Here is a 72,089-nt window from a genome sequence, read left to right on the forward strand (position 1 = left end):
GCCTTATTCATATTGAAAAGAGAAGTATCTTGTGTTTTGTGCTTACAAGTTAATGTCTTAAACTGCCGATCTTGTTACTGTGCTAATTGATAATGTTTTCACTATACTTTGGATATTAATATCCAGCGCATATTTGATGTTAAATGGCTTGTTCAGTGAATCGCAGGGCGTCTCCGTGATCAGCCGTGAAACAGTGATTCTGTTCAAATTCCCTTTAAAATCTTAAATTATTCCCTTTGAGCTAAATTGACCTGTTTCCCTTACAATTGTAAACTGATTACAGATTACCTGACAAAATTTGTAGTCAGTAACATAATCTCTTAGGCTACGTTCACACTGCAGGGCTTAATGCTCAATTCAGATTTTTTTTTAAAAATCAAAATTTTTTTTTGCAAGTCCGTTCACATTTCCAATTAAATGCGACCTTTTGTGATCTCCTGTGCGAATGTGAAATGACCCAGAAGTGACCCGCATGCGCAGAAGAGTAATCAACAGTGAACAACGTCACTCGTTGTTTGCGGAAGTAGCTAATGTTAAACATGGATGTCAACAACAGTGTAGTCAACAGCGGAGCTCTTTTTGCAATATTAAAGTTATTTTCCAAATGGAGCCAGCACAATTACAATCTTCTCGTTTTAAGAAGAAAATTAAAAAGAAGGAGGAGAGCAAGGTTTTTGGCCATGGTGTTTTGTGGAGCAGTGTTAGCAATGTCGGTACAGAGAAACGTGTGGGTGCAGAGACGCAGCCAGGAGTGGTGGGATACTGATGTGAGTGGCTCTTCTCGTTCCCGCCTACTTCAACGCAGAATTATGACATTTGTGACGTTGTGACAATTATGACGATTATGCTAGCACCATGCCATCAATAGAGGTATCCATGTCGGAGGAAAACTTTCCCCTGCTACCTGTGACTCCATGTGATTCCCCAGTGGCAAAAAAGGCTCTTTATAATGCAAAATTTCACTGTTCAAAATTTCATTTCTACTCTTTCCCAGCTTATTAAGGAGCAGGCTGACTCCATAAAAATTCTGGTGAGTGAAAACTCCAAGAAAATTTATGGAAACGCAATGAAAATTGAAGGTCTAAAGAAAATGGTGGACTTTGTATGTAGTGAAGTTAAAGAAGCATTGCAAAGAGTTAAGAATATTGATGGCTTCCTTAAAGAGTAAAAAAAAAGTGTGTGAACTGGAGACTTATTCAAGAAGGTGGAACTTGAAGGTCTATGGAGTGGCCGAAAATACTTCAGAAAATGTGAAGGAAAAGGTTACAGAGCTTTGCCGGAATATTCTGCCAGATGACAAATTGACGCCAGCGATCGACGTTGCCCATCGCATTGGGAAACTAACTCCAGCCAGCTCTCGGCCGAGAGAGATCATCTTCAGATTCTCCCAGAGATCCTACAGAGATGCTGTATGGAAAGCGGCAAAAAATCACCCTGTCATGCATGATAACAAACTCCGTTTTGTTGAAGATCTCCCGCAACCTGTCAAGAAAGCTAGGATGAAGTTGTGGCCTTTGGTGAATAAGGTGCGCAGTGAAGGTAAATCTGCCTACTTCGTTGGAGCACGGGCTTTTGTCAATGGGAAGGAAATCATTTGAAGATCTGAACTGACATTACCTGAAATCCCCGGAACAATGTAGGCTACATGAGATGATCTCTTAGATCCTCATTTTTTGGGGGTAAAATATTATATTTTTTGACACAATCCTAAGTGGGTTTCCAGGCTCTTGTTTTTTTTTTTTTTTTTCTGAAGCCTGATCCTTTTTAATTATTGAAGATCGTTTATGTGGGATGTAGCTTACTGACCAACAATTTAGAAGACTTATTTTTTTATATATATGGTCTCCTTTCTTTTTTCTGGGACGCAAAAAATATGGTCTTAAATTTCCACCATTTAATATATATTTTTTCATTTTAAAGTGCAATAGGGGCTCAGTATAACTTTGTTAATTGTTCCATTGTAATTAAGACATAGTAATATAAGCCTTTTATTTTCTTGAAAATTTTATTGTCTATTGTTTCTTTAAACGCCAGGGGGTTAAGAAATATAACTAAACGTAAAGCGTTATTTTTATTTGTTAAACAGCTGAACACAGATTTTTCGTTTTGTCAGGAATCTCACTCAAACTCTAATTTTTGGAGATCTCAGTGGGGGAACGAGTTATGGTTTTCTCACTTTTCAGAAAGATCAGCAGGAGTCTTAACATTGAGGCATAGATATAGTGGAGACATATTACACACAGATAGAGATACAAAAGGGCATTTTATCTGCCAAGTGGTTGATTATAACAAGATTGTCTTAATCATATTCAACATTTACGGGTACAATTCTAGTTTAGAAAACGTCCAGTTATTTGCTAATATAGAAAATAGACTCAAGTATTGGCTAAAGAAATTCCCAAACTCTCACATTTTACTTGAAGGAGACTTTAATGACAGATGGCCACCTACACATGAAAATAATAGAAATTAACATTTTAAGCTTTTTATGGACAGATATGATTTAAATGACATATGGAGAGTTAAATTACCAGATGAAGTTTTGTTCTTTTCTCATTTCGTTCTCGTTTCGTTCACACTTGCTAAAATTAGAAAATTGGAAGAACAGAGAGTTATCACAGGTATCTCTAATGTCTCAAATTTCACCAGACACCTTAACAGAGGAAGAAAAAATAGAAATGCTTAATTTACAAGAGAGCCTGGATAATCTATATAAAAAGAAGGCAGAAGGAGCTTTTATAAGGTCTTGGAACAGTGGTTAGAAGAAGGGGAACAAAATTGTTCCTCATTTTATAAAAAGCTATATACCTCAGAATATGTTGACTATAATTCTTCGATATTTCTTAACTCTCTACATAATACTCCTAAGCTGGACAACTCCGAAAGGGATTTTTGTGACCTTCCGTTATCCCTGGCAGAAGTCACAGTTTACTCCCTAAACCATGCAAAGATTTGCTTTATATTGATAATTGGCATCCAGTTAACCTATTAAACAATGTTTACAAAATTTTGGCCTTATTATTTGCTAGAAGAATTAAAGTATTAGATTCTATAATTGATGGAACGCAATCAGGTTTTATTTCTCCAACAATATAAGGTTAGTCTTAGATTTAATTGACTATTCATATTTAATTTCAGATGACAGCTTCCTATTTTTCTTAGACTTTTTTTAAAAGCTTTTGATACAGTTGAACATAATTTTCTTTATCTTCCACTTAAGAAGTTTGGCTTTGGGCATTTATTTTGTGATGCAATCCAAACTTTGTATAGCAATGCAAGTGGCTCAATTAAGCTTAAAAATGGGTCCTCACCCAGATTCGAAATCAGACGAGGAATTCGACAGGGATGCCCTATATCTTTTTTTACTTGAATCCCAATTTTTGTGTGAGCATATTAAAAATAGTAATTTGCAAGGCATTTCCATTGCTGGAAAAACAGTTATCATTAGTCAGCTGGCAGATGGTACAACTCTGTTTTTAAAAGACAGCTCCCAGGTTCCTCTTGCTATTGACATAATAGAAGCCTTCAGTAAAGCCTCTGGTCTCCGCTTAAACCTTAAAAAAATGTGAATTGCTGTCTCTTAAAGACTGTGATGTTGAATTAACTGCTAATATTCCTGTGAAAAGCTCTGTTAATTACTTGGGTATTGTGATTGATAAAAATGAACCCCAAAGAGGCAAGAATAACTTCACTAACATTGTTGAAAAAATGAACAAATTTAGCCTGTGGCTATTACGTGATTTATCTTTGAAAGGCAGGATTTTACTCTCAAAGGCAGAAGGGATATCAAAGGTAACATACGCTGCTCTGTCTTTATACATAGATCAACCCATGTGTAAAACCATAGATAAAATCCTTTATGATTTTGTATGGGAAAATTGTAATCATTATCTGAAAAAGTCTGTTTTAATGAATGAGTACAGTAAAGGTGGCCTTAGTTTTCTAGACTTTTCTACTTTAAATTACACTTTCAAGATTCATTGGATTAAGTGGTATTTAGAGTGCCCAACCAATCTGTGGAATTTAATGCTCATTATGTCTTTTCTTCAGTTAGCGGGCTCCAGTTCTTGTTGGTATGCACTTCCAATTCCTGTTAAACTTTCTTCGTTTATAAACAAATGCTACTGGCTTGGTCTCTAATTTACAAGTACAATTTCACTCCTCACAGATTTTATATTTGGAACAATGGATATATTTTGTACAAAAACAAAACCCTTTTCTTTCAAAAGTGGTATGACAATAATATTTTGCTTGTAAATCAATTATTCAATCAATGTGGCAACTTTATAACTACACTAAATTTATTTATCACTTTGGTATCCCTATTTCAACAAAGGACTTTTCTATCGTCTTCGATGCGATATCGACTTTCAGCTGTCTTCTCACTTTTTAAAGGTGTTAATGGACTTGTTGATTCCACTACACTGGTGGATGTGAAGGAAACAACTGTTGGGAATATCTGTTTTTCACTGCAACCTAAAAGCAAGAATAAACAATTCGTCAACTTTTTCAACAGGATATTAGGAATACACCCACTGCTGTATCTTATTGGTCCTCATTTGTTGGAGACATTTGTTGGGGAAAAGTTTGGCTTTTGCCGCACAAGTTTTTTTTAACCAACAAAGTCAAAGAGATCTCATTCAAAATGCTCCACAGGTTTTACCCCACTAACTATTACCTGAAAAAAATGAAAAAGACTTGGATATCAGCTGTACTTTCTGTGAAGAGCTAAACGAAACACTGGTGCATTTATTTTGGTCTTGCCCACATCCCAAAAATCTTTGGAGCAAAATGTCTCAATTTATTGTTCTCCATATTTACCCTCAATTTGCATTGCCATGGGAAAATGTTTTGTTTGGTTTTACTCGACATGACAAAAGTTTATGTTCAGAGTATTATGTGATAAATTTAACTTAATTATTTTAACCAAATTTTATTTGCACAAGTCAAAATTCTTAAAGAGAAATCAAGCTTTCTGGAACTTGTTGCTAATATTAAGCACTATGTTCTCTCAATATCTGAGTATACAAACAGAAAAGCTGTTAGATCATATGACCTCTGTAAGCTTTACAAGATATTTGTTTATTTATTTATTTTTTTCATTATACTTTGTTTTTGATAACCCCTTGACCTCCTTGGCTTATTTGTAATCTGTCCATAGACTTTATTGATGTACAGAAGATGATGTTTTCCTACTGTATGTCCTATTTTTGAATATAATAATAATAATAAAAAAAGAAATGGACACAGCGACCCTATTGGATTCAACGGAGACAAGTGAAGTCAATCAGAAGCACGCACTTCCTGGGGGTCGGGCATACTTCAAAGATTCAAACTGAGCTTGATGACATAGATGTCACGTGAGCAACCTGTAAGTCTTCTAAATCGCTGTGCCAAGAGAAATCTGAATCACTCACCGAATCTTCCAGAGAAGGCGAGCGTGAACAGGAGCAAATTTTATTAAGTATTCTGTATTTTTACAAATATTGGGTACAGAGACAAAATACTAATAAAAGAAGAAGAACAATCATGTTAGTTAGCCTCAGTTAGCAAACAGATATTTCCTTCAGTGAATTCCACACTTAATTAGTCAAGTCACCTTTATTTATATAGTGCTCTAAACAAAATATATTGCGTCAAATGTACTGAACAGCATTAATTAGGAAAATAGTGTGTCAATAATGCAAAATGATAGTTAAGGCAGTTCATCATTGAATTCAGTGATGTCATCTCTGTTCAGTTAAATAGTATCTGTGCAATAATTTGCAATCAAGTCAACGATATCGCTGTAGATGAAGTGACCCCAACTAAGCAAGCCAGAGGCGACAGCGGCAAGGAACCGAAACTCCATCGGTGACAGAATGGAGAAAAAAACCTTGGGAGAAACCAGGCTTAGTTGGGGGCCAGTTCTCCTCTGACCAGACGAAACCAGTAGTTCAATTCCAGGCTGCAGCAAAGTCAGATTTTGCAGAAGAATCATCTGTTTCCTGTGGTCTTGTCCTGGTGATCATCTGAGACAAGGTCTTTACAGGGGATCTGTATCTGGGGCTCTAGTTGTCCTGGTCTCCGCTGTCTTTCAGGGATGTAGAGGTCCTTTCTAGGTGCTGATCCATCATCTGATCTGGATACGTACTGGATCTGGTGGCTACGGTGACCCTCTGATCTGGATACATACTGGATCTGGTGGCTACGGCATTTTATACCTGTTAAAATGTATTGTTTAAGCTTTTGTTACTTTCACTGTTCATTTTAATGGCCCTTTCGAGATGACCCATTGCAGCAGCTCAATGCTGTAATGCAGGGAACCACTACTTATACAGTACATTATACGAGTACGCCATTTTGGTGATGTAATTTGCATCACGCGCACTGTACGCAGACACTCGCATATGAATAAAAACCATCATTTTAGAGCAAGCTAAACATGTGCAGCGCACACACGTTTGTACTGGTGCAGAAGACTCTTCTAGTCTAGAGTATTTCACACAGTCTGCTAGTCTCACTTTTGTTGTAATCGTGTATGCTTGTTGTTTCAAATAAATGTTGTTTATAGTGAATGCTATAGTGAATTATTGTTTGTTTTATATTCACACATTAGTTTTAATCCAAATGCATGCACTAATGGAGCAAACAGCAACCAAGATCATGCAACAGAAGTGCATGCTCTCTCTCTCTCTCTCTCTCTCTCTCTCTCTCTCTCTCTCCTCATCGTCAAATAACTTTAACCTGTACACTGTTTTGCTTGCTTTCTTTTGACATATCCGACCGAACTACAAACTTTCTAGTGATGTCCGTGTGAGATATTCACTCGACAAACTTGCACATCTGCACAGCTGAACGCTCAATCCACTCAGCATGCTCTGCTTATCATTTTATATTGAATGTTTAACATATTAATTACTTACTACATATATGTCATAGACACCCTTAATCTCTAATAACCTCATTCTACTCTCTGTTGTTTGTGTTTGTCAAATCTGTACCAGACCAAAGTAACCCATAAAGTAAATCATCCCTAAAAACATATGCATAAAAATAAATGCATAATATCAAACAAATAACTATAATTAATAAAAGTGAATAAAATATAAGTATGATCTTTTATTTTCAAGGACTAAAGAGAAATATGACTGAATCTTAATTAAAATTAATAAATTCTTATAATTTAGGCCTAGTCAGCTAAATATGTAAATTCTTTAAACAGACCAAACTTTGTTTAAGGTTCGTTTATTTTTTTAATGTCTTCCACAAACAATCAATGAGCCTGAACTAAATTATTGATCATTTGCATAAAATAATATGTAACACGATCCTACATGTGCTTATGTGTTGTTAACAAGTTCCTATGGCGACCGGTGGAAGTGCGAGTAATGATTGTGTTCATAACATAACGCGTTGTTTACGCGTGGAGACACGTTGTAACACATTTTTTTTTTACCTTAACGTAAAATTGCTTTTTTACTTCAGTTGTGTCCTCTAAAATAGAGGATTTTTTGCAATGGCTGATTTACAGTAGAAATTAATGCAGTGTATTATTCAAGTTAAAGCAGCAGAAGGTATCATTTACAAATATTTTACATGCTTTGATGGTTATTTATACAAAAGCATTCCATATATTTTTTCAGGATTCTTTAATGAATAGAAAGTTCAAAATAACAACATTATATTTGACATATGATTTCAAAATAACATTATATATATATATATATATATCACTTTTAATTGTAATATAGTTATGGTTTGCATTTAAAAAATGAAGCACAAGAAAAAAAGAATCAACTGGATAGTACAACATTAGTCCAAACCGAACTGGAACTATTGTATATGTCTTCACTTAAATTGTATAAACTATGCAAGTTTTTAAAGACATCTCATGTGGAAAAAACCTGATTATTCTGAGCAGTATAGCAATAGTTCAGGAGAAGCATAAGTTGTTGTCTACACTTTATGAAAGAAAACAAATTTTGCAGACTAAAACCGACAGGAGCAGGAATGAGATCCCTGACATTAGCTCTTCACATTAATTGAATGTGATTTATTAACACCTCTAAAATGAGCTAATGATTCCACCCGGATGCATATAATTAAGTGCATAAAACAGTGTATAAACAATTTCTTAAAAGAAAGCTTTAAGTAGTTGTACAGCTTAAAGTGTGAAGCTTGTTCTTGTACACAGTTGTGGCCTATTCATGGCAGTACAAATGTAATTCACACGTTTATTTGTAATTTAAACTGATGTAAACAGAGATAGAGGAGTCTAGACTAAAAACATTTCTTATTATATTTTCATGGAGTGAGAATCATGCCAAAACCTCACACACACACACACAACGTGTTTTACTCACACCCAACGATTCACAAACAAACTCAGTGTGGTTTGCAAATATAAAACATCACTCACAAACTAATGCATTTTGTTCTCCAAATAAAAAATGTAGCTATCAAACAAATACGTACTGTTTTACATATACAAAGAAACATATTTCTTCAATGACAAAAAATATCCTCCAAGTACAAGCTAAAATCTTTCAAGTACAAAAAAAAATCCTTCAATTTAAAAAAAATGCTTCAAGTAAAAAAACGAAATCCTTCAAGTACAAAACAAATTTCTACAAGTGCGAAAAACTGTCACGTGACTTTTGGCACTAATTTTTCGCCTTGCTGATCCACACGCAAATGCCTTCAGATCCACACACATGCTAGTAAACTGTCATGTAAATTTGCACTCCACAACAGTAGGTGGCGCTGTTAGCAACTTGCTTTGCGCCACCACCGACATGAAAACAGAAGAGAAGAAGAAAGAGGTGCTTCCAGAAGTCATAGGTCCTCTTCTGACTATTATTAATTCCTCATTGTCATTAGGATATGTCCCCAAAACCTTCAAACTGGCTGTTATTAAGCCTCTCATCAAAAAAACACAACTTGACCCCAGAGAACTTGTTAATTATAGACCAATCTCGAATCTCCCTTTTCTGTCCAAGATACTAGAAAAGGTGGTATCCTCACAATTATATTCCTTCTTAGAGAAAAATGGTATATGTGAGGATTTCCAGTCAGGATTTAGACCGTATCATAGTACTGAGACTGCTCTCTTTAGAGTTACAAATGATCTGCTCTTATCATCTGATCGTGGGTGTATCTCTCTATTAGTTTTATTGGATCTTAGTGCTGCGTTTGACACAATTGACCACAACATTCTATTGCATAGACTTGAACACTTTGTTGGCATCAGTGGAAGTGCATTAGCATGGTTTAAATCGTACTTATATGACCGCCATCAGTTCGTAGCAGTGAATGAAGATGTATCATATCGATCACAAGTGCAGTATGGAGTACCTCAAGGCTCAGTTCTAGGGCCGCTACTCTTCACGCTTTATATGTTACCCTTGGGAGATATCATCAGGAAACATGGTGTTAGCTTTCACTGTTATGCTGATGATACTCAGCTCTATATTTCCTCGCAGCCCGGTGAAACACACCAATTTGAAAAACTAATGGAATGCACCTAGAAAGGACCTCTACTGCCCTGAAAGACAGTGGAGACCAGGACAACTAGAGCCCCAGATACAGATCCCCTGTAAAGAATTTGTCTCAGAGGAGCACCAGGACAAGACCACAGGAAACAGATGATTCTTCTGCACAATCTGACTTTGCTGCAGCCTGGAATTGAACTACTGGTTTCGTCTGGTCAGAGGAGAACTGGCCCCCCAACTGAGCCTGGTTTCTCCCAAGGTTTTTTTCTCCATTCTGTCACCGATGGAGTTTCGGTTCCTTGCCGCTGTCGCCTCTGGCTTGCTTAGTTGGGGTCACTTCATCTACAGCGATATCATTGACTTGATTGCAAATAAATGCACAGACACTATTTAAACTGAACAGAGATGACATAACTGAATTCAATGATGAACTGCCTTTAACTATCATTTAAAAAAATTATTGAGACACTGTTTTCCAAATGAATGTTGTTCAGTGCTTTGACGCAATGTATTTTGTTTAAAGCACTATATAAATAAAGGTGATTGAAGAAACGTTTTGAACACGATGAGCGGCCAACAGGTGAGTTTGCAGTCATTGCTGGTGAAAAATCAGCCTGAAGGGGTTGTTATTCGCTATAACAACCGCCTCGCTATACATGATCCCACTTATTACATTGCACAAAAAATTTATTTAAAAAGGAGTTTATTGATTAGAAAAACGATTCTATTGCTTCCGCTAAAGAAAATAGTCTGTTCCGCGTCCATAGCAACGGTCTGTTTTTCATGACAAGGGTGTGTTTGGACCTCCAAATCAACCCTGGTCTTCTCCTGCTAGTGTCTAATAGAATATAGAGGCTTCATTCCATGTCAAATCAGTCAGAATCCAGGAAAGCGGTTGCAGCAACATCTCAGATGAAGAGTTTTTCTATATTATGTTTGGGTCCCAAAACTAAGGCCTGTAATAATATTCATATTTTTGTCAGTCCTTGAGATTGTCATTCTTATAGCATCAAAAACACTATCAGAGAACCATGTTTGGGCATTAATATCTTAAAGTGTTATTCATAGCTTCACCAAACTTTGCAGGATGGAAGACAAACATGTTCTTAGTATAACTGAACCAAAGTTTGTACTGCATGCCTATTGAGATTCTACAAGGCCCTAGATTTGGGTAAATGGCTAAACCCCTGATACTGAGGGTATTATAAACTCATTTTCTGCATCCATATCATACCAGCAGGCTGTCAGCATACATGGGTGCTGCATTTTTTTAAAGCTGAAAATTAGGGCATAACCTGCTTGTTTAACCCTTGCAAAAAAGAACTATACACATGAAGTATGTGCGAAGATTTTATTTGAATTGAAGTATATTCAATCAGTTTTAATACTAAACTTGGCAATGGGTTTGGCAGTGGTCCTTGAGGGAGGTTTAAAGGGGGGGGGGGGGGGTATAAATACACACAACTTTTTAATTCTGACTTTTTCTAGAAATATACTATTTTTCCACAAATATTTTTTTTAATTTCACAAAAAATGCCTGACATTATATTGACATTATAATTGACATAATAATTGACATTATTTTGAACATACATTGACAAAGAAAGTAATGTTATTCAGTCTCAGAATTAATATTGTGTATTTCTGGAGTCTGTTACAAAATGTTATCAAATGTGGTCTGGGTCCTTGATGTAAAAATTTTTGAGAACCACTGCCCTACATAAACACTTAACATGTCTTTTCAGGGATTGTACCTACCACATTTGGACTGGGAGGACAGTGGCCTGCCTGATGTGTCACTGTTCCTGAAATGGGCGATGTACTGAGTGATGAACAAATGAAAGCACTAAGAGCAGCACTAAGGGCAGCCATAAATCCCCTGGGACACTCCCAATCACATGGCTCAGACATCTACCTACTTACTGTGCAGTATGTCCATCACTTACTAGGCTTATAAAACATACTCAGCAAAGGACCTGATTCAATGCAATTGTAGCACAAATACAAAAAGCACTTATTTACAGAACAATACCCCTGCTAATAACTGGTTTGTAAGATGTTACAGTTACACAACTAAATATTTCTGAATCAGTGAGGTGGTCTAATGTTTGATTTTTCTCTGTTTAATAAAATCAGACCAGCGGACATACCCCCTGTTAGGACTGCCAGCGGCAGCAGGAAGAATAGCTTTCCTCAAGCAGTGCTAGCAGCGGACTTTAAGACTTTCAGCTCCCTTAATGTCGTAATGAATGTTCAAACCAAACACATGTACATTGTATTATTTTTTTATTGTAGTGTGAAATACAATCTTAAAACATCTGGGGGGTTGGAACAACCAAAAAAAAAAAAAATACAATATCTTTATCTTTTTTTTTTTTTACTATGGGGACCTGGTTGTCTCTTTCTTAACCAACTTGTGCAGCTCTGTGAGTGCATCTAAAATGCCTTTTGGGATGAGAACCTGGTTAGAGGCAGCACTAAAAAGAACAGCCTCCTGAAAACACAAATTCAAGGTAATCCAGGTCAAGGGTTGCTGACAGACAATATGCTGGAGCCGTGTGTGGATTCTCTCTAACATTGTTTGTGCAAGCAGTTCCTAGAGAGAGGGGAAAAGAGGAAAAATGTATGAGGTCAAAAATACTGGTGTAACTGAACATGAACAGTATAATGACTAAAAACTACACTTTGCTTTATTCTTAAAGGGGGGGGGGGGGGGGTGAAATGCTCGTTTTCACTCAATATCCTGTTAATCTTGAGTACCTATAGATTAGTACTGCATCCTTCATAACTCCAAAAAGTCTTTAGTTTTATTATATTCATAAGAGAAAGATAGTCTGTACCGATTTTTCCTGGAAAAACACGAGCGCCTGGAGGCGTGATGTGTGGGCGGAGTTAAAGAATCACGAGCGCGACTAGGCTTTTGCGTTGAGAGCGTCTGTGACATTACCGTGAGGAAAAAAACATCCAAAACAAACCATGGCTAACAGTCAGATTTATATTTACAGACAGCCGTATATTTATGATCCTGAATCAGATCCAGAGGCTGAAATTTAACAAGAGCAGCATCAGCAATGACGTCTCTATTTGGTATGTATTGAAACTGTATATATTTACTTAGCGGTTTTGGATAATGACTAAGTTCCACTTTATGTCGCCTTTTTTTTTTTTCTTCTTTTTTTTTTAAGCTGTAGATATGGAAAGTGCAGTTTGATAACAACATCGAATGTTGTTTACTTGATGTGCTTACGCGCCGATAGCTAAGTTAACAACACAGAGATATTTGAAGCAGTTTTACTCACCGCCTGCGGTTCCAACACACGATCGTGACCCTTTTTCGTTGGGACTGCATTACCCTTAAGAAATAAACGATGTGCAAATCCGGCGTCAAACTGGGCCTTGTTTGTAAAACAAGCATCTTCGAAATGCAGGGAACAAACACAAACACTTGCACAACTGTGCAGGGTTGTCTTGCCCTGGCAACCAAAAACACACTTCTTTTGTGACATTTAGGTCTCTCGCTCTGATCAGTGAATGTCTCGTCTCTGCTCGACGGGAGCGCGCACTCTTCCAGGAGAAGTGCCCTTAGCACCCATATAAGGAAATTCCGCTCCATCTAACGTCACACAGACCCATACTCGAAAAAAACTTTCAGAAACTTGTGACAAACCGGAAGAGGTATTTTTGGAACAAAAATACTCCTTCAAACGTACAACTTAATTTTGGAAACTTTGTCCATGTTTAGCATGGGAATCCAACTCTTTAACAGTGTAAAAAAACTCAGTATGCATGAAATAGCATTTCACCCCCCCTTTAATATCTTCATGACCATTAGTGATAAAGACCTCAAATATTGACACACGATTAATACAAGATTGCGCTTAAAGAAAATGTAATGATTGATATCATATGGATGCAGAAAATGAGTTTATAATACCCTCAGTATCAGGGGTTTAGCCATTTACCCAACTCTAGGGCCTTGTATAATATCAATAGGCATGCAGTACAAACTTTGGTTCAGTTATACTAAGAACATTTTTGTCTTCCATCCTGGAAAGTCTGGTGAGGCTATGAATAACACTTTAAGATATTAATGCCCAAACATGGTTCTCTGATAGTGTTTTTGATGCTATAAGAATGACAATCTCAAGGACTGACAAAAATATGAATATTATTACAGGCCTTAGTTTTGGGACCCAAACATAATATAGAAAAACTCTTCATCTGAGATGTTGCTGCAACCACTTACCTGTATCCTGACTGATTTGACATGGAATGAAGCCTCTATATTCTATTAGACACTAGCAGGAGAAGACCAGGGTTGATTTGGAGGTCCAAACACACCCTTGTCATGAAAAACAGACCGTTGCTATGGACGCGGAACAGACTATTTTCTTTAGCGGAAGCAATAGAATCGTTTTTAAAATCAATAAACTCATTTTTAAATCAATATTTTGTGTCAAATTATTTATTTATTTTGTAGGTAGCAATGTAATAAGTGGGATCATGTATAGCGAGGCGGTTGTTATAGCGAATAACAACCCCTTCAGGCTGATTTTTCACCAGCAATGACTGCAAACTCACCTGTTGCCCACTCATCGTGTTCAAATCGTCCCTCGCGCTAATGTTTCTTCTTGTCTTCTGTTTTCATGTCGGTGGAGGCGCCAAGCAAGTCGCTAATATGACAGTTACATGACAGTTTACTAGCATGTGTGTGGATCTGAAGGCATTTGCGTGTGGATCAGCAACGCGAAAAAAGTCACGTGACAGTTTTTCGTACTTGTAGAAATTTGTTTTGTACTTGAAGGATTTCGTTTTGTACTTGAAGCTTTTTTTTTTTTAATTGAAGGATTTTTTTTTGTACTTGAAGGATTTTGTTTTGTACTTAGAGGATATTTTTGTCATTGAAGAAATACATTTCTTTGTATATGTAAAGCATACTGTATTTGTTTGATAGCTACGTTTTTTATTTGCAGAACAAAATGCATTAGTTTGTGAGTGATGTTTTGTATTTGCAAACCACACTGATTTCGTTTGTGAATAGTTGGGTGTGAGTAAAACACGTTTTGTGTGTGTGTGAGGTTTTGGCATGATTCTCACTCTATATATTTTACCCTCTAGTAGACAAAATAAAGTATTACAGCCTACATTGCTCAGATAACGCAAGTCAATGAATTTTTATGGGAAAGAATAAGTTCGACCAATTAGAAAAGAAATAAGAAGAAAACCAACGTGAGTCAGATAAGTCTGAAGGTCTGTGCTGAGTTTGGTGAAGCTCTAGGTGGAATCAATTACTCTCATGATAAAATTATAATGTTTAAATATGGCTTTCTCAAGCTAACATAATAAAGAAGCCTCAGAGAAACATCAACAAATTAAACATCAACAAATTTAGTATGTAATACAAAAGTATGTAATGTATTTTAAAATTTTAAGGCATGCCATAGTCTCCAACCAAACTGTCCCGAACCCTGCAAATTTCTGTCAGTACGTTCACTGATTCTAGATTATTTTTATTTGAAAAGAGTATTCTACATGCTTACATTCATTCATTTAAACTTAATTTCTGTAAGCTAATAATCACAATTTGACATATTTATTCAAGTATCACACACCCACTTGCCTTTTGATGTTAATAAAAGACGAGAGTGAGAAATGTTAAGGACATATTATCATGGTTCTGTTCAGCCTATATTCTTGATTTTTATTTACACTTCACTTTTATTCATAGAGACATATCTGCACTGTTCATATCAATGGGACAATATTCAATATTCATTGATACAATATTCATCATTACACAATATTTTTTCAATCCTATAATTTAGAAATAATCTGTCAGAATACAAAAGGGGTTGTTTCCAAGTCGCAGCAGAATTAATTATGTGCCCAACAACATATTCCTGCTTTAAATATTATGAATTATATGTTAAATGTTATTTGTTGACTCTGATTCTGCCCCTCATAATTAAAAGTTAATTTACATTACAAAACTATATTAAAGAACATGAAATTCACAGCAAAAACTTTGCTAGGTCAAAGATTTCCATGGACAGCAAATTAATCAGTGGTATGCAGAGTTTACACTGAACAGTGACGTAAAAAAAAAAAAAAAAAAAAAAAAATCATGCCTGTGCATCCAGTGATTAAAGGCTGCTTTCCCCGCTATTTTTCATTATCTTGTTGCTGATTTATTAGGTTTATTGGTTTATTAGGGAAAAGAGAATCAGTGAATTGTGAATGACTTATTACCATATTGTGTAAATAATATGTAATCATGTAATCCATAAAAAAGTACCTGTAGTCTGATTACAAGTATTTTTAAAAAGTAGTTTAATCTAATTACAAGTTGAGATTTGGAATCTGATTACGTAATCCAGATTACATGTAATCCGTTACTACCCAGCTCTCATATATTAAAATCATTGATAATGAAGTGAAGTCAAGAGAAATACTGAAATATTACTTTTTTTTTCTTCGATTGTTTTTTACTTTTTCAAGTGCCAACATTTTATCCATGAATAATATCAGCATAAATGTTCTCTTTTGTTAACTTTTCTTAATTTGTTTACAGCAAAGCACAGGAAGTAGAAGTGGTGTTGGGACACGATTCCGAGTCAGATTCCCAGCAAGCACCATCACAGGTCAGAGGTCAAAGAGACTCACTCAAGGCTGGATCTGGAGGAGGTGGTGCAGGAGTCTTCAGAAGTCTGGCAGTGCCACATCCCCACAGTCTTCCTATAAACACCTGACAACAGCACACATTCAGCTCGATTTGACTTCAAATAGCAAGTCTGTTTGCTTAATTTTAATGGCAATTACTATCTTTTTATTCTTGCCTGCACAAATCACACATTTATTTATGTGAATGTACATGATTGTGTATAATTCTTGTTACATTAGAAAACCAGTCAAGACAGAACTTACTTTTGTGTTTGAAAGTTTAATTTTGTAATTGTGTAAGTTTCATTACAGTTTATTATTATTATTATTATTATTATTATTTGGAGCCATATTTGTCACTACAAAAGTAGAGATTGTAACTGTGTATTTGAATGGACATTCTGTAGTTGTAAGTTGTATCCTTACCTGTGGTAAAGTAAAATGCCTAGTTAGCACAGACAACACTGACATTGTCAGTGTATCAAAATACTGCATAATTACATGTAAAATACTAGAGGTATAGAACTGTTTATTTGATTTATTCCATGATATATCACTAATCTGTTTTATAGGGATAGTTTGATTTTGTCAAAAAAAATTCTAATATGCAAACATATTTAAGAATAAATGTTTTCTTTTTTTTCAATGTTTATCCGTTCTCACTTTCATTAACTTATTGTTTTTCTGCAGCTTTATTCTAGTTTTATATATGGGTTTATTTATGGATTAAGTGGGACAGCATGGACAAGTTTAGAATTTAAATGAAATCTGAAACACTGAATGCATATTTTGATTTTTATATGTGCACTTATATTAGCTCTGTGGCTTCACTCACACTTCTTTATAGGAAATCTAAATATTCTGGATGAATTGCTGTAGCTTTCATTCCTGATTGAAAGCTCCTGACACAGAGACATCCATGTTGAACTTCTTTAAATGCTTTTCTTCCTTTTTTTATTTATTTTTTTGTCCTAAAAGCGTAGAATGAACCTGCGTGAATATTCAGTCTCGCATGCAGCTAAATGGATTCTAAATGGAATGTCCAGTTGATCAGTGAGGGTTGAATTTTTTTCAATCACTGCATAATACTTCTGCAGTGGTTATCAAGCAGTTAGTTGAGTGATGGTACAAAAAGAAGGCAACTACTGTAGACATCCTGAACAAACATATACAGAACTTGTTGCTGCTGTTGAATTGTAGCATAAGCAGTTTAAATGATTAAATACTTGAATTATTACTTTATATAGGTAGCATCAAATAGCAAGTCCAATGTGCGAGGTATAAAGTGCCATATGACTTTAACATGGCAACTATGTAAAAATCTAACATAAAATTAATATATACTGAACTAAAACAACAAAACCAGCATTCTAATTTAAAATGCCCCTATAGGTAATGAAAGGTTAATATTTTGGTTTTGGGATTCATTGACATGCATTCAAGGTCAAAAAACACTTTAATTGTCTTTTAATACGGATTTATTTTTTACCTTACTTGCCCAATGACTTGCAAACAATTCGCTCGACGCTAAATTTTTCCAAACCCATCCTTTGTGCAATGCTAATCTGCGGCGATTCGTCCGATTGGTCTCATTTTCATTTCAACCGCTGCGAAAGCGGCACATAGTGGCAAAGAATGAATTCGCATTTTCATTTCATTCAATGTGTAAAGACAAACAAGTGGGCAGATAATACGTATGTTCATGTTGACGTCAACATGTAACGGCTTGGGATTCATTTTAAAAACGACTCATTTCAAAGATTCAGGGTTGACTCTTTCTTTCGTATACATGGTGTTTCCATTCACTTACTGCTGCTGTTACACACTACATGAACATTTTCAAAAATCAATAATAGGAGCACTTTAAGAAGTCCCTTGCCATTATTGGATTGGATCTCATTTTGTAACATTTGCTATACTGATTCTAAGTAGCTAAGATGCTAAATAAGCATAAAAAGAACCACTAAAAAAGTTTCACACTTTTAATTGTCGCCATTAATTAGGTATGACAAACACAGAAGACATCAAATATTATTTAGTTTAAATAAGAAACCTTTTTTCCAGTTGTTTTTGTATGAATAGAAAATGAAGTCTCAAACTATTGATGAGCAAAGGGCAAAGAATCAGTCATATTCATACTATGTGCAGTAATCTATGGTTACCAAATTCATTAGAAATCTCCAGAACCAAACGCACATTTAAAAATGTGTGGTTGGAGGTAAAATATACTGGTGGATGTCAGAACATAAGTTATGCATTTTGGCATTCAGACCACCTCCGGGCACACCTTATCAAACTGTACAGAAAAGACTGTTCATCAACGTGTAAAAGGTGTAGAAAACACATTTGAGGTCTAGTACACAATATGCTAAGAGAGGTACTGGTTACACTTAAGCTGTGTAAAGATGAGTACTGACACTACAGAGACAAGACAAAACCATTACAAAGATCAAAGATTATACACAACTATGTCAGTAAAAGATTGACTAGACTGAACAGGAATAATTCAGAAGACACAGATTGTGTTGTAACGTATCAGTGCAAAAGCTTTTTCAAGTCAATGTTACTGTATTAGAAAACAAAAATTTAAACTTTTTTTCCATTCATTTTCCATCCTTTTCCTCTTTATTTTTAAATGGGAAAAGGTAATGAGGTTTCAACGCTTGGTAGATGAAGCAGACTGGCTTCCTCCCTGAAAAAGAGACAATAAACACAAACTTAAATTGACTGATGATGTTACAAGTTGATTATTGAAGAAAAAAAAAAAAAAAAAACTTGTTACCATTTTGAAGATCCGGGTTAAGGTGTCTCCACGTCCCTTTTGGCCTTTGGTAGAGCTCTGTGATTTCTGGTCTCTCTGTTAATAAACCAGATAGTGTTGTTGTGGATACTGGGGTTTTTCATATCAAATAATTTTGCCATTATGGAAGAAGTGAGTTACAGAGTTTTTGAGTGAGTCACAAAACAAAACAAAACAACAGCACCCGACATAAAGATAATTGAATATAATGAAAAATGACAGATTAATTCAAAGTAACAAAGGTACTGATTACTAATAAAATGCAAAAATATATAGCCTACTATGTTTGGGAATGAGGGTAGTGGAAATTAGCTGTTTACATGATAACAAAGTAAAATCAAAATGTAAAATCAAATCTATATATGCACCTAAAGCATAATGTTAACAAACTTCTTGAAAGGGAACAGCTGTCGAACTCAGAAAATTGAGACTTACTCTAGATTTGGGGGTAGAAGGAGAAACCTAATTGGGGGGAAAGCAAAATCCAATGAAAATCATTTATAGAAGAATATTCATTCTATTTTTCAATGATGTGGTATGAGAGACAGGGAAAAAGGAGGAAGAGAGATACGAACAATGGTTCTGAAAAAGTGCGCAACAGCATTCTCATCTGGACGGCGACGAGGAGATGCGCTCGTTCTTTGAGGTGATGCAGACAAGCCACCACGAAAAGATCCCTGTGTTGAAGTGAAGACATTTTTGATCATTAAACATTCCATCACAACAGTAGCTTCAGACTAAAATCTTTGGTCCAAACGTTCAAAGACAGTAGGAACATGGGAACAATGAATAGGGAATATACTTCCAAAGCTGATAAAAAAAAGTGTGCCTACTGTATTATGAATACTGTAAATGACTTTCATACTTTCAAACATACTTCCACATTTTACCAAGGGTGTTTTTTTTTTTTTTTGTTTTTTTTTTTGTAGTAGGGAATATGGATATTCTAACACATCCTTCATGCCCCTCCCTCTCATAACTGTATTAGCTCTTCCATTACACAACTTGGCTTGGGATAAGACAAAATCCTGACATACATGTACTTGAAATTATCTTTAAATAACAATAAAGGTTTAAGAGATTTAATGTGAAACAAAATCTGCGTGATCAACATATAATATACAAATCAGCATAAATAAAAAAGGTAAAAAAAAATGTTTTAAAAGGATGTAATTGCAGCAAAATTTTTAACACAAATAAAAATTATGTTGCAATTAAGGCCTAGACTTTATTTATCTGAATTTGTCTGTGGTGTTTCTGTCTCCACTGGATGGAAATAGTGGTAAGTAACACACAGGTATTTAAATTAAAAGGAATTCAAATCAAAATGTCCTAAACCTTTACTGAGTATAGAAAAGTATACGTAAACAGGTTTTTTAAATGTAAAAAATTAAAATAAAAAATTTACCATACCGTATCCGGAAAAGCATGGGTAATGTGTGTAAAGAATGAGGAATTATGAAGCAATATAACTTCAATATAACTTAACATAAAAACAGTTTAGACGATTTGGTGAGAAAGTGGTTCGAATGAGTGCGATCTGATTCAGATGGCTTTGCAAGTGTTCAGTTAATTCAGTGGTTAATTCATTGCTGGTTTAGTGGTCAGGAACACAGGACACACATATTAACTGCTGAACTGTTTGCAGGCAAAACATTTCTCGGGTCGGTCTTAGGTCACCTGCAAGCACTACCGTCCTTTTAAATGTGTAAAGTTGTGATGAAACTGAAGAAAAAAATTTGAATACATTTTGAGATGTATGTTGATATGTCTACACTGCATTTGCTGTAGACAGTCTCACTGATTATAATGGGTTCTATTGGTTTTTGTACTTTCTAATAAGAATGGTTTTTAATAGCAGTATTATGTTGATGAGCAAGAGCTATCCACAGTCCATACAGACAAATACTGTACTAAAGAACCTTTTTCCTTTTATTTTAAAACTTGATAATATTGTGTTAATTATTAAAAGAAACTTCATAAATTTTGAACTAAACAAGTATAAAAATTACCAGATTACTTTAGAAGTGTTCAACTGATGGACACTTTACTATCCCATGAGGCCACAGGAAAATATTTGTGAATGGCAATGAAGCAAGTGATGCTGTCGATCACATGAAAATGACAGCAAGGCCGACGGAGTACATCCAAATTTCATTCATACTGCACATAGTCATACTATAGTGTAAACTGGAATTTTTTACATTTGCAAGTTTTAAACCAAATGTAGTACATACTATACAGTATCCTTTTTTGGACACAGCAACAGGGACAAGATAACTGGTCTCAGATTTTTCAGATCTCTTAGCACGATCTGTTCATGAGTCATGGTTTTATGTACTGTGTGTTTTTTAACAGCAGTGGCTCTGGGCATATGACCAAACACATGAAACCTACTAGCTGGCCAGTTTTCTTCACAGTGCAATGGAAAAGAGATTTAAAAACGAACTGTCACACTGACCGATGCTCGTGTTGGTCTGAACAGATGCATTAATAGACATGGGTGTGAACAGGCCTTTGTATCCATCCATGCCCCAAAATCCTTATCCTCTGTAGGGCCAATGAATGCTGAAGCCTATCCCAGCGACTCGGGCCACAGGTGGGGGACACCCTCCCAGTCCATCATAGGGCTCACATACACACATCTACAGACAATTTGGATTGTGGGGAAACTCCAAGCACCTGAAAAAAACCTTTGCCAACATGGTGAGAATAAGGCCTACTGGCTCAGCTGGGACTCAAACCAAGGAACTTCTTGCTTTAAGGGAGCAATGCAAACTATGTTATATAAACATTTTAAATGCAAGTTTTGGTTTTCCATCACTATGGTAACTTACACTACAGACAGTAGCTATCCTGCTCCGGAGCAGGTTTTATTCTGGGTTAGAGATCACAAACCCAAACTGGACCAATCAGCTGCGAGCAACGTGATATATATCTGATACAATGAAGCCATTCCCCCATATCTCTAGCTCCATATTAGAATTTTAGACACAATTGCCCGAATTTAGCTGCTAGCTGGCTACACTGTAAAAAAAAATATTGTGATCTTAACTGTAAAAGACTGTAAAAATGCTACTGTAAAAACCTGTTAATTGGTTATCTGTAAGTTTCCATACTATATACAGTGAATAACTGTAAATAAAGTCAAATAACGTTAAAATGACATATTTTGGAAGTGAAAAAGAAAAAGTCATTGTTGAATTTTCAGTGAAAAACTGTAAATTGACACTCCACGAATTCCCTGCATGACACTTCATATTTTATGTTTCACTGGAATAGCTATGTTTTTTCTTAGTTTTTGTGTACAGTTATACACAAAAACTTTATATTTGTACATTGGGGTTTTATTTTTCATCTAAAGTTGTTAAATTAATGTTTATTGCATTATTCATGATCATGTGTGTTACCATGATGGTGTTTAGTGTTTTTGTGAATGACACTGTGCACCTTAGAAAATTAAAATACCATATTTCATTAACTGATCTATTGTGAATTTAAGTTAAGTCTATAAAACCTAAAATGTTGCTACCATATTTTTAACGGTGAAGTTCTGGCAACCACAGCTGCCAGTATTTTAACGTAAAGGTCCGTTTTTATTTTGTTTCGTTTTTTTACAATGTACTTATATTTATGTTATATTACTTATAATTGTTTAAAATTAACAATTAATTCATATAATTATTATATTAAGTGGCAATTAATTTTAAGTTTTGCATTTAAATACAATTAAATATAAATACATACAGATAAGCTTTAATATACCCAACTTTTAAAATGACTAAACTTAAGTTTTCCTTTTGAGTCCTGTGTGAAACAATGTAAATAATTGAATTCAGTTTATTCGTTTACATAGTCATATTTTCTTTCTGCTGCTTCTCAAACTTTTGCTTCAGGAGAAGTGTTTATTCCTGCCTTGTAAATGCATTTAAATATATTTTTAATAACGATTAAATAATCTCTTAATAATCTTTTAATCTTCAGCAAAAAAAACAAAAAAAAACAAGTAAATTGTGCTTATTCTCACGAGAAGTGAATCCAGTTGACACTTACTGTAGTCTCCATGTTGTCCATGTTCAATGTGATAAGCTGTTTGATGCACACATCACAGTTTCAGGTACACGGGCTCAAGAGTTAATCACAAACTCTGGTTCAAACAACAAAAAGTTGTTCTTCTTCTGATTCTGATCTAAACCAGGTTGGATTTGTTTGGTTTTGTCAACTCTGAAACTCTTTTTTTTTTTTTTTTTTTTTTAGAATTTTTTTTATCTTGATAAAGTACATGATACAGGCCACAGGACAGATGGTTCACTCGCATACAGCAAAGACCATAACACAACCCTTCCTAAACATAGACAAACACTATGCAGGTGATCAGCAAAGGCCACAAACACATTATGCCAGGACAAGCTAAAACTGCAACAGAGACCTAAATAACCAGCAAGATTGTTATGCAGACACTCACCAATAAGCCTGACCACTATTGCTGGCTTTACTAGTCTGCATGATCTTAGCCTGTCAGTCTGACTACAACTCCTGACTCAATATATTATAAAAAATGAGTTACTGTATCAGCAAATAAAAATAAAAATATTAAAATGCATATTCTCGCAGTCTTTAGAATTTTTTGATATTAGAACTATTCGAATTTTCTGCTTGACTTGAAAAAAATGCCTCTGTGAATATGCATTTTTTATAGTGTTGTTCTTGTACACATATTTCTAATTTGACAGCTTCCTGTCTTGCATATCTGACACCAGGTTTGGTCTTTGGGTTAAGTGAAGGATGATGGCCAAGGAGAGATGGGAGGAACACCACAGGAACCATATGAAGGGGCTGGACTCACCATCTGTGACTCAGTAAGGAAAGGTCCTGCGCTTTCACATTTTAAGTGTTCTAGGATGTTTAGGAAAATAAGGTGGCCACCGTAAACAAATGTTCTGTTTTGGAACAATCCTGTTTTGTGTTTTATGAAGCCTTGGACCTCAATGGCATTGTGCCCAGTTTCCTCTCACAGATACATCAACACATTTTCCCCCTTGCATTCGGTTACATCTTACTATTAAAATGAAACCGCTCCCTCGCTGAGTCATCGGGTCAATCCATATACTGTTAGTTATTTTGCTTGTTAGTAAGGTTAGACATTGCATTTTATTTCCACTGTATTTCACTTGTTGCATTAACACTTTTGAATCTAACTGGCTACACTGGAAGTTTCAAAATTAAGGATTTTCTGAAGAAACCTCCTTTCAAATGACGTCAAAGCAACTTAATCTAAATATTTATATCGTCAAATAGTAATAATTTAATTAATAGCAATAATAATTATTTTTTTTTAACTATATTGCCCAACACTTGTAGCAAGGAAAGGCTGCCTGTGAATAATAAACTGAACCTATAGTGTTTTCATATCCATGGTTTATTAACTAATGTTAAAATGTATGTACTGTATTTAAATATTAACAGATTCCTGTCAGTTAAAAATAATCATAGGATCTTTTAATATTACAAGGATGTTTCTTTAATTAAAATCTCATCAGACTTTTTGACAATGGATATATTTAAAACAAACTGTATTTCCATTAATATTTTTCAAAAACTTCTTAATCTTGCTCATGCATATGAATTTGACCTGACCTGTCAACTGTTTACTTTGGCAATTTCGAATTCACATTGTGACCACACCAGTAAAAAAAAAACAAAAAAACAAAAATGCACATAGCAACAAACATTTTTTTTTAAGCGCAACTTTGTCTCACTATTAGAAAACAAATAAACAAAAAGGCCACTGTTCACGTTACATACATTTTAATCAAGCAAATGTCAAAGAGCTCAGGACAGGATCAGGCTAAAGAACATCTTCAGGGTTGTTCCAGAATATGTAGGTTACACAATCTATTGTTGTTACAAATGGGACACAATCTATAGGGGTTACTAGTGAGGCATTAACACTTAAAGATCACATTAGAGAGATGAGTTAACCTGAGGCATGTTTGAGAAATCTGGTTAAAGCAGCAACATGTAGGTCTGAGATAAAACTATTATACAACTGAAACTATGACATCTCAATCTCGGTCACATTATTTTTTTCCCACAAAAAAAATGTTAGCTATATTGAAACTAGTTAATCAAAACATTACACACTGCACGAGTCAGTAATTCTGCAATGTTACATTTTAACCATCTTATGGCACTTTAAATATAAACTTACATCAAGATCTCATTTCACATTTTCCCACAAAGCAAAAGAGTTTCCCAACTTTGGTGTTTTATCACCTAACAGCTTAAATATCTTTGTTTTTGAGAGAAAAGAAAAATAATACTAATAATTATCTCCCTCTTTTCTTAAAAGTTAAGGCTCTAGAAACTGCATAATTTCACAAGCATAACAAATATTAATAATAATTTCCAAAATGATGTAAATTCCTTTTAGAAACCAAACTGATCAGTAATGGTCACCGTCTGTACCCTGTAAAACCCTGAGGTGCTCCCTTAACACCATGATGTTATAAGATAAATGGATTTGAAAAACGGCTATAAAATATAAAATATTTATCAGTCACATACTGTATAAGAACATGTAATAGATATGTGAAAAATTCTTGGTTGCACTTTATTTTACAGTACATGTACGGTTGCACTTTATTTTACAGTACATGTACTAACATGTACTTATAGTGTACTTAGAGTGTATTTATCTAAGAAAGTTCTGGTAATACAGGGTAACTACATGGGGTAGGGTTAGGTTTAGGGGTAGGTTCAGGGTTAGTACCTAGTTATTACATAGTTATTGTAATTACTATAATAAGTACATAGTATGTACATGAGGAACAGGACTGTAAAATAAAGTGCTACCAAATTCTCTCCGCCAACATAAACATCCTGGTTGAGACATAGTACCAAACATTGTACAATTTGCTCTATGTACCGTCTTTTCTGATTACTACAGAACTTTTCAACGTTGCAGTTGCTGTCAGTGAAAAGTCATAAAAACACTTAATTTTGTTACACAGGCATTTCAAATACATTTTATAAAAGCTAATAAAAGCTAAAAGTCATGTTTATAAACATCACACCGTATGCTGAATCCCTGAATCACAGTTAAATCCTATATCAAATTGCAGCTTTATTAAATACTGGATACTATATGACAGCAATGTGTAATAAACAGAGATAAAGAGATAAAAGTAAAAAATAATAATAATAATTCACACGCAACTCATTTACTGGTGGCTATATTGGAATCAAACAATAACTGAAGGTCAAGATAAATTCATGCAAATAGAACAGTAGTAAAGGCTCATGTGGAGAACTCGGAATGCCTGCTCAATCCTCACCTTTCCCTTCTTCTTTTTATCCCCTCCAAAGAACTTCCCGATCTGATCCATAACAGTAGGGTTCTTCTTACTGCGGCCCAGCCTGAATGTTGACTGCGAAGTGCTTGCAGATGCCATGCTGAAGTGTTAGCTTTAATCTCTACAGCGGTGTTTTTGGTTTCGTTTGGTTTCCAAAATAGGAGTGAGGAAAGTGAAGGCAAAGAGGAAATCTACTTTAGGTCCTACTCTGCACAATCGGAACCGCACTCTGAGCCAGCTCCGCTGTGCTCCTGGATGGTCTGCAGCTCATCAGACTCCGAGGGGCGGTGTTTGAAGGTGTTGTCCTCTCGACCCGGGGCATCTCGAGAAAAGAGGCGGACCAAGTGTGGGCGGGGCCCCGAGGCATCAGGGTCGGCTGTGCTCGGATGGTTCCAGCTGCTGTGATCTACTGCAGCGTTCATGGAGTCAGTCACCACCGGACTCTTGCTGGAGCACCCATTGTTCTGGTTGAGGTCCGCCTCCCCCAATCCTGCACAGAAACATCGGGAGTTATCTGACATTTCACAGTAAGATCATTGTCATCATCACCTACCCCAACACCCTCCACCCAGTCCCTGCTGTGCAGGCAACAAGTGCTCCAGATTCTCTCTCTCTCTCTCTCTCTCTCTCAAAAAAAAAAAACCTTTGTATTACCAATAAATTTTTTTTGACAAAAGATCCATAAGCACTGTAATAAATAAGAGAAATTATGGAAACTTTGCCATTTGTAATAAATTCATAGATGAGTAGTTTTTATGATTCTGGATATTTTTCATAAAAAGGTATGTGTTAACAGATCTAGAGATTCATAGATTTCAGAGCAGTGCTTCCTCAGGAGGTCGTCAGGTTTGAACCCAGTGCAGCGAGACAAAGTCGCTACTGTACCACACAACACAAGAGAATCTGAATTCTAGTGTTTCTTACAGAGCTTCTTTGTGCCATCACAACGTTATTGTACAAGGACAAAGGATACAGTGTGACTGTAATAACTTCCCCAGGCTGGATTTAGCAAATTCTCTGCAAAGTGTAACTCATCTCATTTCTGAAGTCCATTTCGAAAGCTGTGTCTTTTCCAAATGAATCATTAAGGAAAGTCCAAAAAGAGACAAAAAGTTAAGCCAACTACTGAAAAATGCTTGTATTTTCTACACCGATTATATTATTAGCCTAAATTTATTTATCAGAAGTGGAATTTTTAGAGACATCTTTTGTGCTTTAGTGGAAGCAAACAAACCACACCTTCTATACAAATGGTTTTGCAATGTCACAAATGTGTTTATATTTGATTAGTGGATTTAAACAGCAGGATGTACGCTTTAAAATGTTGTTCAAAATCCTACAGGTTAAAAATTCCCAGTTGAGAAAAATTATTCCCCCATTTAGTCAAGTCAATTTATTAGCATTGCACTTTTCAAAATACAGTCTGTTTGTTTTAAAGCAGCTTTACAAAGTTTCATGATGTCATAATGCCTAATTGTTCACATTTAGCAGTTTAGAGCTGGATAATAGTACAAGTATATAGAATATTTGTACAATTCAGAAAACTTCTTTGTGTAGTGGCAATCCTAATTACTATTTGATGATGCACATCACTGCCACAATTAAATTAAGCAAGTGAACCAAGTTGTTTAAGAACTTCATGACACCCAAAACAGTCATGTTGTGTGAAAGAAACCGCAATCCTACAACTTTGAAAATCGTGTATGAAATGTTAGTGGAAAGTTAGTGGATTTATACCTAATAGATGATACATAATACAAAATATCAATCAAAGGTAACTGTGGCAAAGAACAAAAAACTCCAGTAGATTATTCTTAGATAATGGAGAAAAAAGTAAATGAAGAAAAGGTAAATGCATGCAGTAAAATTGCTAGGAAGTAAATAGATAATTAAAGCATTTAGGCTAAACAGTCATATTTGGAGTAATTAGCAGGCTGATCAACTAGTTCCTGGGCCCAGATCAGTATGTTTTATGTAAACCCATACAGGAGTATAGTACCTCCACAGAATGTGGTATAGAATGGTATTATCAATGATCTTCCATCTAACTCTCAAGAACAACTAGATTTATAGCTAGGATATGTATAAACCTCTATGGTGCCCCTCAACACTGCACCCTTGAGTGCACCATTGTCACTCCTTTTAACACATTTCTGCTATTTAAATGCCATTTAAAAATCCCTTACAAATGCAGGTTGCAATCTGCAGAGGATTTAGCCATCAAACCCACTTTTCTCTTAAAGAAACTGTAAGCGCAAAGTATACTTCAGTCTTTTATGCGAATGGCACCTACGCTAATATTTGTCTGTTTCTCTCTTGTTCTGAGGTCACAGTGGCCACCAGATCCAGTCTGTATCCAGATCAGAGGGTCACCGGATCCAGTACGTATCCAGACCAGATGATGGATCAGCACCTAGAAAGGACCTCTACATCCCTGAAAGACAGCGGAGACCAGAACAACTAGAGCCCCAGATACAGATCCCCTGTAAAGACCTTGTCTCAGAGGACCACCAGGACAAGACCACAGGAAACAGTTGATTCTTCTGCACAATCTGACTTTGCTGCAGCCTGGAATTGAACTGCTGGTCTCGTCTGGTCAGAGGAGAAGTGGCCCCCCAACTGAGCCTGGTGTCTCCCAAGGTTTTTTTCTCCATTCTGTTTCTCCATTTCGGTTCCTTGCCGCTGTCGCCTCTGGCTTGCTTAGTTGGGGTCACTTCATCTACAGCGATATCGTTGACTTGATTGCAAATAAATGCACAGACACTTTTAACTGAACAGAGATGACATCACTGAATTCAATGATGAACTGCCTTTAACTGTCATTTTGCATTATTGACACACTGTGACTTTAATTTCAAGATATTTTCTACTGACACACTACAGCAAAATAAATAAATAACTGGCCGAATGCCATTCTTTGGGGTGAAAATTCTAATGTCCCTAAGACTTTTGCACAGTAGTGTGTGTATAAAGTACATATAATTTAATTATACTTATTTAAATATACTTATGTATGCGTTCATATGTGTTAAGGGATAGATTTTCACTGGAGGAAACAGCTGTGGTGATGAGCGGTGAACGGAGCGAAAACTTAACAGTAGATGGCGAAACAATTGCTTCTTGCGTACATTTCGGAGAACCAGGACAAATATTTCTATATTTCTATATCTGCATTCTGATTCGATTCGGTTCATACTGGTTTCATATTGGCACTGGGTATCTGTACCCAACACTACTAAGCTGGCCAGGGCAGGTTTGTAATGTTGGATTTTGTAAAAACAGGGTCTTCAAGATCAACATGAAGTTTGCTGCTACATTTGCTACACAGTAATTCTGTGTTGTTTGGATACAAGTCTGACGATGCAAAGGTCTGACGAAGTCTTGCCATGCTTGCCATGCACCAAACATTTGGGCTGTTAAGGTGTTAAGGGCTAGTGCTTAGGGAAGCATGTGTCTAAACGGAAAAACTCTGCAGGACACTGGTCCTCTGGGGGCAGGACTGGACACACCTGGTTCAGGGCCTTTATACAGAGTGGAAGGAAGTCGTGGCCTAGTGGTTAGAGAGTTTGACTCCTAACCCTAGGGTTGTGGGTTCGAATCTCAGGCGGCAATACCACGACTTAGGTGCCCTTGAGCAAGGCATCGAACCCCCAACTGCTCCCCGGGCGCAGCAGCATAAATAGCTGCCCACTGCTCCGGGTGTGTGTTCACAGTGTGTGTGTGTGTGTGTTCACTGTTCTGTGTGTGTGCACTTTGGATGGGTTAAATGCAGAGCATGAATTCTGAGTATGGGTCACCATACTTGGCTGAATGTCACGTCACTTTCACTTTAACCCTGTTTATTACTTACTGTCAACTTAATTTAAAGGTTGGAAATTTTTAAATGCAACATATATCACAGTATATGGATCTTCACAAACAGGGCTGGATATTGTTCGAAATTTTCCAGTTCCATTTAAATGAACTATTATCATGTTTTTTTGCTATTTTACCTTCACTGAATGTAGTGTTGCTGGAAGGTAGTAATGTTGAGTAATACTAGTCTATCAATCAGCATGTGCTTCAAAGTTGTTTTTTTACACTATTAATATAATTTTGCTTTTCAAGCAGGAATAAGCTGGTTGGCCAAATAGTCTATTGAAGGCTGATACACTTGTTCATTTCCCTAAATTAATTTACTATAAACTGTTATACTTAGTTATATCCATGTATACACACACTCCATAAATGCCCTATTTTACAAATAATAATGTAGTCAGAAGATGGTGTGATGCAGTGAGTGGTGTCCACATTTTTAAACATTTAAAATTTATGAAAATAAATATTTTCTATCACTTTGTTTATCACTCTTGAAATGAGGTACACAGTCCCAACCCTAGTGCTCTAGCAGGAGCCATGAGTTCATCTCACTTGCTATTTTTTGCCCTACTTTGAGGAATATTATAGTACATACATTTCAATACAAGTTGTATGGACTTTGTGTACAAACAAATAAAAACTAAGTTGCTTCGGTCCAGATATTCAACTTTTCATATACAGAGTTTTCCCTTTTTTATTATTCATCTGCTGTTAAGTTACTGGGTGGGGGAACCACTCTTGTTTCACCCTGAAAGCTCTTTGGATTGGTTACACTAATGAGGCTTCATTTATACTTGTTCTGCAAACAACAACATACTGTGTACTGCCTCATTGGTGAATTCTCTGTGCCTTCCATCTCCACAAAGAGATCATTGAAATATAGTGTTGGTTCATGCCTTGGTGAAACGTTATTGTTCAGTAAAGTTATTACTGAAAAGAAAAGGGTCAATAATACTGTTTGGTTTTTTGAATACTTGTTTTGACAATTAAAAAAATTCAAATCACATGTAAACTTTAAAAAAGTTATATGCTGGTTAGAATGCACGGTATGGATTGAGATTGAGAGGTGGGCAGGTCAAGTAGTGGGTCAACCAGCAATGCTAGCCACTCTATGCATTAATGAACAAAGTGAGTGATCACTTGAGCCATTCAAATTCAACCCTGAATTCCCTGCTGCACACTAGCATGATACAAGAAGCTAAAAGCTCTTTGATGAAGCTATTTAAACCAGATTAAATGGTCATAACTACATAAACTGTATGGCAAGGTAATGGTCCCCAACCTCAGACATGATCATGCAATACAAAACAAGAGTTATATAGTTCTTTCCTTTTTCTAATCCAGTGGAACAAAACGGAGGAAGGTTTAAGCAAAGATAACGGTTTAATCAAGCTGACAATGAACAGGCGAAAAGCTATGGGTTCAAATTCTGTTAAATTCAAAGGCTGCATCCTAGTAAGGCTGCAAATGCCACCACATCAAGCTTCATTGAAGGCCATGTCAATCTGAAGGATCCTTGAAAATAAGCCTTTATTGAATGTCTTTCATTCAGCCGATTTTGAAAGATGCAGCAAGTTTATACTTCCATGACCCACAATACTTTGCACACATTCAAAGAATTCAAATTCAAAAAGAATTCAAGGAAAATTTATGAGAACATACAATTTCATTATGCAATGCAATACAAAAAATGATTTAGGAGATGAAGCAATTCATTTTTATTTTTATTATTATTATTTATTTTTTATCACATAATGCTAAACTGTGTGTAATGTAAACTACTGGGAGACCACAGGCAGTTTGTCATGAAGGGAAGGTTATTAACAGAAAGTCAGTAAAAAAAAAAAAAAAAAAAAACATTTAAATGTTATTTGTATTTTCATGCTGTGACCATTGGGGCAGAAACATTTATGACATAGCCAAGCCATGAAGCTATTTGGATACAAAAAGCTGCTCCCACTCTTGTATTAAAAAATAATGTGCATAAGAAGGACATAAACTTACTAGTAAACAGACTTGTAATTTGAGAAGTACCCAGCATATTCCCCAGGGATGGAAATTAGCACCCGCCACAAGCCAAATGCGGGTGTGTTTGTGTTGTGGCGGGTAAACTCGCTTCACCTACCGGCCACCGTGGTCGGTTTCACCAGGTCGGTGGACAAAAAAAAAAGTTAATTTTCATCCTTGGTGTGTGTACAGCACGCAATAAAGTGTAATATCATCAGAAGCAGCTCCGTGGAGAAAGGCGGTGTAAAACGGGTTTGAAACGGTGGCGTTGTTCCCAGTAAAGTGCTTGCAGCTGACGTTAGTGCGGCCGGCAGAGTGATATATTTGTTGGTTATTTACAGTACGTTTTATAGCACGCCCTCATGATATACAAGATCGCTTGAAGAGTTACATTTGTTATCGCGCACAAGTTTCCGCATACTGACACGTCTCTGTCAGATCCCAGTAAGTTCATTCTCCTCAAGCATTTTACAAAATTTTTGATTATATGGACAGTTTGTGTTTATCTTATTGTTTTTAACGGCATAATAAGCAAACTAACAAACAGTATTATCGGTCGTGTGTCTAAAAACTGCTGTCCGGGGGATGCATTTTATTCCCAGTCTTCAAATACTTTTCAGAAGTTAGCTCTGTGGCTAGTAAGTCAACCCTCTCCATTGCGAGTAAACCACTATCCTATGCGACTAAATCTTCCTTCTGGCTACTAAATGATGTCTAATGTGAGCCAATGGCTAATAAATTCTCTGATTTTACTCGCCAGTGTGTTAGTTGGAGGCTAAGTTTAGCACAGATATTTTCACTCACGAACACTCAGACTCTCCGTCAGACGATCTGTGCCTTTTTTTCCTCAATGTATCCGCAACGCACCTGTATAATGTACCATAAACTATAGTGTTAAGGAGAACAAATCGCCGTCGCATTCTCTCACACTCACATAAGACCCTTTCACACTGCCATTCCGGCAAATATAGGGGTAAAGTGTTCCGGCAATTGTGCTTTCACACACAACCCGTAAAGATCCCGTAACGACACGTGACATCAGGGCATGACGAGTAATGTACGAGTCGAAAACATGTTATACTTTCACTGAAGCAAGCGAACGATCTCGCCGTCAGCGCGGAAAGTGAGGAACTAACTGATCTCTGCTTCATTACAGTTTGAACATATTTTTTCATCGCGAACGTTGATCTTCCTTCAAAACAGCCGGTAAAAGAGTCGTGCGTCATCACTTCGACACGGAATTAGATCTGGCTTTCGTTCACACAGAGCTCGTCCCGGGTTGAATCCGGCAATGTTACTAGGTCCCCGACCCGGGTTCAATGCGGGAATCAAATCCCGGGACGTGGTTGCTTTCACACAGAAGGCGACCCGGCAATGTTCCGGCAATATGCCGGGTCCGACATGCAGTGTGAAAGGGGCTATAGAGAAAGGGGGGGGGGGGGGGGTTTGACGTGCTACATTTAAACAATATTATTTGTTGTATTTTCCTGTCAAAATAACGGCATTCCTACGGAAGACTTCAGCTTTTAAGAACAGCTGGGTTTTACTGTACTGGGTGGAGTTAATGCGTGAACGGCAATCTTATTGGCTGGTGCTCACCTATTATCGTCCCTGTTTTGATTTTAGCAAATCAGTTCGAGTGAACACACAAAACCTAATTAATATTCATGAATCCAGCAGCTCATTAATACTTAGTAATCCTTAGTGTGTTTTTCTAGTTTTTAGTAGTATGAATCGTATTATTATTATTTTCTTATCAGGAGTTGTGTAAGGGTTTTTTTTTTTTCCAATGTTTTTTTTTTTTTTTAACAGAAACACTGAATGACCAAAAAAGCACCACCACCAGTCCAGTTAAAATGTTCAGTTAAAACGACTAATAAGCATTCAAACATGGTTATCAAGTTTAATTCTAATTACTAAAGTTATATTCTTAAATGATACTTTATTATTATAAAGCTTGACTGACTGGCGAGTAAACTAAAATAATTACTAGCCAATGGCGATTCAATTGCCAAGGTGTCCGTAGAGGGTTGTAAGTTAAGTAGAAACAACATTATATCACTACACATGACGTTGCACAGTATACACTGAAATTGCTGAAGTACATTTGGAAATCTTTTCATTATAAAAAAAACAACAATGTAAATAAGACATTCATTTTGCAGTTGTTGTTCGCTTCAATGATTATAACACAGGATTTCCCTCGTATTGTGGCAGCACTGAGCTTCATCTAATTTCCAAGATGGCGTTTACCAATGAGCAAAGACAGCTGGTGGAATGTGAAATTTAAAAATACACTTATGTATTTTGCTACATGCATTGTACGAATGTGAAATGTACAATAAATATACTATAACTCTAATGTTTCCCGCGATGGAGAAAACGTGGCCGGAATCACGGAATCCATTCATAAAAACAGAATTCACAGTTTAGCGCGTGTGACGCTCGCAACTAAATGAGAAATGAAAATTTACATGAAGAACATTTCCAGAACTGCTCTGAGAGTCACTTCATGAGCATTTGACTGTTTGATTTAAGAAAAAGAATCATATCACATGCACAGAATTGTAAAGGTATTCATTTATTTTCCAACCCGTCAAAATAAAAGTCAGATTTTATTATTATTATTTTTTTTTTTATTATTATTACTACTACTACTACTACTACTACTACTACTACTATTAGTATGGTTCAGTACTGTTTTTTTTTCAGTATCCATTTTAAAAACTATCGGTTAATTAATCAGTATCGGCCAGTGTGGTCCAACCTTGCTATCGGTATCAGCAAAATCCAATATCGATCGACCATGTATAAAGTTATTGTCTCTCAAAAGAAAGAGTAGACTCTGAATCATTTAAATGAGACGTTTTTTAAATGAATTGCAAGCCAATTCATGTTGACGTCAACATAAAACATTAGCATATTGCCCGCTCACTTGTTGGTCTTTTTGCATTGGCCTGAATGAAAATGCCAATTTAATCTTTGCCACTAGGTGCCGCTTTTGGAGCCACAAAAATAGTGGTTTCCCGATTAACGCTGTACACAAAGCAGCACTGCGCTCACAAACATTGCTTTATCAGGCATCACAGGCATGATGAAATGAAAATGAGACCAATCGGACCAATCACTGCAGATTAACCTCACGCAATGGAAGGGTTAGGAAAAATTAATAATTAAATGAATCATTTGGGAGTCTTTTAGCAAATAAGGTAAAAAAATAAATGCATATTATAAGACGATGAAAGTGTTTTTTGACCTTGCACTTTAATAGAAAACTATTTAGCTCAAACATCTAGAAGTGCATTTCATCATCTGGCATTTAGATGACTTTAAACAAATGACAATATACTTATTTTGGGATGGTGTGAATTTTGCCCATTGGCAGAACACAAAAAAAATGTCCTTGTTGAGTCATGGCTCAGTGTTTTGGTGTGGGACATTTCAATCAGTATATTCCCACTTCCAATTTGGTCTCGAAAGTGGCATATGTATATGGTATATATTTCAAATCCATGCATTTATCTAATGTGTATATTTTTCTTTTTTAAATAATTGTGAATTTTGTATATACTGTTATTCTGCTAGTGTGTATATTCTCCTTCTATATGCATGTGGTTACAGTGTCTGGATCATGCACCAAAGATTTCACATATCACTACATTATAAAAGATGAAAAAGATATTTCAAAGATTGATCAGATTTCAGATAAAAGTTAACCCAACTCAGTTAAAGCCCTGCTGCAACAAACAGACCCACACAGTATGAAGCAGTGGGACTGAGGCACGGGAAGCATGTCTGTGAGAGGGGCTATAGGCATGCGGTCTGTGTCCAGGCCTCCCACCCCTGCATGAAATCCTCTCCATAGCGGCATTCACGAGAAACCGAGGGCGCCCACAGGCCCCAAAGACAGTCCCTCATCTGTTTGACTGTCATTGAGCATTCACCAGCTATTCCTCATCTCATTCTCTACATGCTAACTGCAGCAGAATACTCAATTTGTGCTCTAAACAACTGTAACATCTACAAAAATAAGCTAGATGATACATTTAGAAAATATTTTGGCCAGAAAAAAGTAGAGGGAGCACTTCTCACCATTAATTAGTTGCTTATTAAAATGCCTATTATTATTGTTTATTACTACTTATAAAGCACATTCCACATGACCATATTCTACATCCCTAATCCCAACCAATAACTAAACTTTACTACCTTACTTACTATTGATAAGCAGCAAATTAAGAGTTTATTGAGGCAGAAGTCAGTTAATGGTTTGTCAATAGCTAGAATCCAAAGAATCCAAAAGCGACTTACATTGCATTCAGGCTAACAATTTTCTCGTAACATTTGTTCCCTTGGATTCGAACCCCCAACCTTATTAACACAATGCTCTACCACTTGAGCTACAGGAACATTAAACTAATATATATATATATATATATATATATATATATATATATATATATATATATATATATATATATATATATATATATATAATTAGAGCTGCAACGATGCGTCGACGTCATCGATTACGGCAACTACAAAAATACGTTGACGTGCGTGAAATGCGCCGTCGTGTCACACTGTTTACCTCTCGCATAATTAGAGCTTCTGCTCCTGGGAATGGAGAAAGTTGCATTCTATCACAAAAACAGAGACCACGGTTATCAAAAGTATGGGAATACTTTAAACAGAGGCCAAATAAAATGGTCCTTTGTTCCCTTTGCAAAACCGAATATGGTGTACCACGGCAACACAACTGTAATGCACGAGCACCTACGAGGAAAATATACTGGAGCTCTCCGGTGTTTTACGGTTTAACTGGTTACCGTGTTATCTGGTGACCAACTTCCTGGTTCAGGTCTCCGCTGCAGATGCAATGGAACGACCGCAGCAGATTCTGCGATTCTAAAAGCACAAACTGATGTGATATTATTAAGTGTCTAATAAATGCAGACTTGCTCATTGCTTGATTCTGATATTCTTGTAAGGATTACCAGTTATTGGTATGATCACCCGTAGCAGCTGAAGAAAGTAGGATAAACAAAAAAAAATAAAAAATAAAGTACGTCTGTGTTGGCGCGGGTTTTTTAAGTGTTAAAAGATGGCGCACCGCGAGACAACAGTCAAGAACCACCCATTTACACCGAATCAGCTCCAGATCTCTGGATTCAAGACAGAACTTGCCACCGCTTCATCAAGGAAATGTGATCGTGTTAACTTGTGACCTGTGTTTACCTATTATGAAAATAAACCAAAACAGAACCCTGACTACATTTTAAGGTTTGTGATGCTAAAGAACATTTCATGATGTCTCAGACAACTGTACATTTGTGGCTACTGTGGTTTAATTATAAACGCTATCGTTAACTCATATTACCGTAGTAAAATAATTGTCTTTGCATCTTTATTTTTGTATACTGTAAAAACTTCAACCACATTGAAGTATTTTTTGAAAAAAATAAAATAAAATAAAAGGTTAAATAAAAGGTTAAAATATTATATTAGAAGTTGAACTTATTTTAGTTTTTTATTTTATTTTATTTTATATTTTTTGTAAAATTATAAAAGGATTCATTAGCTAATAAAAAAAACATTAGATTTATTTTAGTAAAAATAATCGTTAGATTAGTCGACAGAAAAAATAATCGTTAGTTGCAGCTCATATATATATATATATATAATATATATATATTATACACATGCATACATATACATACACACACAACAGAAATATATATAAACACACATTATATACACACACATTATATATAAAATAAATAACATAAGCATATTACATCCAGAGTTCAAAACATCAAGATTATGATAGAGGGATGGCTATAGAAATAGTGAAAAATAATGTCTAAAAACACTATTTTAAACTTTGGGCTGTGTTGTGCCCTCATCTATTATGACAGCACAGTGTTTGGATGGAAATTAATCCGAGGACGATTTCTCGAATGAAATCCATTCAGAACAAAATGACGTATTATGCGTGTATATTTTTTAGAATGCCCTGTTGCCTGTGTATTAACTTTCATCGTGGCTGGACTTTGTGTTTGCCAGATATAGAGCAATTCGTCGAAATGGCAGACCCTTAAAAATGTATAGCTTATGTCAAATTTTTAAATACTTTTATTAAATCTGTCATACCAGTTATTTAATTAAAAAATGTTTAAATGACAAAAAAATATGAACCTGAATATGAACCACAATCAATGTCCAGAAACATAGTAAGGACATCTGGACATCACAACAGAACATCTGACATCAGCGGTTCAGCCGTAGTTTTATGAAGCTACGAGAATACTTAATAAATTGAATGATGTCTTTACTATGTTTCTGTGCCTTGCTCGTGTTAGGATCCTTGCTGTCTATGGAAGGCTCAGTAAGCTCTCGGATTTCATCGAAAATATCTTAATTTGTGTTCTGAAGATGAATGGAGATCTTACGGGTTTGGAACGACATGAAGGTGAGTAATTAATGACAGAATTTTTATTTTTGGGTGAACCTTCCCTTTAAATGCTGTCTAAACATCCTCTTTATGTAAAAACAGCACAATGATAACCCCTGTGTAACTGAAACGGTTCTCTACATAACTGAACATTAAATATTATTAAAAGTTAGGAAGAAAAAAGGTTTGTTGTGTAGATCACAAATAACATGAGTAAATTATCAAACTGTTTATTCCATTTTTTCACTGAATTTATGAGAATGTTGACAAATATTTCAGCCCTGCGTTTGATGCTCACTAGTCTAGTTAGTAGTCTCATTTGCATTTATACATTTTCAGTTGATTTTTTTTCAAGCTCAGATTCCTTATTTGCTTTTTAAGTGTAAAATATATTTTCATAAAAATTAATAAATAAGCAAACTGCATGTTTAATAATCAAAGAAGATAAATACTGTTTAACAGTTTGTAGTTAGAACCACTGGACTAGTAATAGATAATAACATAATTTCCACACACACAGAGAGAGAGAAAGAGAAGAATGACGTTTGGGCAGTGAACGGTGAAGGCAGTGACAGACTAGCTTTCTGAACAATATGAGCTTTTGAATATGGACGCAGAAGCCTGTAGTCTCTCTAGAGCCTGTGCCAGCTGGTGTTAGCTCCAACAACTTTAAACGTGCAGTAGAAACACCACTGTGTCATCTGCTTACTCATTCCAGAACACACATCCAGAGAAAAACATAGATTGTTTTGTATGCGTGGTTATTACCACAAAAAGCTAGTAAAATAAATGTACATTTTTTAAGCAGCCTAATTTAGAGTGAATATAAATGTGAAGATAAATCTGCCATAAGATCTGAAGAAGCTGGACGATGATGGGTAAGCCATTCATCCCTGATTAGTAGATATACAGTTCAAAAAATATATATGCAAATAAAGAAATAACACTTAGAAATGTTCTTACCAAATACCTCATCCTGTGACACCGGTGAGTCTGCTGGGATGTGTTCAGATACGGTTGATGATCCCTTCAAAAATACAAATACAAAGTTTTACATTTACAACCAAATAATGCTTAAATAAAACACAAATTGTAATTGCACTGAAACATGAAATATTCAATATTAAAATAATGTTATATTAGCAAAACCTAAATATTCAAACTCTGTACATCCTTCTGCAACTTTAAGTGAAATGAGACCAGACATTTAATCATACAAATGACTAAAACCTAAAAACTGGTATTTTCCAGGGGTATAATCCAATAAACGTGTTAAGGGCAATTTGCTGTCACACCTTTGCTGTAGCATCGGTGTAGATCACAACAACTGTGACTCGTAATCTTGGTAACCAAAGATATTCCACCAGCATAATTATAAGAAGAAGAATCTACAGTAGTTTTGCATCTATGAATGTTATAAAGCTTGAAGCATCTAATGAAAGATGACTACATACATTACGTAAAAGATAAGGGACTCTACAAAACTAAAAATGTTCTAAATGTCAATCATAATATGAAAAATAAACAGATGCCTTGACATCAGTGCAGATCTATGAACTATGATCCATGGCTATGGCTTAGGTCAAGTGCCAAACTTTAACTAACCCTTTGAAAACTCTGTCCAGAATACAAAGCGGAATACAAAGCCCGGTGTTTCACAGAAATTCAAACAGCTTGGAGTCCAAATGCTGCATTTCACTTCATTTCAAAATTGATATTATGCTAGTGTGGCTCTGTCTGCATAGGAGACTTGAAAAGAGTTTAACTAGCACTACCTGTCATAAATCTATGCAAATGTGCAACAAATAAGATACCTGTTAACACTGAGATATTTTTGTAATCCTGGTATACGTGGGTCTTTTTCCTGGGTTGTCCTTTCTCTTCCTTTTTTTTTTTTTAACTACACTGCATTACACTTGATCCAAATGTCAAACTTCATGTGAACACTTGTTTTCACCACACACTCTAAAAACACACTTCACTTCTCTTCTTAAATCAAGAGCAACAACATCTCCACCTTTGCTTTCTCTAATGTAAAACTACACTAAGCTGTGTGGACCATTTGAAAAATAGCTGGCCTCCAGTATGACTACTTATCTGTGCTATCTAGCATTGACTGGTGCCCCCTAGTGAGTGTATACTTCACGTATAGGGAGTGGTGCTACTGGTGTGTGTGTGTGTGTGTGTGTGTGTGTGTGTGTGTGTGTGTGTGTGTGTGTGTGTCATGGGGCATGAAGACCGTGTCTATGTGGAATACAGACTTGACGGTAGCCTCTTTAACATCCATCGACTCCAGACCCACACAAAGATAAAGACATACCAAATCTGTGAGCTTCAGTATGCTGATGACAGTGCCATTTTGGCTCACAGCCTGGACTCTATGCAGCACTCCCTTAATACAATATCCAGTCTGTACCAATCTTTTCTCATGTCCTATCTCTCCACCCCCACCTCCATTCCCATACCCCACAATTTTCACATAAATGGTGATCGACTTAAAACAGTGGAACACTTCACCTACCTCGGCTCCACCTTGTCCTCATGCTGCTCCCTTGACACAGAAATACACACCCAAATAAATAAATCCTCATCATCTTTTGGACGCCTAAGCAGCAGGGTTTTTGAAAACCGTAACCTGAAAATCTGTACCAAGGTCGCCATTTACAACATGGTATGTCTCTCCACTCTGCTTTATGGGGCAGAGTCATGGACCCCATACCACCAACATATTACTAACCTCCAGGCCTTCCATTTCGCTGCATACAGAAGATACTCAATTTGTCCTGGGAAGCTCGAATCCCCCCCAGAGTCATCTTCAGCAACACTGACTCAATCTGCATGGAAGCAGCACTGGAAGCCAGGGGTGTGTTACAAATATCGTACAATAATTAATGCACATCTCGTCAGTAAAGCCGGTTCTCTAATCAGCTGTAAATTCCATCAGGTGCGTGATTTCACATAGAGCAGCTGTTACTTCACGGAGCCATTGTTAACTGACTAATCCACGTTCATTATCATTGTTTATTTGCGCAGCTAGTCAGTTAACAAGTGAAGTAACAAGAACAGTTTCTTCCCCCAGGCAATCTACCTCAAAAACAGTTAAATGTTCCCCACTCATGCAAAAAATAAATTAGCAATATCCTTTATATTTTTTTGTAACCCCTCCATCCTAGTAAGTCCCTGCATCTCACTCTATTCTATTCCATTATCATCTATCATCTAACTTGTTTATTTTTTTATTTATTGTGCAATATTTGTCTTTATATATTTACTTCAGTGTCACTAAAACAAATTCCTTGTATGCACAAGCATACTTGGTAATAAAGCTCTTTCTTATTCTGATTTTGCCATGCAACGACGTGCTTAAACACAGCAGCTAAACTCTAAAAATTCACAGCGTTTTATTATAATGGTGTTCCTATTATAATGGTATAACAACATACCATTTTATTATAATGGTGTATGACAATCCCAGTCATAGTTATTGATATTCAGCATTGTTGTTTTCCTGCACTGGAAAGTGAAACATAAATCTCTTTAAAAAATATTTATTTGAAGCATCTTTCTTTTCAGATTATTATTTACAGCTTTATCGTAATAGGCTGTATATTAACTTACTGATAGAAAACTGTTAGTTCTGTGTGAAATCAGACATTTGAGCTCCCCCATATAGTCAAAATGGGATAATCATAACAGCCCATGAATATTCGACTGTGAAATTGGTAGTCGAATTAAGGCTCCTCAAATTTGTCAAAATGTGTGTGTGTGTATAAGTGCTTTAAGAATTGAGAAAGGCTCAAGAAGTGGTAGTTATATATAAATTTCTTGTAATTTGCCAACTTGTTGAAAATAAATTTTGTGCTAGTCCCTGTGTGTTTAAGAGAACTAAAGCATCCTCTCTGGAAAAACACACACATTTTGGGCACCACCATAAAACTAGTGGTTGACCGATATTGGTTTATTGACAGCCAATGTCAATGCCTATATCTTGGAAAGCAGGGGTTCAAAGCATATTATATCTTTTTTTATTAATATTTAAGAATTTTTAAAACATTTTACAATGGATTAAAAAATAAACGTGTAAAATAAACGAACTTTGTCATCTAAAGTATTTTTTCACAAATAAATATTTAATAAAAATATAATTAAGAAGGAAGTAAACACTGTAACCAAACAGCAGGTCACTCAGTATTTTGGGAAGTTTGTGTGCACTGGGAATCATATTTTTTTAGATTAAAATGCTGGATAAAAATGCACACTTCACAAGATCTTTTGCAAGGTTTGTGAAATTAAATGTTCAAATGTGATTTGTTTAAATTATATAGATGCGTATTTGCTTAATGCTGATGGCAAACGAGAAAGTATTATAATGTTTACCTTTCTATTACTAATAATATAAAAGCATTTGTTGCAAAACTTTTTATATACATTAATTCTTTTGTTTAACCGTTCTATTTGATTATTAGACAGACTCCTATCTGTATTGGACAGAACTGTTAAAAACGACAGTAAACAAGAGGGAGAATCATAGACTGTATAAAACATGGACGTAGTGTCCGTGACGTTACCCATAGATTTCTGAAGTGTGTTTTTGAAGCCTTCAGCAGTAGCAATCCATCTGTCACTCAAGTGACCACACACTTAATTATGCGGAAATTTAAGGCTTAAAATAATTTAAATGGATGAATTATAAAAAAGGGTAAAATTAGCTATACAGACCAAAATCATTTTTTGAACATGGCTTTAAACATATTTTTTTCTGCTGTAAAACATGTAAAAACATGAGAAGTCTATGAGATTGACTCCCTTTTGCAGCCTGCATCTAGCAGCCAGTTGACAAATAATAGTTTAATGCCGCGTTTCCAACTAAATTACCCAGAACAATTGTAGAAGGAACTTTTTTCCCCAGGAACTATTTTCCCCCCAGACCTGTTGCTTTCTGGGTTTCCACCACAGTCTAACGTACCGTGAAGATTATGCAAATAGTCTGGTGATGTATGTCTGTTCGTGTTTCTCAATACAAAATATGCTGATTTGGATTTTGCACACTTGACTCTGGAGTGTGATGTACGGTACGACGCAAATCCAGTAATTCTACAAACAGCAGCGTACAGCGTACATAGCATCAGTCAGCTTGCAATGGCTACTGCAATTTTCCTCTCTGTATATATACAATAAAACTAAATTAGGATATCAAATACCACTGCCTCCTTTCATTTTCATTTGAACATAATAACAGCTGCAGAAATGTACTTAGTTCAGAGAAATGTGTATATATTTACAGCCATTACAATTAAACTATATATTATATCAGTTGCCTCTTTATTTTCATTTAAACATATAGATTAACTGAATACAGACCAAAGATTGCCTGTTAGATTTACCCAAAATAAATTATATTTTATGTTTAACCACTAAAGAGACATCAGAGCCAGTGACGAATGTCAGAAGGTCTAGCTGAGGTAAGGCTGCTCTCTGCGGATACATGAGGACTGAGCTCCCGCTGATCGTGTGGAGCTGACCGTCTCCGAGATAGGCGAAACACAATTTTAAATAAGCGATGTCTTTATAAATAAACTGCAGTTTTGAGTTTTAACAACTACATTCTCGCCTGAAATACTTTTAGATTTACATTTCATGACACAATAACAGTAATATTTTGAAAATAATCAGAATAAATGGTGGTTGAAATCACAATGCCGGAACTCAATCAATCAGCATGTTTAGCACCCAAGTCCCGCCCCCAAAAGTTCCAGAACTTTGAAAAAGTACTACCTCGCGAGTAGGGACTTTCTGAGGGGCATTTTTTACCCAAAACTTTATTTTAGTTCCTGGTTCCTGTGGTGGAAACACAGCAAGTACCAGCCCAAGTCCCTAGTTCCTGGGTAACGTTCCAGCGGTGGAAACGCAGCTTAAGTTGCAACTCGGGGAGAATGTGAACAGTGTGCGCGCTCAGGCGCTGCCGCTCTTAGTGCCGTCAAAATAAAAATCCCCACCTCGTACACATTGGCCAAGCATAAAAACTTATCGGCCGATGCCGATATTTGAAAAATACCAAATATTGACCGACATTTTGGCCATAGCGATATATCAGTCGACTACTACATAAAACATTCAATCTGAGCACTGGATACCAGACTACCTTTGTAGGTGGTTTGAATGAACAGATCACAAAAAGTTTTAGATGCCATTTATGCATCATTTGCATATGATCACTTGTGACTGCGCATTTGGGACTGGTATTGATGGAATATGTGATAAACCGATGAGGGCAAGAAGCAGTTCTGAAACACAGCACAGCTTTAAATGATAATGCAATATTTATTTAAGCATCATTATCCATCCTATTTTATCAGCTGATATACAGGGAGTGATTATCTCACTGCAACAGGACATTTACTACCAAGTAGTTGGTAATTTCAAGTAATTTCTGTAACTCATGATTATCAACAAGAGGGCAGCATGTAGCTTCTATTGCACTGGAATATAATGTACCACTCACTCTGGACTGAGGCCGGTGACACACTGGATGCGTGGCGCAAGCGTCTCAGCCGCGTGGCGTGTCGATTTTTAATTCGGCTCCCATGTTAACAGGTTAGAGCTTACAGACCGCCTGCGTGAGACGCGCGGCAAACGCTTGCTTGCTAGAAATAGAACCGACGCCTATTTTTACCGCGACACGCGCGCGTGTTGGAAGCTTTTCCAGGCTAAATATAATAGGAAAATGTGTTTAAATGTCATTTTGTACACAAATACATATGAATTCCTGATATTTTGATATTTGAAAGTCTATAGGTTGACATAAATTCAGATATAAATGTAATAAAAAAATTATAATAATAATTATCGATTTTCAAATATTGCACCTGTCAAACATAATCTATTTCGCCGTCAATACTTTTGACGGTGTCCTTTATCAGTAGGCATAGGTGTAGGTGTGTAGAAAAAAGTATATATTGTTGTAATGAAGACATGAGCCTGGTCTGTCAACGGTCTCCCTCTACAGCAGCAGCGCGCCAGCGCCGCGTCAGGCACGCTTCTGGTGTGTAAAGACACAGAATCCGCCACGCTTCTGGGACGCTTCAGACACGCGGTGCTCACGCCACGCAGCCAGTGTGTCACCGGCCTGAGACAGTAGCCCACACATACCGTAGCACCTTAGAGACTATGTAATGATATGGCTTGGCTTGATTTTAGGGTTTGCCGCTACTAATCTCTTCATATCTGAAAATGCTTCTCTCTTGCCTTAATGGATATATTCCCAAACAGCATTAATGAAGTAAATGGTTGTCCTTTGATTAGCTGCTTCATGCATTTTTGAAACACTATAGAACATTTATCAGCATGGATATCTGAAACAGCATTTATGATTTCTCACTGACACACACATGTGAGAGCAGTCTTTAAATCCAGGATGGTGAATGCCTTGATTCTGTCGACAATTATTGAATCTAACGTGAAGAAATGACAATCACAAATGGTGTACTCACTATTTCTTCAGGATGAAGGTCAAATTACTGCAACATAATGCAATGTTGCATTTTTTTTTCTCATCGCTGTTGTTGTAATGTATTGGGAAGCCAGGATACATATCCATCCACAGAAACATACATTAGCTGAACCCCGTCTGTTTTATGTGTTATTTATAATGTCAGATTTTAGTTGAACCGCGGTGCAAATGCATGCTGAGTGGAGTATATATATTTTTTTTATTTACAGAAAAATGTTACACCGCTAGTATACATGCATGAATTTATTTATTTATCAGCTATTATTTAAAAATAGGCCAATTGGTGATATATTTACAGCTATAATTGTTAGTAGTAGTAGTAGTTTTATTATTAAAATATTGTGAGAGACATAAAGCCAGCGCTTTATACTCGAATATAACCAGTCATTTATGCCGTCATCACCCAGGTGATGAGACCTGAAAAGCACTTTTTATTTTATTTCTATCTTTTTCCCTAAACACAGCATATCCTGAACTGTACAGATGATACAAACTGAACTGTGAGTAATTCGAACCGTTACACCTCTGATATACAGACAGACAGATATACATACCTTAGCAACAGAAAGTGGCTCACGTTTTCCAAGATGCTGCCCCATGCTCCTGAGACAAAATAGAAAAAGCAATGTTTATTAATAATTAGAAATGCAAAAAAAATTATTTATATAATCAAACTGATATTTGTTTGTGCCAGAAAAAAAACACTAAAACATGTTGCATTTTAATTCAGATTAACCACTTGATTAATCAAACACACTTTATTCAACAATTTTAATAGCTTGTAATGAGGTTCAGGTCTAGCCAGTTGAGATAAACTAATGTTGGACTACTATGGATTATGGCTGAACAACTAATCGATAAAATTGATTATTTTCGCTAATGAAAATCATCGACAACGGTTCTCAAAATCTATCAGTCAGTTCTGCTCACAGTGCATGTACAACTGCAGCCAGACACATCAAATTTCACTACTGAATAACGCATCTCTATGGACAAAATGCATCTACAAATATTGGAGGAAAGCAAATGTGCTCCTGCAGGAAAAGTATGTGATCCAAGCTGCCCAGAACATGATAAACCTTTATTTTAAGCTTTAAGGTGATGCATTAGTGTAACAGCTTGCCTGTCAGTCGCTTTGACAGATTCATGTGTGCATCCTTGGCGCAAACAAACTTTACTTTATCCTTTACATATCCTTATCTCTAAATCTCACAAATTCATGCAAGCCTTTCCATTTTTGCATAAGAGACTGCCCTGATGGTCTGTGTTAAATTAAAATCTTTACTGAAAGAGCGCCAGCGTTAAACAGACGAAACACAGAGAGGCGAGGGAGACAATATTCAGCACAAAAACATTCATTGTGCTAAAATATCTTATAACGGTGGTCGCCGCCCCCAAAGTAAAATAACCATTTTAAAGGGGAAAAAAAAAAAACCTTCGGGCGCCAGACAGGATTAAACCTGTCAAAAATTATCTTTACCCAGGATAGCAGAAAAATAACCACCTGTTACACAAAAAATAATAATAATCCCAGACTAAAAGGTCATCAGGATATTTATTTCTTTCATATGTTCAAAATCATAACACAGAAAAACAAAAATGGACAAAAATAAAATAAAACAACATAAGAAATGACCACACGTTCCCGCTAGCGGTCTCTATCCGGAATCCGTGCCCGTGCCAGAAACCGACCGCGTCACGCACGTTTGCAGGTATTGAACGCACCAATGAGTATCGCGGGTCACCAGACACCAAGATAGGTGGATAAGCAGTTTTTCTTGTCTTCAGCACTGCCCATGGAAGTTGGTCTGGAAGTGCAATGCTTCAGTCACGCACCAGACATCATACCCATGAAACAGCTGATTGACACACAGCCGTCTTTCCACTGTAAACTATCACTCATACGGGCTACCCTCATGTGCAAACAAACGGATGACGCTTCTGATTCAGGTATGACACGCTCCCTTTAAATACAATTCCCTTCGGCCGTTAATTGACACACTCCACCCAGAAATCACGCTAAAATGAAAGTGAAAGTAACCGATGTTATAGAACAGATTATTTTGTTTGCCACAATCTGTTGTTTAAAATGTATATTTAGGTTTAAAAGTCAACATGCGAGTGTGAGTAATGTATGAGAGTAGGAACTGTGAACGGACAGCAGCATGTAATTGTCTGAATATACTGTAAACATCCGACGCTTTTACAGGATAAAAGAAATGACAGTAAGAGGAGACTGACTGTGATCAAAGCGCACACGACGCGTGTTTCCGTCTACAGTCTGTAGTTCCTGCACAACATTACTGTGATTGTATTCGTCTTTGTTGTTTTCATTTTTTATCTATTTAAAGTTTATTCACTATGTAGCCTACATTGATTAACAAATCTATTAAAACGAATTTATTTAATTTTTTAACCAGTTTTGTAAGGTTCGTGCCACTACTGCTCTTAACTAAAAATATTGGTAATTAAAATATTTTTTTTGGCTTTCTGTATTGGTTAGACCTCCAATTTGCATAAGCTTTTTAGTAACAGTAGTAAGCGATTTTTAATGCTATAATATAATTATTGCTGTTTCTTTGAAAGAAAGGGGAAAAAATAAGTAATGTGCTTTATAGTGTTTTTTTTTTTTTAATTAGTCAAAAAGTACATAAACAACGCCAGCAAGTGAGCTGTTATCAAAGGAGGCAATTATTGTTATTATGTGAATAAATACTATTTAGTTGTTTCAGTTTGTTATTTGTTCAAAAACTACAATAACACTTTTAGAATTACATGTCTTTGTCAGATTCCTAAAATATTAGTGTTTTCTCTTATGAAAGGTGGTCTAATAAATTGTTAAGCACTGTATGTTTTCATAGCTTTCAGTTGGCACATTTGTTTTAAGGACATTGGGCAGAATGTGGAATAGTGTGTTTTTGTCAGTAAAATTAAAATAAAGAAAAAGGGGGTTTAATCCAATTAATCGAAATCAGCCAATAATCGATTATCAAAATAATTGTTAGTTACAGCCCTACTATGGATAGTCTTATACCATAATGCCACCCTCCTGTACAGGCATCTGGATCACTTTTCTCTGTTCTTAGATACTCAAGACAGCAGCTCTTTCAAAGTTAACCTGAGTATCTCTGTATTTTGTCCCATTGTTGTTTGGCAGGAAATATTGATCGCTCAAAGTATCTGTGCACTTATATATAGCTTCCACTTCATAGTTGAAACAACAGTGCCCTATCGGATCTCCAAATTCTTCCTTCTTATCTTCAGACGGCTGAAGAAATACATCAAAAATAATAATCCAAGACCTACGACCTTATATGAATCAAGGATCAAGAGCTCCTTATATTTTTGTAAGACAGAAAGTCATAATGGTTTGGAATGAAATTTTTAAAAGCAAGAATTTATCAAAAACTGTTGGCAGGTGAGACAATATTATTTCAAATGAGCCAGTGGTTATATATATATATATATGGCACAGGATGCAAAGATATACAACATTTATTTCCTTTATTTTTCTGGAGTCTCTAGTTACAAACTCATCACAGTTGGTCTGCAAAGATGATACATTCACACGGAAGATACTGATCTCTAGTGCACATCACAAAGTAAATGTACATAAACATTTGCACATTCTTGTTCCTTAGACTTAAAGTGAACTGTGTTTTCGGGGTGAAGGGAGTTGCAAGTATAGTGAAGATGCAGAAGATTTCAGTATTCGTTTATTTGTACTTTTTATGGGGGCAAGAAAGTGTAAGACGGCACAACCTTTTACAGTTTCCCTCATTTTGGTGTTGATTATCACTGGTGGGTCACCAGAAAGGATCCAATAGTCTAAACAGAGATATTGCATGTGATAATACTAACGTGATGATACTAACACACCAATTCTGTAATGGTTCTGCTGGTTATAATGGGACTTGTATTGGTTTTAATGTAAACTGTAATGGACCCTGTTGGTTTCTACTAATAATTGGTCACCTTCTATTGGTGGCTTGATAAAATCAATAAATCATAATGGAATGTGTCCCAAAATACACTACAGAAAAACACTTTTTCATGGTTTGTAATGATTGTAATGGTATTTGTAGTGGAAACTAGTAGAATTTTCAGTGATGGTTCCAATGTATGTATATATTAAATTAAAATGTTAATTAAATATATATATATATATATATATATATATATTATATATATATATATTTTTTTTTTTTCTCAGCAGGGGCGCGTCAGTCATCACATCGACAGGATACCTGATGTGCCTGCAACACTTCTTTAGAGTGCCTTTTCCTGTGGGAAACTATAGATGAATACTGGGGATTGTGTAATGCTGCTATGTGTGTGATAAACTGAGGCTTTTCACGTGATGGGGATTCGGAGAAATGATTTCATCGGAAGCGTGTGGCGGCGGACCTCCATCAGTGTTGCCAGATTGGGCGGGTTCCCGCCCAATTGGCCTCCTTTTGGTCACGTCCGACCGGAAAAAAATGCATTGGGCGGGTCTTTAAAATTTGGGCTGGTTTTTGATACAACAGGCGGGTTTTTATTTTTGACTATAAACAGTATTCTTTTTTTTTTTTTTTTATGAAAACTAACTATAAAATAAATTATATAGCTAATGTAGGATGATGTTTAAATTAGGTATGGTTCAGCTTAGCCAATAAGGTTCAGGGGAATCCTGTCCAATCAGACTTCAAGCTTGATTGGCGGGTTGTTGTAGGCTAATTCGTTATATAGTCAAAACTGCATTATCATCATCAGTGATCATCATTCATCATCATCATCATGCCAAAGTGGGGTAAATATAAAAAGTCCTACAGAAAGGAATGGGAGAGCGACCAGTCTTTAAAAACATGGATTACACCTGTGGTAGGCGATGATACAAAGGCATTTTGTAAATACTGTCAATCAGAAATCAGAGCACAGTTAAATGATTTGAAAGAGCATGCTCTTTGGCACAAGTGTTTCAAGGAATTGGCACAAGGTGCCATAAGACTTCTTGTTCTGCCTGTTTCCAATGGCCATGTTGAGCAGGCATTTCCCTCGTATCGCTTTTAAAAGATGACACTAGGAATCGCATTGGACTACCTTTACTCTCCAGCATCATGGATGTGCGCACTGGCCTGGTCAGAATGGGTTTACCTCGGCAACAATCAAACCTCCCAGGCAGTTGCTGGAGAGATTTGACTTGATCTATTAATCAAACTGGTTGTGACTGTACAAAGTTGGTCCTATCTTTAAATAGTTCTAGAATTGTTCTATAATAAAGACGTTTTCATCAGTTCTGCGGGGATTATCTACGTTAACTTCATATTAAAAGGTAAGCGTGTTTATGCTATTAGCCTACAGTTTTATTTTGATGTACAATTCTGATGTTTGATCGTTTCTGAAACGTAATAGCGGATGATGATTCAGTGTATCATTCAGTCATTATTTTATTTAAAATTAAAAGAAGGAAAACGAGAATTCATGTTGATTCCCCCAGTGGTCTATAAGTTAAATAATAATAATAATTTTAATAATGATAATATAAAAAAAAAATTAGTTGGTAATTAAGCACAAATTTGTAAGTAACCTACTAATACAAAAATAAAAGTATAATGAAATGATTTGAGAATTGGCCTATTAGAAAAGAACTGTAGTTCTCACAATAGTAGCACAAGAACAATAAAAAATGATGTAGACCTTGTGTTTTATTAAAATTATCATTTATATATATATATATATATATATATATATATATATATATATATATATATATATATATATATATATATATATATATATATATATATAAAAAGATGCACTGGATATACTTGGGGCGAGCCTCTTGCTCTCCAATGTGCGATTTGTTAGTCTGGTTGTTTAATAAGAAAAAAAATGGTGTGTTTTATTCTATAACAGTTTTAATAACAGTATGTATTTTGGGCTGGTATTTTTTTTAATGGGCGGGTTTTAAGCTGTAGTTGGGCTGGAAATCTTTAGTCCAATCTGGCAACACTGACCTCCATCAGAAGAGGGCGAGATTTCACTAAAACAGTCGGCAGGTGAGCGGTTTTGAATCAGACAGCTAGCGAGACGACGTCTTTGGTTTCCCAATACATCTATTCCTTTCGACGAAAATACGACTGTATGTCGCCCACATTATCTGAACAAGAGAAGTAAACGCGGAAACTGATAGCTTACGGTCGTGTTTTCACCTCAAGGACTTAAAATCCTCAGCATTATTCGATTATAAGCTTGAATCATTTACATTTTTGAATTGGGCAACTGTTTACACTTCGAGGGCACTCTCGATAAAAATAAATACCTCACAGTATGTCTTCCTGTTAGTTAATCTCTAATGTGTTATACTGGTAACACAAAATAATCACTAAAATGATTATAATTAAAACGTGAAGCACAATGGTATTGCTGGACGTTATCTCCTCACATCTGCTCGACACGCGCTTACGTTTAGTGTAGTAACGTTATATGCAAATAAAACTGAAAACATATTTTTCTACATATCGGGGCCTCTGGAAACGGGAAAAAAACAAGTACTCATGTTAACATGAACGTCGTGCTAAACTGTCCTGAAAATCTTGCAGTCTGTTTTAATGAGTGAGTAACAGTGACAGAAAGAGCAGGAGCTAACATGCGTTGAATGCGTCCATAACATCTGGCACAGAAGTTGAAAAGGTGGCCGCAATATGTAGCCGAACCACCACACGTTACATAATAAGTACAGTCGTGACAGAAAAAGAACCACTGACTATAACATCTGCTCAGCTAGAAAACAATCTGAGCGGAAATAGAGCATATTTTACTCAAAGGCGACGGCACCGTTTACGATGTCGTGATTTGACGAACATACACACAAACACACACACACACATAGACGTACTTGTTTGCCCGAACGCGTCCACGCGATATGTAGATTACAAGATTCAGCTGCTGGCCTCAGCAGTACTTCAAAAAATCCACATCTGACTAAATTATAATTTTGTAGGTTTGTTTTTCGGTTTCAGCTGCATGGATGATCCACTAAACGTTGCTACTTCCTGCTTCTAGGTAGTGCAGTGGGGTGGGGCTATACACGTTTACGTACGTCTAGCTTTCTAAATCATTTATAGTATTTAGTTATAGATGGAATAAACCTATAGATGGAATAAAACTAACAAAAAGCATTTAGTAGTTCACAACTTAATAGCATGTGTGTGTGTGTGTGTGTGTACACGGGCTGGCCCCAGAGTTCACACCATCTCGGTCTCTCTACTGAGCTGGTTCTCTGGTTCTCTACTCTGTACCAGCCTCATTGTTAACTCAGAAACTGTGGGTGGGAGTCTTTTGATTGTTTTAAGAAATTACTCAAACCATATCTCTTTAGTGAAGCTTTTTTTTAGTGAAGTTATAATCTTACAGTTGTTGTTGTCATTACAAGCAAATTACATGCATCTCTCTGCATTGTGTAGAATGCATTAAAATAAATTTCTGTAAAAGTTAAAAGAGCCAGTCCTGTGCTTGTCTACTTTAGAATGTTCATGTGCAGTAGCTCGGCCTGAGAAAACTTGTAATTTGATCAAAAGTACATTTGATTCCACCATTGTTGACATATTTTATTTCTTGGAATGTATCTTGTCTTTGATCCCACTAAAGTAGGAGCTGTACTTGCATGTCTGACAGCAGCTGTCCATGGGAAGAATTTCAGAGGAAATTCCGTAGGATGGGAATTCATATTGATAATTATGATGAAACCTCCACCTGATTTGTGAAACAGCAAGCCATTCAGGAAAGAGAGTAGGCTATTGGTTAGGTGTAGGGATGGTAAAGGAGATAGAAGCCAACCAGACATACAACAGTTGCACTCAAAGTGTATTTTCACAATACACTTAACCCTGGATTAATGTTGTTTCATACCCTGCTTGTAGAAAATCATTTTACAACCAGGGTTATGAAACCTGTTCCACATTGCAGTGTACAGTGTGAACGATGCAATGTAAGAATGTTATGGCTAGATAGCAACAGACAATGGGAGTACAGAAGAGATTGTTTTATTCTTACCCTTAAGGTCCAAAAAGTCAATTCAGGAAAAACTTGGAAGTAGTTGGCATTACCAACTCTGTAATATACAGTATAATTTAAGGAAGCAATGTTGGTCACATGCTGGGTGGGAGACATCACATGCAATTCTACCTGTCCATGAAATCATAACCTTATAAAAATGAGTATTTGTTAAAAATATATATATTCATGTTGTTCCTCTGACAAGATATGATTACAGCATATCATTGCTGTAGTTGGTGTATAAAGACCTATACTTCAAATTTTTATCTAAACATCAAAATTGTCATGTGGTGTGACTGTCCGGGATATGTTTGATCTAACTAATATGACAATATATATCAGCAAAGTCTAAATAATTGATAGATCTACAGTTTAAGTATAAAAATAAGGCTATTTCAACAGACACAGAAAGTGTTGATGTCAGTGTATGATTTTAAAGCAAGTTCTGGCCTAATACATTTTGTCCTTAAAATGGGTGTCATATGGTGTGACACTGCAATTTATATTTTGAACGGGCAATAATTTGAACATCATTATGAAAAGAGGTCCACATTCAACCAGAAAGTTGCAGTGTCATCTCTGGAGGGGTTTGCAAGGTCAAGAGCTGAGTTTTGGCTTTTTAATTTTTTATGAAAAGCTCTGTATCTGATATTCTCACTAGTGGTCAATGTTTTGTGTCTTATGGTGTGACATTTTTTACATAAAAATGAAACACTTTTATTCAAATATTACTTATTAATTCTTAAAAATATTTCCTGCCATGTGGCAATTTACATGCTAAGTATAAGCTAGCTGTTTTTACTAAACCAAGAGTTTAGCTTAACTGAGCAAAACGTCAAATGGTGTGACACTGCATCATATGGTGTGACTGTTTTTCTAATTCACACCATATGATATATTTGTCACACAATATTACAACCTTTTTTTTAATGATAAATAAATATTCAAACTATTCAAAACATATTAATTGAATTTAATAGTGAACATTAAATTACATATACAATTAATGTATTTCTTTTCAATTTATACTTAATTTATCCATGTTTCACCATATTTGCAATGCTTTGCATATTAAAAAAATGCAATATTTTGTCTGTCAGGTAGAAATGTCAGGTAGAGAGAGGACAAAAAAGTACAGGGAAAGACTCAATGCTGACCATGCGAGGAGAGAGGAGGTCCTGAGGGAAAGGAGGAAAAAGTAAAGAGATCATGCAAATTAACACAGAAAAGACACCTACTATATGGATAAAAGTCTAGGCCACAACATAGTGTAACTTCAACACATGATACTATTATCAAGATGGTGAAACTGAAAGAAACAAAAAATATCTTAATTACATATTTTTCATTACCAGGTATAAAGAGAAGAAACAAAAGGGAAAACTCAAGGCATTCCGTGTACAGTCTCTTCCTCCTTCAAGACAAGAAAAAATGAGAGAGTTGTGGAGAGATGCACAAAAGAAATACAGAAAAAGGAAAAAAGAAGTGAATGCCATTATGAACCTGACCCCTCCATCTCTTGAAGCATCACTGAATGTAGGTAACGCTGTGGCACCAACAAACAACAGCAGACTAGAGCCTTCTGTCCAGTCACATTCCTTTACCAATTCTCCTCCTGAATGCCCTTGTGAAAATCTACAGGTGTCTGAAGTGTCCATCCCAAGCAAGATGATAGATCAAGTCTTTAATGATAAGAGTGATAAATTGCACAGAACGTCTTACAGGCAGTTCACCAGATACAAACCATTCTACATCACTCAACCTAAACCTAAAACTGTGATCGTAACACCTGTGCATGCCATCAACATGAAAACATGAGGCTTCTGATTGCAACTCTTTAAAAAAGAGGACTAATCACAACAAAATTATTTCGAAACTGCTGTCATCCATATGCTGCAGCATGGATAATGACTTGTGCATGAGGCGGCAATGCACAGAATGCTGTTTTGAGGAGGTTAAGTTCAGAGAGCATAGTTCCGCTGAGAGGGTCACATGGGAACAGTGGCAGAGAGAGCCTATTACAGTCAGAGAAAAAACCTACAAGAACTGGGTTAAAAGAACCAAAGCGGGTTCAATTGGAGAACTGCTAGTAGTCATCCAGAAAGAGCTTGACAAACTGGCTAGTCATCACTACAGTTGGATTCATCAGGTTAGGGAGTTCAGACATCTCAAAGAGAACTTGCAAAACAATGAAATGGTCCTTCATATTGATTACAGTGAAAACTATCAACACTGACACTTAACATTGGCATTTTCAACACTTAACACTGAAATTCAAGCATTTCACTTTGGAGACAACAGAGTGGCCTATGGTATTGGTGGGTCCCAGAGTTATGCAACTATATCGCGGTCTCTGAGACATGATGAAAGGGCAGTGTGGGCTCACATCAAGCCAGTTATAGAGGACTGTAAGGCCAAGAGTGATCATGAAATTGATACACTCCACATCCTAAGTGATGGTCCTGCAACCCAGTATCGTAATCGTGCAAATTGCTTTCTTCTTAGCATCATTCCATACACTTGGGGTTTCAAAATGGTTATCTGGAACTTTTCTGAGAGGTCACATGGCGAGGGGGCTCCTGATGGAATAGGTGGAGCTCTCAAACGTATTGCTGACAAGTATATCCATGGAGGTGGAGATCTTAAAACACCTAAAAATTTGTTCAGCTATCTTTGCCAAAACACAGAAAGAGTAACCATTGAATGGGTTGAAGAAGATGAAATCTCTTCCATGGATAGGTTGCTCCCTTCAACAGTGTGCCCAGTGGTTGGAATTAGTAACACACACCAAATGCTCTCCTTTTCACCTGGGGAAATACTATATAGACGCCTGAGTTGCTTTTGCAAGTACCCAGAGATGTGTCTTTGTTATCAGCCGAAGAAACTACACATTGACGTCTCTTCTTCTAAAGCTGGCAGTGCCAATGTGGAACAGCAAAGTGCTCTTCTACAAGATGTTACCTGTGTGAAACCAAAAGAAGCAAACCACCCAGCTGAAGCAGAATGCACTGATTCTGATGATGACACCAAATACACTGTTGGAAAGTTTGTCATTGTCAACTACGATGATAGGCCATATGTGGGCCAGATCATGAAGATATGTCACAACGAGGCAGAGATTAACTGCATGAAGCAAGTTGGTGACAAGAATAACTTAATCTGGACAAATAAACCAGACTGCATATTTTAAAGCTTTGATCAAATAGTTTGCACAATATCTGAGCCAGATCCTCTTCACAGGTCTACCAAGCTTTCTAAGATTGACTGGCTGAAGTTTAATATGGCCTGAAATGTTATCGGCTTTCGGCTTTTCAGCTTCAACTGATGTTTAAGATCCCATGTGAAAAACACATTTTTGTTTTTGTTTAAAGATTCATTGGATAATTCATATGCAAATGATACATTGTATGCTTTTTACTGTATCTGGTTTTACTAATATCTATGAATTTTCAATCTAAAACATTCAACTAATTGTAAATTTATTTGTTTTTTTTTTTTACTGTGTAACAATTAGAATTGTTGGTACAACACACACTCTCCTCTAATTTTAAATTGTTCATGTTGAAAGTTCTTGAAGTGAGATGGTGTTTGATTTACCCATATTTCTGAGTTTCTTAAAATTGTAAAAGTTTTAAAACAATGTTAGTATGTTTTTTTTTTTTTTTTTGTCTTATTAATGTTAACTGAATTGAATTAATTTAATGTTGAATGCAAATAAAATACAGTTTTTTGCATTGATAAATTGTGGAGTGGTGCGGTTCATCATATAGCATGACACTAATTTGGTGTGACATTCAGAATTGTGCCAATAAAAATACTTTCTTAATTATAAATCACAAAAAAAGTCAATGTAATGTTACAAGATAAATAGTATCAGCAAGAGTCACAAGCATTTCGTAGATTTATAACTGGGTTTAACATAATAAATCTAAAATATCTGGAAAAGCTGAGAAGAGATGATTGACTTTGAATGATGAATTAGAAAAACAATACAAAATCTAATGAATCTGCACAAAATAAATGTTTAATCTTAAAATATTATTGATAGCAATTTATGTTGAAGTTAGTTGATTAGGGTGTGTATATTCCATTTTCATTTTATGTAGAATAACTTTTATGTCACAACATATGACAATTTTAAGCATGAATGCAACAGATTGGTGAATAAATCCAATTTCAAATGCAAAATCTAAAAGACCACATATATTTTGGGAAGTGTAAGAGTCAGTACAACACTGCTCAATATTTTTTAAGCCTAATATTTGAAGTAAAAAATAAAAACTTTTTTCAGGCTTATGTCTCCCTCCGATTTGCCCATTTTAAGACACTGACTCTACAAATATGCAAATAAGAACATTAACACAGTGTTTAGGAGCATGAAATGTCATCTTGTGAATATGGAGGATTAATTGTTAACCTCAGGTAAATTCAATTGTCAACAGTGTGAAACATAAAGCAAGATAACTTCATAATTCCATTTAACCAGGTTTTAAAATGATCCAGGTTAACTATTTCAAGTGTGAAATGATTACTTTCAATGTGGTGAGTTTTACTGAATCCTCTGTTGTCCACGTTACTTAGGTATAATCGTGCAAACTAAAATTAGTTGTTTCGTTGCAATAAGAGGCCAACAGTATACATTTCGTTGTGTCCTTTATCTGAGGCTACATCTAATCCGGATACATTCAAAAAGGGTCTTTTAGTCTCAAAACATTCTCTGTCCAACATTTTCAAGCATTTTCCAGAGAAACATTGGAAAACATTAAAATCACTTTACTGTGTAAAATATAATAAAAGCTCACAGATTTGATACAGAGAGACAAGAAGTAATAAAGATCTCAAACTATTCTTCTGGCACAGTTATTTTAACTTCAAAATATCCCACCACTCACTGATGTGTCCAGGCTGCACTCATTCACCATTCCATGTATGGTCTAAGACACGATTTCCCTTATGTTGCCACAAGACAGAATGAAGAATGGATAGCACATAGCAGGCAGTGTTATACATAAAAAATAATCAATTTATACAATATGCGTCACTAAACTTATCATCTGTTTTCACACTAAAACCTTTTCCAATTTATCCACATAGAGCATCTTCAGAAAGCTGGTTTGCAGGTGAAAACAACATCTATGTAGTAGAGAAGGTCTAAGCCTACAGAAAAAAAATGCATTTTCAAAAAGGTGTTTAATTAGTAAGTTGTTTAAAATTTAAAAAATTAAAAATTGTTTATGTGATCCCTGAGTGCCTTTTTTAAACTTTCCTTCTATTATTATTTTAGTTTATTTGATCAGCATGTTAAAGCATATAATAATAATAAGCAACTAAGCTTTAATTATTTGTCTTAGCTTTCTTTCTTTAGTTCTGAATGCACAAAAATTCTGTTCAGAATACATTTAATGCACATTGGGGGCCATCATGGCCTAATAGAGTCGGACTTGTAATCCAAAGGTCACGGGTTAGAGTCTCAGGAATTGTAAGTGGGAGGAGTAAATAACCAGTGCTCTCTCCACCTTCAATACCACAACTGAGGTGAGACCCTTGAGCAACTGGGTGTGTGTGTTCACTTTAGTTAAATTCTGATTATGGGACACCATACTTGATCACATGTCACGTCACATGTAAACAAATATGTGAAATATGTGAAATCCGGGTCAGGTGGCTGGTCTCAGACAATCTTGGAGGTGAAGATGCTGGATGTGGAGGTCCTGGGCTGGTGTGGTTACATGTGGTCTGCAAGGCTGGTTGGGTGTACTGCCATATTCTCTCAAATGACTTTGGAGACAGCTTATGGTAGAGAAATGTAGATACAATTCATGGGCAACATCTTTGTTGGACATTCCTGCAGTCAGCATGCCAATTGCACACTTCCTCAAAACTTGCGACATCTGTGGCATTGTCATCTGTGATAAAACTACACATTTTAGAGTGGCCTTTTATTGTGGCCAGCTTAAGGCACACCTTTGCAATTATGATTCTGTCTAATCAGCATCTTGATATGCCACAGATTTGGAGTGATTATCTCGGCAAAGGAGAAGTGCTCACTAGCACAGATTTAGACTGATTTGTGAGCAATATTTGAGAGAAATGTGCCTTTTGTGTACATAGAAAACAGTCTTAGACCTTTGAGTTCAGCTCATGAAAAATGGGGGCAGTAACAAAATTGTTGCATTTATAATTTTGTTCAGTGTAGGTTTTTTTTATTAATTAAACACAAGGATGTTGTTGTTCTTGTTCTTCCATCTTTATTTGACTATGAATGAAAAAAATCTAACTACCTTTCTAATCTTTTTGTATTCTATTTTCTTTTCATTTATTATGAAACTGTGTGTGTGTGTGTGTGTGTGTATGTGTGGATATATATATATATATATATATATATATATATATATATATATATAAGACCTCTAACACTAGCTTGATCTATTCTTTTTCTATTCTATCGGTTTTCTTTTTATTTATTATATTATTTAAAAGCCCTTGCTATGTGTACTGTGTAAAGCTAACTAGACTTGTTATAGCACTTATATAGCACTGCTAAATGAATAAATGTAAGTGTAAATGGATGTATGCAGTCCCAGTTAGCATTTTTAAACCTTTTTTTTTTTTTTTTTTTTTTATATATTTTTATCAAATAAAATCTTGAAATGAGATCACAAGATGGTCATTTGAAAAGTAGATATTAACACAAAAGTATGACCAAGTATGGTCTATAGATCAGCCACCTCAGGGGAAGCTGCAGGTAATTCGGCTGCCTTTTGGAGGAGCTACAAAGCACTCATGTCAGATGTCAGATGTTTCCACATGCAAGGTATTTGTTTTAGTGTCACAAGCTTCCAGTGCACAGAGACAACAACACACATATAATAATAATAATAATAATAGTCTACACTAACTAAGTTTTCTTTTTGTGAAGAGAAAGTACACACTTTTGAGTGTGCTGAAGAGTTGCCAAGTGTTGGGACATACTATCACGTCTTCTTTACAAATGCTCTGACATTGTTGCTATAAACTGGTCTGTCAATCATCTTGTCAGACATCCTGCAACTTTAATTTAATTTAACATACTACCCCATCAGAGAGAAAAGAAGTAGCCTAGCACTTGTGTGTTTCATGCGGAGAAATAATTTTTTTTTTGGATAATGATGCATTTAAAAGTTACTGGTTTCTAAAAGTTCACATTGTTAGTGCAGATAAAATATAAATGGATAACATGTTTTATTTTATTTATTGTTTTAAGGGACATAACACACAGTCTCACCCAATCTCATGTTTATATATCCGGGATAAATATTAAAAAATGTTTCTCTTCAAACTACACAGAACAATAATAATTAATTCAACATTTATTCATACACTGAGAACCGTTTCTGTCAGACGCGTCAGATTCAAGAACCGAGGAGCTGATGATACTGCGCATGTGTGATTCAGCATGCAGCAGACTGACACACAAATAGACAGTAAAAGAAATGGACACAGCGACCCCATTGGAACTCAATTGAGACAAGTGAAGCCCATTTTTAGCGTTTTTAGCACTTCCGTTTCTGACACGCAGACTCAAACTAAGCTTGATGACGTCAGCAAACTGTCTGACAGATGTAAATCTTCTAAGTGGCTGTGCGTGCAAACTGCCATTGTTAATCTTGCAGAGACAGCGAGCTTGAGCGGGGAGTTCTTTGGTGTGAGTGAGCACGAGTAAGTATCCTGATTAATTATTTTGTATATTATTTTAACATGTAACGCCAGTACGCCATATTAAGTTAATTGCCTGTGAGCTTCTCCTCCTGTCTGTACGGTAATTTCTCTACTGTGCGACAGAGAGTCGAGTGGTTATGACACAATCGTTAGCCTTTTTTTACAAAAACTGTTTCTACAGGGCCATAATATAACATAGAAGGTAATGGAGCCCTTTATACATTGTCGTGTATCTTTAGAAATAAATAATGGACAAATGGAGTCTTTAAACGCCTCAGATGTAAAGTTATTCGCTGTCAAAGTGACGCCAAAATGAATGGGATGTCAATGGGATGCTAACGCAAGTGAAGTTCTGCTACAAGATGGCGGCACGCGGCCGACTTCAACTTCCGGTCGACTTCCTTGCCGCCTGGACACACAGAGCGACTGAAGACCGAAGGCTTGAATGAAGGGCAATCATCGCCAACGTCGAACGCAAAAGGACCGGTGAACCGTTTTTTTTCAACTGGTTTGTTGAATCGAACTGTCCGAAAGAACCGGTTCGCGGAAAAGGACCGAACTTCCCATCACTACTGGTGATCCGAAAAAACCAATGCAACCGGTTCTTGACTTGAGAACGAGTCAATCTTTCGTTCATTATCGGGCTCGGCTCGGGGTTCATCTTCAGTTCTCTCTTCACAGCAGTTCAGTCAGTGCACTGTTTGAGTAAATTAATTACTCCGTGATATTGGTTTATTTTAACTCCGAGGGAGTGTCAGCCACATTAAAAAAAGTTAACCGCTTAAGTCATTTTTGGATTAATGCTTATTGAAGATGCGAACTGTTTCAAACGATTCAGTTCAATTTGGTGAACTGGTTTAAGAAGAACCTGTTAAATCGAGTTATTCGTTTGCGAACCGAATATCACTACATTGCAGTGAACGCGCTCACAACAGACGCGGAAGAAGACAATGCTAAATAAAGTTGTAGCTTTTGTTATTTTTGGACCAAAATTAATTTTCGATGCTTCAACAAATTCTAACTGACCCTCTGATGTCACATGGACTACTTTGATGATGTTTTTCTTACCTTTCTGGACATGGACAGTATACCGTGCACATGGAGGGACCGAAAGCTCTCGGACTAAATCTAAAATATCTTAAACTGTGTTCCGAAGTTGAACGGAGGTCTTACGGGTTTGGAACGTCATGAGGTAATATTTGGGTGAACTAACAATATAAAGTTTGAGCATATTGTTTCAAACTGCAATTAATTTAATTAATTAAAAACAAAGTAGTTGATATGCTGTGTTGTTTTTGTTGTTTAGTAGCAGTAATATGCTGTTATTAGCCGTTTCCACTGTATTTTTTGTTAGTTTTCTTGAGACCCCTCTTGAAATGACCAGGACCCACCATTGCCCACCCAGTCAAAATTGTCTGGAGCCGCCACTGCCTATAAAATAATATTGCATCCTTCATACCCTTACCAAAAAGTAGTATACTTTAAGTTTATTTTATTAAGTATACTACGTAAAGTTCAAGTGTATTTTTAAGTATACTTTATGTAGCAAGTATACAAATAACAGTGTTCTAGCAGTATATTTGTAACTGTACTGTTTCATTACTCCTTGGGACTAAATTGGCCCCATTTCTAGTATATAAAAGTATACTTTAAAGTATACTTTAAGTATAACAGTAGCATACTTTGAGTACACAACTAGTTTACCTCTGTCTTTAATTTGTACTTTAATTATACTAAAAGTGAACTTATAAGTATACTGATAGTTTACTAATTAAATACTTTGTACACTTTGAAGTATAGTCTCTGTAAACTACTAGTTTAGTAGTTTTATACTGGAAGTATACTCATAAGTTTTCTTTAAGTGAACTTTATAACTTTACTTTATATACTTTAAGTATACCTATACTATACCTAGACTACTATGTCCCTATTTTAGGTTTCCTTTTTCATATCAGATGATCGTGTTAGATTACATGTGTTAGTATCCAATATATCTTTTTTTATTCTTCACCTGTGTGTGTGTTTTTATTATTCATTTATTTTTTCGTGGAAATTCTGTACAGAAGATTTATACTAGAGTCCTCTACTGTATAATAATGAAAACGCAGATTCTAGGAAATATATTTAAATATATACTTTTTGTAAGTATAAGTCAAGTATACTTTCATGTCATTATAAGTATATTTCTGAGAAGTACATAAAGCCCATTTCTGAGAAGTACATAAATAGCAAACTAAAAGCATACTTTCCTATTTTTAGTTAAAAAGAAGTACATTAATAGCACACTTAAATAAACTTATTTTTCGTAAGGGTACCTCCTAAGAGTCTTTTATCATATTTATCAAAGAAAGATTCTCTCCGAAAACAGCCTAGCTCCTGGATGCACACCATGGGCAGATCCAAAGTATGACAAGCGCTTGAGTGCCGATTAAAAACTAAACACAGACATTTGATGCTGTTTCACCTACCGTCTGCAGTTCTGAATCCTGACCATGATCTTTTATCGCTGGGACTGCTTCATCTTTCAGTATCAAATGATATGCAAATCCATCATCGAACTGGGCCTTGTTTAGAAAACTTACAAAACTGCATCCACTGTTTATGTAATGCTGGGTTCTTTTGGGAAGCTGATCAAAGTTCCCTATCTGTCGGTCACTACGAGTTATGTCGACCGACAAATGGGGTCTCACTTGGGAGGCCAATCATCTCTGAATTTAAGAGAAAACGCCAATGAAAATTGGCTAGTGGATTAACATACCTGAGCCACTCCCGTGCCGACGGGTATAAATAGGGCGACAGGTGCATCCACTCATTAGATTTTTGCTTCGGAGCCGAGTGGTTGTATGAAAGCTGTTATACTCCACAAAGCCATTCATCTGCTGTGTCGGGAAGCTGTTCTGGTTGGTGGTACGGCGCAAGCAGCGGTGTCCCTTTCAGCGATTCCCCAGGGCGCTTCAACTAAGAGAGCAGATTTCCTAAAAGAGCAAATCGCGGACGATTCGTGTCTTTTTCAAGACGCCGTTTCGTCCGCGTCCTTCTGGATGCGGTCGTTTCCTGTTCTCTGACAACGGCCACGTTCGCTCTCTTCCGTGTCTGGGCATTCAGCACGCTGAAGGCGCGTTCGTGGATGGTTCATGCACGCACTGCGTGTGTGACCATGGCAACGCTGTGATCGCGTCTCCCCTTTCTTAAAGGGAAAGGAGCAGACCCCTCTGTCACTACCCCTTCTGGTTTCTCTGTCTCGAGCAGAGGACCGCCGGCTAGTGCTCTGGGAGATTTGAAGGTGACAGTGAGAGCTTCTCCACCGGGCCACGCCCCACGGACCTCTTCCGCAGTGTTTGTCCTGTGCGGCTGCTGGGTGATTTTGCTGGGCTGTCTTATGGCAGTCCCAACGGGTCATTCAGTTTGCCGCCGGAGATCAGATGTCGATTGCAGCATCGGGGATGGGCTGTTGACCTCTGTGGATGAAGATTCGGCGGGGCTGCCCCCCTCGGGTGTTGTCGCCACTGCCGAATTGGACCCAGAGTTGACAGCCGTGCTTGCCCGGGCAGCTGTGAGCATCAGGATGGAGGTGAATGCACCGCCCAGCCCTGAGTGCTCATGGCTGTTTGATTGGTTCTCGGTGTGGAGCGCGACTCACAACCGAGTTTTACTCTGGTTCCTTTCTTCCCGGATGTGCATGGGGAAGTGATGTAGTCGTGGATGGCCCCTTTTACGGCCGGAAGCAGCTCATTTCGTTCCTCCGTCCTCACTACCCTCGATGGCGGGGCAGCTAGGGGTGTGTTGACATTCCCCAGCAGGAGAGTGCGATTGCGGTGCACTTGTGTCCGCAAAACGCCGCCACTGGGAGGGATAGTCCGCGCCTCTCACCCAAGGCCTGTAAGCTGTCGGCCGCGCTCGCTACCAAGGCTTACAGTACTGCGGGCCAAGCTGTCTCTGCTTTGCATGCCATGGCTATCCTGCAAACCCAACAAGCCAAGGCTTTAACAAATGCACAAGGGTAGGACCAACCCGAGGTTGATGCAGGAGCTGCGCATGGCAACTGACCTCCCCCTTCTGGGTGACGGAAGTCACAACGCAGTTCCTCGGGTAGGCGATGTCCACTCTGGTGGTCCAGTAGTGCCGTTTCAGGTTCAGCCTGGTCTGTATGAGAGACATTGACAAAGCGCATTTTCTCGATGCTCCCATGTCCCAGGCTGTCCTGTGTGGCGACGCTGTCAGGGGCTGTGCCCAGTAGTTCCTGACAGAACTACAGCAGACTGAGGCCATACAGCACATCTCGCCACGACGTGATCATCCGGTTGCCACCATTCCGTCGCAGGCAGTGCCTCAGCCTGCTCGTCGCCGAGGGCGCCCCCCTGCGTCCTCCACACCAGCTCCGCCCCGTGCTGAGAGTTCTTCGAGACCGGCGCGTCAAGCCCCGCGCAGGAGAGCGGCGCCCCCCGTGTCACTCCCGGCGGCGAAGTCCTCGAGGAAGTCGACTAAGCGGCCCTGACACGGGCAACTCGGAGATGCGGAGAACTGCTCTTCAGGAGATGGCGAAGACAGCGCCACTCCTTCCCCCGGAGGAGGGCTGGGTGGAGAATCTTCAGGTTCTGTTCCGCCGCTGGTCAAACGGCCAGTGGCACCCACATTTTCATTAAAAGAGCAATTTCTCCTTCCTCCGAGTTGCAAGGCTCGTGGGCTGACAATGAGCGACGCACAGCTTCCTCATTCTCACCCACGACGCCCCCTTTCGCCAGCGGCCAAGAGGTCGAGGTTCGGAGACGCAATGCCTCTCCACGTGTCTCTGGCCAGTTCCTCCGGGAACACGGGGAGTGTGGTGATGACCCAGGACGCAGTGCCTTCTGGGCCTTCCGGCACGACTCCCCATCGCTGCACCACTGCGGGTATGTCGACTGTCCCTTTGGTGCCACTTGTACGGAGTCTGGGAGCGTGGCTTGCGCTGCCCAACCCGTCATGCTGGCTCATCCGGATGGTCCGACTCGGCTATGCGATTCAGTTCACCCGGCGACCCCCCAAGTTCAATGGCATGCTCGAGACTTCGGTGGTAGTCCGGGACACCCCTGTCTTGCGCGAGGAGATTGCTGTCCTGCTGGCGAAGGATGCAATCGAGCCGGTCCCTCCAGCCGAGATGAGGACGGGGTTTTACAGCCCTTACTTCATCGTGCCCAAGAAAAGTGTTGGCCTTCGACCTATCCTGGATCGGGCCCTACACAAGCTCCCGTTCAGGATGTTGATGCAGAAACACATTATCAAATGCGTCCAGTCCCAGGACTGGTTTGCAGTGATCGACCTGAAAGACGCGTACTTTCATGTCTCTATCCTCCCTCGTCACAGACCGTTTCTGCGCTTTGCTTTCGAGGGTCAGGCATGGAAAGTACAAGGTCCTCCCCTTCGGGCTCTCCCTGTCCCCCCGTGTCCCTCCCTGGCTCATTATGGCCTGGTCCCGAGAAGAGTTGTGTGATCACAGAGACTTCGTGCTCCGGCACCTCAGTCAGTTGGGGCTTCAGGTCAACTGGGAGAAGAGCAAGCTCTCCCCTGTGCAGAGAATCTCTTATCTCGGTATGGAGTTAGACTCGGTGAGTATGACGGCACGTCTCACCAGCGAGCGTGCCCAGTCAGTGCTGAACTGCCTGAGTTCCTTCAGAGGCGGGACAGTGGTACCACTGAAACACTTTCAGAGGCTTCTGGGGCATATGGCATCCGCAGTCGCAGTCACGGTCACGCCGCTCGGGTTGCTTCATATGAGACCACTTCAGCACTGGTTACACTCCCGAGTCCCGAGATGGGCATGGCGCCGCGGTACACATCGTGTCACCGTCACACTGATGTGTCGCCACCTATTCAGCCCCTGGTCGGACCTTGCTTTTCTACGGGCCGGCGTGCCCTTAGAACAAGTGTCCCGCCACGTTGTTGTCACAACAGATGCCTCCAACTCGGGCTGGGGAGCGACATGCAACGGGCAGGCAGCTTCAGGGTCCTGGACAGGACCTCGATGCTTTGGCACATCAATTGCCTGGAGTTGCTGGCAGTGAATCTAGCTTTGCGATGGTTTGTCCGCTAGTTCTGGACAAGCATGTGTTGGTCCGCATGGACAACACTGCGGCTGTTTCGTACATCAACCGACAGGGCGGTCTACGATCATGTCGCATGTCTCAACTCGCCCGCCATCTCCTCCTCTGGAGTCAGACGTGGCTCAAGTCGCTGCGCGCTGTCCACATCCCAGGGGAGCTCAATCGTGCAGCCGACGCGCTCTCACGACAGCTCACTTTCCCCGGGGAATGGCGACTCCATTCCCAGACGGTCCAGCTGATCTGGAGTTGATTCGGGGAAACCCAGGTAGACCTGTTTGCTTCCCACGAGTCCTCCCAATGCCAGCTGTACTATTCCCTGTCCCAGGCCCCCCTGGGCACAGATGCACTGGCACACAGCTGGCCTCGGGCTTTACGCAAGTATGCGTTTCCCCCAGTGAGCCTGCTCGCACAGACACTGTGCAAGGTCAGGGAGGACGAGGAACAGGTCCTGTTGGTTGCGCCTTACTGGCCCACCCGGACCTGGTTTTCGGAACTCATGCTCCTCGTGACAGCCCCTCCCTGGCGCATCCCCCTGAGGAGAGAACTTCTCTCTCAGGGGCTTGGCACCATTTGGCACCCGCGTCCAGATCTCTGGAACCTCCACGTGTGGCTTCTAGACGGGACGCGGCAGACCTAAGTGGAGGGGAGGCATGACCTGATCTTTAGGTTCCTGAGGGGTGCCAGAAGGTTACATCCTCCTAGGACACCCCTGATTCCCTCCTGGGACCTCTCTATTGTCCTGGCGGGACTTCAGAGGGGTCCCTTTGAGCCGCTGGATTCGGTCGAGCTGAAGTTCCTGTCTCTCAAGACAGCGCTCCTGATCGCGCTCACTTCCATCAAGAGGGTCGGGGACCTCCAAGCATTTTCGGTAAGTGAAGAGTGCCTTGTGTTCGGGCCGGCCTACTCTCACGTTGTCCTGAGACCCCGGCCTGGATACGTGCCCAAGGTTCCCACCACTCCCTTCCGAGACCAGGTGGTGAACCTGCAAGCGCTGCCCCTGGAGGAGGCAGATCCAGCCTTGTCGTTGCTGTGTCCCTTAAGAGCGCTTCGCATATACGTGGACCGCACCCAGACCTTTAGAAGCTCTGAGCAGCTCCTGGTCTGCTTTGGAGGTCAGCAGAAGGGGAAGGCTGTGTCTAAGCAGAGGTTGGCCCACTGGATAGTGGACGCCATCGCCTTGGCTTACCATTCCCAAGGCGAGCCGTGCCCCCTGGGGGTGAGGGCCCACTCTACACGGAGTGTGGCCTCCTCCCATGCGTTGGCGCAAGGCGCCTCTCTGGCAGACATCTGTCGAGCTGCGGGCTGGGCGACACCTAACACCTTTGCGAGGTTTTACAACCTCTGTGTAGAGCCAGTTTCTTCCCGTGTGTTGAGTAACAGGTAATTGGCGGGAAGGGCTGGCTGGGTGTCTCGCTTGCTGCGCCATTCCCCCTAACACGGGGATGTGAGCGCCTTCTTCTCCCAGTAGAGTTCCCCGGTTGGCGTACCCTGGTGGAGCATCCTCCAGCACCCTCGGCGTCAGACTTGGCAGAGCAGTCTGTCGCCAGGCCCAGTACTGGCGTTAGCATGCCCGGAGCCGGTCAGCCCCTGTACTGGGCTAGGTGTCCATATGGCTGGGTTCCCTACGGGTAATCCCATATTTGTTTTCTTCCACGGTAAGGTTTCCCTCTTGGCAAACCCGTGTCTTCCCTTGACAGACCGTTCTGTCAGTCTCTTCTGGCAGCCGTTCCATCCCTACTCCAAGGTAGGACCTGCCTCAGAGACCCTTTCCTTATGTAGTACTGCCCCCTGGGTCAGTCCATATCGGTATATCCACATGTTACCTCCCTACGGGTAGGATGTGGTCTCCGTAGCGACCTTTCCTAAGGCTCGCTTCCCCATTGTCTTGCCAGCTGAAAGAACAAATAGGGAAGATTTGAAGCAATCTTTCACTGAAGGTTGAAATCCCTTCCATTTACTTTATGTGGGCGGAACAGCAGCATGGCCTTCTCCAGCAGCGATGTACTCACCCTTTGGCCCCTTCGGTACCAAGGTCAGTGAATTTACGCTGGAGCTTTGGGAAGGTTACGACCTTAAGCGTAGCTTTTGTGGCACGCCAGGGCTTGTCAACAATTGCAGCGCCACAGGGTTGTGACGAGGTTCAGGTTGTGGCGTTTTCCATAGGACCCCATTTGTCGGTTGACATAACTCTTAGTGACCGACAGATAGGGAACCCTCGTTCCCTGATGGAGGGAACGGAGACGTTATGTCCCCATGCCACAACCTTGAACCATTCGCTGTTGCCGGGACACGTTCTCGGCTCCTCAGCGTAAAACCTAATGAGTGGATGCACCTGTCGCCCTATTTATACCCGTCGGCACGGGAGTGGCTCAGGTATGTTAATCCACTAGCCAATTTTCATTGGAGTTTTCGCTTAAATTCAGAGATGATTGGCCTCCCAAGTGAGACCCCATTTGTCGGTCGACATAACGTCTCCATTCCCTCCATCAGGGAACGAGGGTTACGTACGTAACCGAGACGTTATCTTTCCCTTAAAACCAAAAACAGACTTCTTTGAGACATTCTTCTTGAGTCCCATGCATTACTGCTGAATGAAGCGTGTTGATGGCTGCACTCTTGCACTTGATCTGGAGTGTGTTTCCCAAAAACAACTATTGTCCATCGTTACCAATAGAGTTCAGTGGAACTAGCAACCATAGTTAGCTAACGATGCTTTTGGAAAACACACCCTTGGTCGATTAATGCAATCGGTTCAATGGTTCTTGGCACACTTTGGGCCCCTTAGTACCAATTGAGCATTGTTTAAATGCCGCAGCCTACCTGAGTATTGTGGCTGACCATTTCCATCGCTTTATGATTACAGTGTACCCATCTTCTGATTGCTACTTCCAGCAGGATAATGTACCATGTCACAAAGCTCAAATTATCTCAGACTGGTTTCTTGAACATGCTAATGAGTTCAATTTACTCAAATGGCCTCCACAGTCATCAGATCTCAATCCAATCGAGCAGCTTTGGAATCTGATGGAATGGGAAATTTGCATCAGGATGTGCAGCAGACAAATCTGTAGCAACTGCGTGATGCTATCATGTCAATATGGACCAAAATCACTGAGGAATGTTTCCAACACCTTGTTGAATATATGCCAAGAAGAATGAAAGCAGTTCTGAAGTAGGGTTGGGTATCAATTGGGTTTTTACAATACTGGTGCCATATCGATGCTTTTAAAACGGTACGGGTGCCTAAACGGTGCCTGAACTGATACTTTAAAAAAAAGAGCCACAAAAAGCTATGGATAACATTTAAAGAACATAAAAAATATTTAAAATAAAACCATGGTTTCACACACTCCTTGGATCTTCTTATTTCCCACATTGTGCTTTCCTTAGGCTAATAAATGTATTTCATGATCTGGGTCATTATTTAATACAAAACCACACACTGAAATATCAGTTTACATTTCCAAACATTAATTTTGTAATTAATTTTAATAATAATCTAGTGAGATTTTTGAATTCACAAGCAGTCTGACAACAGCCAGTACTCCACATGGAGATCTGATCTCACCATCATCGAATCTGTCTGTGATTACAGGAAGAAACAGATGAAACTGAGACAAAGTAAATCCAGAAGAACTGTAGCAACGTCTTCAAGACATTTTAAGAAACCTGTCTCCAAAGCTACAGTACTGTGAGACGTTTTAGACACGTGTGTAAATATGCTGTAAAGTAACGATGCTTTCAAAAATATTGTCATAATTGGATTTTATTTATCAATTAACTTCTATTTACTAAATCAAATAAATATTTGGTGTGAACAACCTTTGCATTTAAAACAGCTTTTGTCCAGGTACACTTGCATGTTGTTTTTAAGGTAGCTTCGCAGGAAGGTTTCTCTTTAAGTGTCTTGAAGATACGACTACAGTTCTTCTAGATTTAGTTTGTCGAGTCAAGTCAAGTCACCTTTATTTGTATAGCGCTTTAAACAAAAAAGATTGTGTCAAAGCAGATGAACTTAGGAAATAAGGAAAACAGTATCTCAATAATGCAAAATGACAGTTAATGGCAGTTCATCGTTGAATTCAGTGAAGTCATCATCTCAGTTCAGTTTAAATAGTATCTGTGCAATCATTTGCAATCAAGTCAACGATATCGCT

General features: G+C 37.7%; 2 protein-coding genes across 2 annotated transcripts; both read right to left on the reverse strand.

Moving 5' to 3' along the window:
• Positions 1 to 18,101: 18,101 nt before the first annotated feature.
• LOC127974556 (myelin basic protein-like) lies at positions 18,102 to 26,420 on the reverse strand. The gene is made up of 5 exons (XM_052577920.1): positions 26,271 to 26,420; positions 19,509 to 19,610; positions 19,369 to 19,395; positions 18,916 to 18,990; positions 18,102 to 18,825 (listed from the first exon to the last, which is right to left on the reverse strand). The coding sequence occupies exons 1-5, from the start codon at positions 26,385 to 26,387 to the stop codon at positions 18,790 to 18,792; spliced, it is 357 nt and encodes a 118-aa protein (XP_052433880.1). The 5' UTR covers positions 26,388 to 26,420; the 3' UTR covers positions 18,102 to 18,789.
• Positions 24,725 to 53,180, reverse strand: LOC127974555 (myelin basic protein-like). The gene is made up of 4 exons (XM_052577919.1): positions 52,998 to 53,180; positions 46,672 to 46,720; positions 39,571 to 39,634; positions 24,725 to 26,778 (listed from the first exon to the last, which is right to left on the reverse strand). Exons 2-4 carry the CDS (start codon positions 46,714 to 46,716, stop codon positions 26,492 to 26,494), a joined length of 396 nt encoding a protein of 131 aa, XP_052433879.1. The 5' UTR covers positions 46,717 to 46,720; positions 52,998 to 53,180; the 3' UTR covers positions 24,725 to 26,491.
• Between the last annotated feature and the right edge of the window lie 18,909 nt (positions 53,181 to 72,089).

Source organism: Carassius gibelio, chromosome B16 (assembly GCF_023724105.1).
Source record: "Carassius gibelio isolate Cgi1373 ecotype wild population from Czech Republic chromosome B16, carGib1.2-hapl.c, whole genome shotgun sequence".
Lineage (NCBI taxonomy): Eukaryota > Metazoa > Chordata > Actinopteri > Cypriniformes > Cyprinidae > Carassius > Carassius gibelio.

Excerpts from the sequence above, each read along its gene's own strand:
- LOC127974556 (XM_052577920.1), bottom strand. The coding sequence starts at position 26,387 with ATGGCATCTGCAAGCACTTCGCAGTCAACATTCAGGCTGGGCCGCAGT. Across the intron at positions 19,611-26,270 it reads ATAAAAAGAAGAAGGGAAAG|GGATCTTTTCGTGGTGGCTT; the intron begins GTGAGGATTGAG and ends ACTTCAACACAG. Across the intron at positions 18,826-18,915 it reads TAACCCGGATCTTCAAAATG|GGAGGAAGCCAGTCTGCTTC; the intron begins GTAACAAGTTTT and ends TCTCTTTTTCAG.
- LOC127974555 (XM_052577919.1), bottom strand. The coding sequence starts at position 46,716 with ATGGGGCAGCATCTTGGAAAACGTGAGCCACTTTCTGTTGCTAAG. Across the intron at positions 39,635-46,671 it reads AGCCACTTTCTGTTGCTAAG|GGATCATCAACCGTATCTGA; the intron begins GTATGTATATCT and ends GTATTTTTGAAG. Across the intron at positions 26,779-39,570 it reads GTCACAGGATGAGGTATTTG|GATTGGGGGAGGCGGACCTC; the intron begins GTAAGAACATTT and ends GTTTCTGTGCAG.